Source organism: Typopeltis vanoorti, chromosome 25, assembly GCF_054136105.1.
Source record: "Typopeltis vanoorti isolate ZY-2024b chromosome 25, IOZ_Tvanoo_1.0, whole genome shotgun sequence".
In the NCBI taxonomy this organism is placed as follows: Eukaryota; Metazoa; Arthropoda; class Arachnida; order Uropygi; family Thelyphonidae; genus Typopeltis; species Typopeltis vanoorti.
Genome location: NC_143573.1, coordinates 11,393,025 through 11,446,261, shown reverse-complemented (window position 1 = coordinate 11,446,261; position 53,237 = coordinate 11,393,025). Strand labels below are relative to the sequence as shown.

General features: G+C 35.9%; 1 protein-coding gene across 1 annotated transcript; it reads right to left on the bottom strand.

Annotated features, from left to right (window-relative positions):
- Nucleotides 1-7,615: 7,615 nt before the first annotated feature.
- Nucleotides 7,616-51,604, bottom strand: LOC150092539 (putative fatty acyl-CoA reductase CG5065). Its single transcript, XM_090414680.1, has 13 exons — nucleotides 51,516-51,604; nucleotides 46,821-46,946; nucleotides 39,075-39,191; nucleotides 38,433-38,608; nucleotides 37,170-37,242; nucleotides 35,992-36,098; nucleotides 34,675-34,852; nucleotides 30,162-30,206; nucleotides 29,894-30,012; nucleotides 25,054-25,293; nucleotides 20,824-20,953; nucleotides 18,949-19,076; nucleotides 7,616-7,861 (listed from the first exon to the last, which is right to left on the bottom strand). The coding sequence occupies exons 2-13, from the start codon at nucleotides 46,896-46,898 to the stop codon at nucleotides 7,693-7,695; spliced, it is 1,560 nt and encodes a 519-aa protein (XP_090270806.1). The 5' UTR covers nucleotides 46,899-46,946; nucleotides 51,516-51,604; the 3' UTR covers nucleotides 7,616-7,692.
- Between the last annotated feature and the right edge of the window lie 1,633 nt (nucleotides 51,605-53,237).

Here is a 53,237-nt window from a genome sequence, read left to right as displayed (position 1 = left end):
CAGAACTACATTCAATTCTGCTTGTAATGTGCGTATTTATCTATTGTTGATTTGACCAGGAAATTGATAAGTATTGTCTCCTGTTTTGTTCATGCTCATTTAAATGCTTCGGTGCTTTATCAACGTACCTTTATATTTATTAAGAAATTCCGTGAAATTTGTGTCCAAGGGATAGTCAGTTGCATAGAGTACTTACGCTTTTGTATAGTACCCGACTGCAACAGCAGGTTTAAGATAATGGTCTTTTAATATGGTCTGGATCGTAATGACAATCGAAGCGTGGAATATTATGAGGGTTTGTTAACAAAAGGAGAGTTATCTAGTCTGATTCAGATGAAACACCTTTCTTCGAAGACGCTTGGAGGTTTACATTTAAAATATCATTCACGGGTGCATTCAATTGATAAGTTTTTCTGTTGCTGTCCTGGTACAATTATCGAGGATAACCACTTCTCATTTCAAATTGGAGAAGACAGCGTCCGGTCCAGAAGTACTTGACAAGTAATTTCAGCAAAGACAATGTCAACTGGCCTCAGAGACGGATGTTTTATTTATAAAACCTCGCGTGTATCTCAGGTTAAGGATGAACTGGCCACATTTAAGTCTGTGTACCCTCTTCTTGGACTGAAGTTTCTTCTAGTCTTTCCTTGCCGAAGAACATGTCTACAGCTTCTTCTACATCCATAAAACTATGTCTTTTCAATAATGTGTTCTCATTTATATATGTGTGTAGAAAGATTTTTAACTTGGGTATACTATGTTAAAGATACCAAGCATTTTATAAGCTAGGTTTTAACTTGCTTCACTTGGGAAAAAGGATTATAAACGTAGCTTATAAAATTGCTTGGTATCTAACATAATATATACCCAAGTTACAAAACTTTGTACATCTTACTCTCATCCTGAGATTTTTATTTAATATGGTCAAAGCACCTTGTGGGAACTTGTTTAGGTAAAATCTGTAAGCTCTGCATCACTTCGACCTTGGCATTTATGGGTCTGACTCCCACTGACGAGACCTCAATAAAGGTCAAAACTGATCTGGGTAGTGGCCCTTGCCTTTAATGCATAGCATCATACATCTCTGCAAGGGGATGTGCTTTGCATTAGGGAAAAATACTAAGGAAAGTGATCGGAGCTTGCTCACCTTTCACGAGTTGCCTCAGACCCGAACTACGTTCAGGAGTAAACTTTACTTGTCTGTTTGCTTACTTGGGAAAAAGGATTAAAACCTAGCTTATAAAATTGCTTGGTATCTTTATGTTACATGTATATATAAACACAGCTGATAACTGTATAAATCGGAGAATGGCCCTTTGGATATTGTTAAAGCATATGACATAGTAGCAAAAAGACTTCACAAAAATCGAATTGCTGCACAGTGTTTTTTTTTTTTTTTTCGAATTCGAGTCAGCAAAGTGGCGCTACGTATTTGCATAGCTAAGTCAGATACACGACTAATTTTCAATGTTCAAATCCGTCACAGAAATCACACTGAGTTTTCGTTTTTATCGGGACTGTAAATATATATAGGCATAAAAAAGCAATCAAATTAAACAAATAAATTAAACCAGCTTATACCGAAACGTACTATTTTGCTGCATGAGAAGGAGCCTCCGTATCTCAACCGGCATCGGCGACTCCCTTCATCTGGAAGGACGCGAGTTCGAATCTTGTAGAACAAACTTAAAGTTGTAAAGAGGTGTTATCATATCCGTTCAGGACACTAATACGAGTAATTAAGCCTGTCTTACTCTAAGTCCACTGTCGGCAATATTATCATCCGATGAAAGATTAGGGTTTCATCGCAACCGAGAAACTAACAGGAAGTTAATACCAAGCACCACAAAGAGTACTCAGAGGAGTGGGTAGCACCGACATATCTCTGCCCAGACGTGAGAATTGAGGAGTCCAAAACGCTTGTGGGAATTCAAGTTAATCGTACGATGTTATCGAAAGCGTCATTTCTACGGAAAGACAACTTTAGCGTCGTCGGTGAATGTTTGGAATTAAGACAACGGCAATTAACGCTCCATCTCAGTATGGTATCTGATTGACCTGGATTGCTCAGTAGTAAAGCCTACAACGTGGCATCCTATCACAATGCTTCTTTCATTCTCCGTTAGTTCCTGTTTCGCAGCCATTTCACCCTTTCCCCATTGCACTGACTTGGAAGCATCAAATTCCTCCATTTTATAAGCTACAAACACGTCACTCGTTACCGGACACGATTCACCTTGCCCATTAGGGTGTCCTCTGACTTCTTTCCAAGCCGTGTATTTGCATCCTTTAATTAGATATGTTCTGACTATTCGCTTATTTTGAGCGATTTTTCGGAAGGTAAAACCCTCTCACCCCATGTCCGTATGAGAATCTTTAGATACAATGGAAGAAAGCAACTCATTTACGAATCCGTAGCAATCAGTACCGCAATCTACAAGTGTAGAAAGGGTCGTAGCTTGTATATAGTGTTGGAAGTACATAATGGGGACATCCAATTCGGCAACACTATTTTTGATAAGGATCGATGTCGCCTATACATGGAAAAACGCCTTAATGCTAGCGTGCATCATTCCAACTGAGCTGAAGTGCAATGCTCTCCCGCATGGGACAGCTACTTGGGTTTTATGGTCTGGAAGGATGAATACTGACGAATATGTAGCACTTCTAATTACTGCCATGTGTACGTTTTAAGGAAGAGATCTCTTTCAAATGATTTGACTGGACAGCGTCTCCATCTCAAACCAGTGGAACATCTTGGGAATGAACTGTAATCATTCCCAAGATGTTCAAAAATCGTGTGCGAAGCAGACCAGTGTGTTTAGTTTGCGTACATACTGCTGGTCATTTTGAATGGTCCGAAACTCTTGTTTATGTTGTCTCATACTACATGCTACTCGTTTGTGTGCAATTTTAGTTTCCGTGAAGCATTTCACAGAACCTCGCATCAACCATTGTTTCTGCGATCGCATTTCTTGCATTCTGAAATTAACTGTGTTTGTTATTGCGCTGCATGCTTTCGGACTATAAAGCGTACTGTAAACAACACTGCGATCTAGAATGTTCTACAGTACATATGGGCAACCCCCGGATAGCGGGGTCGCCCATATGTACTGTACTTCTTTTGATCCGGCCCTAATCTATTTCAGCGACATTTGTCTGGTTCATGGTGGGAGAAAACATGGTGTGTTCTACTAACTCACATTAAGCTGACGTCATATGACTTGCGCAAAACACACCATGTTTTCTCCAACCAAGTTCTCACTTTGACTAGCGGCGTGTGTGGTGTTACAATGCGTCAGTTCGGTACTTGCGTTGGTGTTGTGTTCAGTGCCTGCGGTGTAGAAGACAGCTCTGAATATCGCTTATAAATTTGGGACAATGTCAGGGGTTATTGCAAAAAAGTAGATGCAGAAAATCGTCAATTTCAAGACAACTGGACGGAGGATTATTTTGTTCTGAATAAGGGTTTGCCTGTATATTTGCTGTGCAACGAATCCGAATCCGTCAACAAAGAATACAACTTGAAGAGTTTTATTCTTTGTTGACGGATACTTCGAGACATGCGGATCACCCAAAAATTGGACAACTACGAAAAGATGAAATACAGAAGTTGAACTTGGATAGCCAGCAGCAAATGTTCAACAAGCAAAGAATGCAGCACCACAGTATTATTAAATGCCAGGTAAGCGAAAAAATCGCTTAGCATTCTAAGTCATTTGGTAAAGGAGAATTTATTAAAGAATGTCTGCTGGTTGTTGCAAGTATAATGTCCTGAAAAGAAAAAAAAGACTTCGAGAATATTCGTTTGTCGAGACGTACTGTTGTCCGATGGATAGAAATTATGGCTGATATCAGAAAAGTTTAAAAGAGAAGATTGCTAGATTGGAAGCATTTTCAATTGTTTTGGATGACAGCACCGATGTCTCCGATACAGCACAACTAGCAATATTTATTTCAGGAGTTTATGCGGAATTCAACATCACAGAAGAATTATTGGCGCTTCGGCCGTTAAAAGGAACAACTACCGGTGAAGATATATTTGAAACAGTCAGTCTTCGAGATATTTGGGCTTAAATGGAGTTCACTATCTAGCATATGCACTGATGGAGCCCCTGCAATGGTTGGTGCACAGAAGGGATTTATTGGAATAGTTCATGAAAGAGCAATAGAACTACAGATCCATCCAGAAAATTTAACAAATTTTCACTGCATTATCCACCAACGAAATCTGTGTGCAAAATCGATTAAATTCACAAATGTTATGGAAGTTGTAGTAGCCAGTATTAACTTTAAGTCACGTGCACTTAATCACCGCCAATTTAAGGAGTATTTGGCAGACCTATTTTCGGATTATGAAGATGTGTCTTATTATTGTGAAGTGACGTGGTTGAGTAAAGGTAAAATGTTAAAATGATTTTATGATCTGAGACGAGGCATTGCAGATTTTATCGACATAAAAGGAAACAATTAACCAAGTAAAAGATGAGCGGGGGTGTAATTTAGCATTCCTTGTAGATGTCACCGGATACCTAAACTAACTGAATCTTAAATTGCAAAAACAAGGACAACTGGTTCATGAACTGCATGGACATGTCAAAGCTTTTTGTAATAAACTAATATTGTTGGAAAGTCAGATAACAGCTAAAGATTATCATTTTTCTACTCTAACAACTCATAAAAATATCCCTTATAATTGTTATGGAGATGAACTGAAGGCACTAATAGAGCAATGATACAATGTTTGCCGACTTCAAAAACAAAGACTCCACATTCGCTATATTTGCTCGTCCGATGGATGCCGATGTAAATCATGTGCCAGAAAACTTACAGATGGAACGTATTGAGCTTCAGGCGGATTTAGTGCTAAAATCTCAATTTAACATTGCCTTGACGAATTTTTATAAATTTTATTTGGTTGAAGAAAAACATACAAATTTACGCGCCTTTAAGAAAAATCTTTTTTTTTTTGAAAATGAAGTTTTTTATATTTTTTTTTATCGACAACCTGCTTCTGTTGAAGAGAACAGGTTGGGGAGATCAAAGTTCTACCTTTCTATTGTACCATATATTCTTTCTTCATGAACACTACTCCAGCTCAACTTTCCTAAATCTACTTGCCAGCTGAAAATGCCGAGCTCAATATTTAAACAGTAAATGAATTGCTAGCTGCCCATGTTTCAAGAGCTCATGGCTCAATTCATTACAGAAAAAGGTAAGACAAGGTGCTGCAACTGTGAGGTATGGCAAATAAAAAGTTGAGTATAGGTGGGAGCAATTAGCCAAGTTAAAGTCTGAAGTAACATTCGCTCTTGCAACAAGAACTCCCCACCGAAATTCGTGCAACTGTAAACTGATATTACCTAGAAAAGCGCTTCCCAAACTATGGGCCATGGCCCCCTTGGGGCCCGCAAAATAATGAAAACAAATTTAAAATGTTTTAAACACTTAGTTTAAAATCTTAAAAGAAACGTATTTAAATTTTTATAATTTCTTTTTTTTTTGATGGAAAAAAATCACATTGGTCTGGGTTCATAAATTTTGCTTCCTGCGCTTAATGAACATTAGTAAATATACTTATTCATTTAAGTTTAATTTCAAAAAGTATTGATAAGCACAAAAAATTGCAAGCTATTAATATAAAAATAATATAATATAAATGCAATAAATATATGTCGATTATTTTTTTCGTGGGGGCTGCGAAATATCTTCATTTTTCTAAAGGGGGCCTTTACATCCATAAGTTTGGGAAGCACTGGCCTAGAACATACGGAGCAATACAAAAAAAAAATCAAGTATGCAACGAATGCGTTTCTCATTTAGTTTCATTCTTCATAGATGGCAGCACTGTAAAAACAAATTACTCTGCAATCCTTCGAAATAAAACGAACTTTATTTTATCGATAACTGCTTTTGTTAAAGCCATCCACATTGGGCGCATGTGTTTTGTCGTGTGCGTTTTGGTAGGAGTCATATCAAGCGAGAACTCATCCTTTTTTTTTTTTTTTTTTTTTAATTCTGGGTTAGATCGCAGTTTAAGTTTGTTGGATTTTTTTAATATGCTTTTGAAAGTACGTGAGAACGTTATGCAAACACCATTAGAACGAAAGCATTTTATTGCTATGGAACGTAAGAATAGTTAGGCAAGTTACCTATTAGTGAGAAAGTATATCTTCAAGAAACTGATACTGCGCAGATTTACATTTTACGAAAACGAAGACTAAGCTTTGAGGTTTAGATGCTCCAACAGTAGGAATTTTTATCCAATGTAAAAGCGTAAAAAAACAGTTGCAGTTTACAAATTAAAGAAAATCTTTGGGAGGAAATTAAATAAAAATTTGTTCTCCAAATTCAGAACCCAAAGACAATTTCTTTAAAGGTTACACGGTGATCAGCATTCATATTTCAAAATTTATGAGACAACACGTGTTAAAATGATTTTACTTATTAGTAAAATAACATTTGACGTTTCGACCCCTGTAATGAGGTCATCAGAAGGATACGTGTGTATAAGAAACCAAGCTACATGCTCTTGCATTCTATACTGGTAAATTAAATCTACGCTGTTAATTTTTCTTAGCCTGACCTCTAGTGATAAAATCAATTAATTTTTTTAAATAAATAAAAAATTACAATAAACTCTTCTACAGTCCTGTATTAAGATTCTTCTGAACTGCACAAATTCAAAAAATCTTAGTACAGGAGGACTGTAGAAGAGTTTATTGTAGTTTATTTTAAAAAAATTTAATTAATTTATTTTAATTTATCACTAGAGGTCAGGCTAAGAAAAAGATTAACAGCGTAGGTTTAATTTACCAGTATAGAGTGCAAGAGCATGTAGCTTGGTTTCTTATACACACGTATCCTTCTGATGATGACCTCATTACAGGGGTCGAAACACCAAATGTTATTTTATTAATAAGTAAAATAATCATTTCGACAAGTTCTGTGTCCCTAAAAAGACAGTATAAAAATTGAGAGACTGAAGATAGACTGGATAAAGTACCCAATTCATGCTCAAATGCAGTTGTATATTAAAAATATGACAATTTTAATCAGATCCACTTCTGAGTGATAAAATGTTTCGATTCTCGCTTGAATGTACTTTAAAAAAAGTATTTTCATATATTCCAGTTATAACTGGCTGTAGGGTCAGGGATGAATAAATAAGGTCAATTACTAAAAGTTATGAAAGCCTCATCATATATAAGGAAAGCTGATCTAATCAATTACATTCTTACAATTGTAATAATCAATCCATCAAAAATGGTAGAAAGGGATACTGGCTTGTTTTTCAAGTTATATTACAAGGTTGAGCTACTTAAATTTGAAAGTTTCACTGCTTTTTTTAAAAAAAAGCAGCGTTTTTCTCGTTTGATATTCCACTTAGAGTAAACATTGAAAAAAAATAATCCCATTTCGGAATTTGTTGGAGTAATTCCAACGGGAAAACCAATGTTAGGCATGTAATTTTCTCCCTCTGGAAAAACTGATCGTTTCTCACATTGGAATTCCTTCAACGGATGTGTTAAACTGTACACAAAAAACTCAGCTGCATTTAATAGAGGAACAAAGTCAAGAATTCTAAGAATCGTTTAATTTTTATTAGGAAAAATAAGCGATCGAACACCTAAAAAAATTAGAATGTCTTAAAATCTAAACTTCTTTACAAGATTGACTCAAAAAGTAATTTCAAGGGTAGTTCTCCATGAAGGCAATGGATCCCGTAATACTCTCGAACTGCATGGCTGCCGACGAGAGGGCAAGGTTCAACTTGGAAAACGAAATAATTTTGCAGGCAAAAAACTTCCACACTGCGAATAATATCAGAACATCAAGAAATTTGGACATCACGAACCTACTGCAAAGATAAAAACTTGCAATTAGTATTCATAATTCCCATTAAAAAAAAATCTAAACATTAAGTATTATAGATGTCCTAGATAAAATGTTTCGTGTAAGTTTAAATGAAGTTTATTGCTCATGAAGTTGGCTAATCTTAGGGCATGTTCTAAGCTTGTGCAAAAAAGTTCTGTGTCATGAGTACTTTGTTTATCATGAAGGTTGTTTTCTTTGCGATGTTTAGTGTAAAAATTATAAAGCTATAGTTATTAAATCCATTAACGTTTAAATTACAGTTTGATTATTAAAACGAGGATCATAATTAAGTCTTTTTTCGAGGAGCTTCATTTCAAGGGGGGAAATGCGAACTTTTGATTTACGAATTCATGTAATCCTTATCTCAGGATTACTGTTCATTTGTAGAAACAAATTCTTAAAGGATTAAGAAAACACCTCAAATGAATCATTATGAAAGTTTTCCCAATTCCACTCAAAGTTGGTTCTCTAACACGTGCCAAAGGCAATCAAATAAAAATTAAATCGACATACAAGTTTCGAGTTAAACTCCAGCTTTGCATTCAAACCTATCATCTGACGAGTCCACGCCACCCTTTCCAAGTGAGTCACCAGTTTCCTTTCTAGTTGTTTATCGCTTGCAATAGTGAATGACGTCCTCCCTTCAGATATCCAAAGCTTTGTACTTTGGTTCATTTTTATTTTATGCATAAATTACCTTCTATCACTAAGCTCAAATCTTATCCATTGGTATTAGTTTTTGCAAGTTATGCCACTTTCGCGAAAGTGGAACGTTTATATTGGCGAGTTTAACACTCTTACAGCACACAAAGCAACTAACTTTATTATAGATGTCCGTTAATGAACAGGTTAAACTGCTGTTTAATCTGTTCATTAACGATATAAGGAAGGGTCTAAGTGGGACAGTTCATTTGTTCGCTGATGATGCAAAGTTGGGTAGGGCGATAGTGAATGCAGAAGATGTCAAAGTCTTGCAAGATGACAGATAGATTGGAGTTCTGGACTAAGGAGAATGGATGTCAATTTAATGTGACAAAATGTAAGGTTATGCATTTCGGAGTGAAAAGGATTAGCAGCAGTATACCACATTGGTGGAACTGTACTCCAAGAGATTGATGAGGCCAGGGACTTGGGAGTGTTGGTGGATAGGGAGATGAAGTTTAGGGGGCACATTGCGAAAGTAGCTAAATCAGCTCACTTGGTTGTTGAAAAATACCTTAACGAGCAGAGACAAGCAAGTTATTGTACCTCTGTACCGAGCCCTGATAAGACCTCATCTCGACTACTGTGCCCAGATTTGGTCACCTCGGTTCCTTCTTGATGGGGAGGAGGTGGAGAGGATCCAGAGGCGAGTGACTAAGATGATAGCAAGTCTATGGAATGAACCATATGAGAACAGGTTGAAGATTTGTGGGTTGCAGAAACTAGTTGATAGGCGGAAAAGGGGAGATATGATTGAGACATTCAAATTGCTAAAAGGATTCTATAGGATTAATTCAGATGATATTTTTGAGATCAGGACTGGTGGTGGGAGAACTAGGGGACACCCATGGAAGCTGGGAAAGAGCGTGGTTAGCAGGGGTGTTAGAGCTGGGTTCTTTACTTTTAGAGTGGTAAATGAGTGGAATAAGCTGCCAGAGTCTGCTGTGGGTGCTATGACAGTGAGCGAGTTCAAGGCAAGGTATGATAGATACTGTGAGAATGTTGAACAGTTGTGTGAACATGTTTAGGGCCTCCCTCGATGAGTCTAAGGACTCCCTGGAGTAGCCCGTAATAATGATAATAACTTCTTGCTCGAGAAGCAAAACATCCAATTCGACATCGCAATATCACGCGATATTAGTTAATAGTAGAATAGAATAATAGATCGTCTTTGAGCAATTGCTTAAGCACAATCTTTCAATTTTATCAGAATTGAAGAATTATCGAATGGACACATTTGATACTCATAAGGAAATTTTGAAGTAGAGAAACATACTATAATTTTGGCAATTTAACATCAAGATTTATAAAGGTCTTACCCTGGTAGAAATGAAGAAAGAACTAAGCGAAAAATTCAATTGAAAGTTTACGAAAGGCTAAATAATGAACAGTTAACTAATAGATTCGGGCATACATTCCTAGTATTTATATTTCCACTTCTAAACGCACTTAAAATACTTCAAATTCCATCAGGAACAGAGCCTAAATGTTCACCATCGGTTCCTTATCCTCGCTATTAGACTTGGTTCAGCAAAAAACTATTAAAGTCGATCTCCACCATTTATCTTTAGGACGACTAGGCTCTCTTCCCTTGCGGGTTCCTTTACAATACGTAACAGATTCTTTATGATCTTAAGTCCAATCTACCTAAATTTTCTTCTTGTAAATATGGTTAGTTTATTTTGGATATCTGAGGAATCAAGACACTTCATCTGCATAGTCTAAGATTACCCAAAGTTATTTTAATGATATTCCTCTGATTGCTCATGTCAGTATAAATAAGAAATAGAAGACATCCATGTAATACTCCAGATAGTTTGAAAGGAGTATCATAAATAGCCATTGTGTATAACCTGGTGTAGGAATTTATTATACCTTTCCTTTGAGGTTTATTTTCTGTGGAATTTTGTTTTAAAATGCGTACCATACACAGTCTCTATCAAAAGAATCGAAGACTTAATCTACAAATAATAGATAAGTTAAATTCACTCGAGTGTTCAATTATTATTGGTAAGGTGTTGATGTGGTCTATACACGAGCTATTTGATCTAAGGCCAGACATCTCATGTACTCATCTAAAAGATAATTTTGCAAACAAATATCGCTAACACATAGCAGGTTTACGCTCCCCCAATTATTACAATTTTCCAAATCCCTTTTCTTTGGCGTGCATCCCTATATTCCAGTCGCTAGGAAATGTCTTTTTAAAATAACCTTGACAAGAAATGATTATTTCACCCTTTATCCAAGTGTAAGCAAACAATGTTTGCGCGTGAAGTATCTTCACGACTACGCTTCTTGTATGTAGCGACTAATGACTTTACATCAATTGCCTTGACATCCCACAATGCATTTATCTGACTCGAAAAAAACATTTTCGGAGACGTCCAAGCTGTTAGCCTAGAGTTTTCTATTCTGGTAGCAAGGTCTGCGAAAAGTAGAAAGGCTGCTACTTTTCGCAGCATCCAGACGTATTTTACGTCCAAGTATTTCCTCTTATGCTTATGTTTCGATCTCTAGGCCAGAGCCTCTCGTGATAACAGGTTCCAACATAAAATCCAGCAGTATGTGTGGGAGAAGCTGTGTTATACGAGATGAAGTCAAAAACGTTGTATTACGCAGTCAGAACCCCTTTGAAAAACACAAATTAAGCCACCAAGAGGAAAAAGACGAGACCGTTTCAACTTGATCACATTAAAAATAGATTAATGCAGTAATATTACATAGATAATTTTCTTGATTATTTTACATAATCGGGAAGCACTGTTTTAAAGACCAGATGTAATTATTTTCGAACCATTTCATGCTCAGGTAAGAAGGATCGTTAATCAACCTAGCTTTTAGGATTAATGCGTTTTCCTTTCAAGTCCTGAAAGCTGCTTGGAGAGATGACATCGAACGAAATAAGCGAATCACGTTGGGGGTATTCTTTCTCTCTCTCACACACACACACTCCTGGTAGGTGTGTGAGAGAGAGAAAGAATCTTTACAGCTTCGCGTGTAAAGCTTGCACGCGAAGACAGGAAATGGATACTCCTTGTCTGAATACGCACTAGACAAATGGAAGAACCCTTACACAAGGTCATACCGTCTCGGTCTTCCTGAACACAGGGTCACGTTATCTTCTGAATACACCATAAGAGATTAAAGTATGCTACTTACACCGAATTCTCAGAGTAAACAATAAAACGTGAATTTCGGCTGAGAAATCTTTATGATTAGATCGTATGATTGTCAATATATCAAAGTAGCCAACTTAAGATATTGAAACAAGAACATGCTCGTTTTGAATAAGAATATTCATGTGTCCTGCGAGTAAAGATTAACTCCAGATGGAGAGCAGGAAGCGTTTCTTGATCAAAAAACTCTAAGCTCGGTGTTATGGACTTTAAACCTGTGAATAGGAGACTCGCAATATTAAGATTAAAAGGTAGCCACTAAATATATCTACAATACAAGTACATAAAAAAATTATTTGGTCCACCCACGGCACAAGTGCACTATAAGTTTAGTAATAAACCTTTTGTAGGTGGTAACCTCAAAAAAACATGCACAAACAACCTCTGCGATGATCAGGAAGCGGATCCCTTTTATAACCAAATCAATAACCTGATCTGTGAAACCAAGACATTTCTAAAAATGCAAAAATTTGAATAGATTTAGAAAGAAATTTACTTCCCTTTGACGCTTTTGTACTAGGAGAAGTTGCTTCACAAAATCTCATTATAACCGACAGTTTGTTTCACATAAAAGGTCATGAAAATGGACCTGAATCTTTCCAGATGGAAGATTCCAGAATCCGATTAATTTTGTACTCAAAAATTGAATATAAAACATGTAGAAACTCAACAAGAATTAGATCTTTTCCAGTTGATGCCATCGGAAGTGTTCGTAGTGTTCGTAGTTCGCAGTAACCTTTATGTTGCAACTTGGAACTAGACCGACAAGAAAAGTAAGACAAAAGTATAGCCATGTGCAACTCAAATCACATGACTGTTTGAAATAAAATATTGCTTCTCTTTCCAAATCCTTGCTGACTAGCGATTCAATGCCTCTTAGAGTTTTTGAGAACAATCATTGAAGCAGTTGAAAATATCCGCGGAAGAGAATACTATATCAATTAACCGTGGATTACCCAAAAAATACCAGCGTAGAAGATCAGACCAATTCGGAAAACGAATAACTATCTGAATAGACAGATCAAATAGATAAAGCTTGCAAAAAAACTACTGCTTATCCAGAGAATACGAAGAAATTAAGAATAACATTGTAACGATATATAAGAATAGCAAATAATTAGAAATTTAAGGCATTTGGCTCATAACAGCGAGATAATGGAGAAAAAACATTTCATGAGCAAATATTGAAAAGATGGTGTAGATAGTCAAGTGAACTATTCAAATATGATGATAGTTTAGATAAACATTTGACCTGAATGGTAGTTGTTTCAACGATAATAGCAACTGTCCTATTCCTACATCAGAACAGCTTAAAAAGAGGGGAGAACCTATAGAAAGTATCTTCACAAAATTTGCTAGCAGGTGATAGCAAAATTTCAGTGTCTTACACTGTAATCTGGCTAAAAGACTGGCATACAATTACGCTTTATTAGTCATTCAGATAAACTATTTCACACATTTTTCTAGCGAACTGAATCAAGTGGAATCAGACGTTTTCATACTGAACTTATAAAGAACAGGAGTGCAATAGACCATATTTACACCCCATGTATTTGAGAAAACAAGCATGCAGGAAGTTTCAATTTTATTGATCTACAGAAAGCTTTCGAGTCTGTTTGGCATGATAACATTTGGAAAATGTCATCATGGAATACACAGAAAAATAATACGATTGATTAGATCTGTATTCATCTTCTGAAATTATGGTTGAAGATCAAGCAGACTCTAGCAGCACTCTTTTTCCAATAAAGGAAAGTGAGACAGATGGTGCAAATCATCACCAATGTTATTTGACAACTTTCTCGCATATGTTGTAAATTAATCTCTGGAGAACCGATAGAGTGACAGCAGGAAGAAGAATAAACCATCTCAAGTTTGCTTATGACGTTGTCTAGCAGAAACCAATGAGATCTTCAGGAAGCCACCACAAAGTTAGCTTACTCTTTAAAAAATAGCTTAATTGTAAGTACACAAAAATCAAGAACAGCGAATCCTACTCGATGATACGCATCCACTGAAGAAGTTCCAGTTTAAATACTCAAGAAATATATTCAATAAAGATGGAAAATCAAGATAGAATACCAGAATAAAAATAGCGTAAACCACAATAGCACGCCCCAAAACAAACTGCAATGGAGAGATAACAAGCCTGCAATTACAAACATTACCGAATTAACTAGTGTCAATAAGATGTATACTCGTAATCTGGAAAGGAACGACCACCCTCTTAAAAGAATATGAAGGGTTGCTGGTATTTGAAATGATGTGCTATAGAATTTCCTAAAGATTCTGTTACATGACGTAAGGCGAAGAATGAAATGAAAGTTCTGAAGGCCTTCCGATGCAAATCTTTGAAGAACTTATTCCAGGAACCCAGAATAAACTGTAAACACAAATGTGAAAGTTGGACAGGCCCTTCTTCAGCTGAAAACTAAGTGCCAATCAGGGAATGACCGACTCAAGATTTCTGTGAGGAATATTTCATCGGCTCAACGGTTCTAGACAATGAGAAGAACGCATTTTGGGAAGTAAAATAACGCTTTTACCGAAAGAGAAAAATCCAAACTTTTTTTTGGACGTCGAGTAAACGGTCGTAATATATTTATGCCAAGGGAGGGTTAAGAGTAATAAAGAAGTTGGAACTCATTTTGAGTAAGAGGTTTGGTGCTATTAAGAGTAAGATTGGAGATTTTTGTGGGAGTTAACAGAATTGTTTTGTTAGCGTTGAAACTAACTATCGCCCCATTCAGGTATAGTTTGCGAAATCAGAATTTATGGGGAGAGTAGTAGGAATTGTTCTGCAAGTTATGGTGGTTTACGAATGAGAAGGCGAGTAGCGTGCCGTCATCAAAGATGCGTGTTCGTTTGGTAGTCAACTGGAGTAAGCCATTGAGATATATGGGGAGGGAGAGAACCCTGTGGAACCAGAGCATTAGCTGCATAGTTAGACAAAGAATCATCTGGCAATTGTGCATGCTGTGAAAGTTGGCAATCCTGCTCCAGAAATTACGGGAGATCCAGACCCAACTAGCAGCCTTGCATATGTTGAGACAGATAAGCAGATCATTCAATTGATCGACAGCAGCTGAATCAGCATGGCTGATCATTTATTAGTTGAGCTCCTTTAAAGTTAGCTGCATGAGTTGCATGTTGATTTCCCCAACACTGGAGAGAATCGAAGTGAGAGAAGCTGAGCGGCAGTTTAATTGTAAAGATTTGTCACTCTTCTCAGAAAGGAGTTTTACTTGGGCTGACAGATCCCAGTGTAATAGGAAAGTCTAAAAAGACAGCACAGAATGGTATTTAAGTGTCGAGCACACCTTTAGGACGATTGGAGACATGCTATCCGGACAAGTAGCCTTCGGTATCTAATTTGGATAAGATTGTTCTTTCTAGAGAAAGGTTAAAAGGGAAGACATTGGGTGGAGAGTGTTCAGAATGGTGAACATTTAGACCGAAGGAAAAATATTAAAAGAAATAAAATCAAAAAGTTCGGAATAGTTGGCGGCATTAGGATAGTGATAAACTGCAAATGAATCTGATAGTATCAGTGTTGCCAATTTAGCTCTTTTGCAGCTAGATCTAGCTTTTTCTTTCTTCCCTAGCTCCAAATCTAACTCCTTCAGAACGAGTTTCAACTCTTTTTAGTTGTTTTTATAACTACCCGTTAAAGTAATTGTTTCTAAAGTTTTCCGGATGTTCGCATTTGATAAGGAATTGTATTGTACGTTTGGTACGAGCATCGTACACGTTTCAAATGCATGACGTCATTCAGTCACGTGGCCCAACAGTTTGCCATTTTGTCGCCTTAAAGTTGATAGCACCGCTACAAGTTAGTCTTTGCACAGTGTTCTGGTTGGTAGCTACGATAGCGAGTGGGAAGTTTTCATAGACTGATCGTAATTCTTTGCAGTAAAGAGTTGTATACTCTTCTTCAAAAAGGAAGAAAAATAAAGCTTACAAACAAAAATTTAGGAGGAAATGGTTGCAAATGGGAATGTTTAGTAAAATGGTTGTGTGAAGTTCCTGGTGATGCTACAAAAAGGCCACTAAGTTTTGCAGATGTGATATAGCTGCTAAATATTGTCAGCTTGTAAAGCATAGAGAAACTAAGAAACATCTTGCTGCAGTTCCATATAAGGCTGTTCCTATTACAAATATGCTTGTGAAAAGTCTGATGAGACTGCAAACTTTGAAGGTAGGTTAGCATTATTTCTTTGTTGTCACTCATCATTCAGCAGTTACGATCATCTAGTAGATCTTTGCAAAAATATCATCCCAGACAGTCAAATTATGCCAAAAGTAAAAATGAACCGAACTAAGTGCTCTGCAATTGTAAAGAATATTCTAAGTGAGCATTTTGAAGAAGATCTAATTGCGGACATTGGAGATTAAAATTTCAGCTTGCTAATAGATGAATCGAATGATATCACAGTGAATAAGATTTTAGGAATGGCCATCATTTATTATAGCAAGAATTTCAAAATTATGCATACATTTGAGCATGGCGGTTCTAGAAAAGTGACGCTAGTGGTATTTGTAGATACACTGAAAAAGAGCTCTTGTCCAAGAAACTGGACATTAAAAATCTCATTGCTGGTACACACAACGCAAGTGTTATGGTTGGTGTTAATAATGGCGTTTATGAACAACTGAAGGCATATATTCCCTCCTTAATTTTAATTAGATGTGTATGCCATTCATTACAACTGGCAATGTCTCGCACTTGTGCAGAATCTCTGCCAAAAAAATTAGAATTTTAGTTGTCGAAACGTATAAGTGGTTTTCACATTTTCTTCAAGACAGGCAGCATACAAAGAGCTGTATCAAACTATTAACGAAAATGATGCTCCTCTGAAAATTGTAAGCGACAATTTTGCAACAAGGTGGCTCTCCATTGAACCTGCAGCAGACAATTCTCAGCCAGTGGTTGGAATTAAAAACTCACTTCGAAGTCGTGAGTGTGACTGAGAAATGTTACAAAGCTCAAATTTTGTGGGAGATGTGCAAAGATGAAAGGAATCTGTTGTACCTTTCATTTTGCAGCCTGTTTAAGTTCAGCAAGTTAACAAAATTTTCGAATCCAACAGTGCGGATAAGATTAAATTATTTGAACACCTTTCTCGTTTGATTCGCTCTATTGCTAATATGTTAGTGTTACCATCATCCACAGTCGACCCTCTAGAGCCAGAGATTGATGACCATTTGGATACCAATCCAAATCATAGATTTTTGAAAGAAAAATCTGAGTTGATGATACAAAAGAGAATAACGCAAAATGATGAGCGAAATATTAGTTTCGGTCATAATTTGAAGAGGCCAGTTTCTTCTTGGTCTCTTCAAACAGCTTAAGCAAAGCTTGCTGAAAACTTGAATATTTTAAGAACGATATCTTCTTTTTCTGTTGACAATACCCTTAAACATAAAAGAACCTGTTACTCCCATTTTAGAAATAATGCTGAAAACAGAAAAAGATGTTGCTGCTGCTGAATACCAGACAATACTATCCACTTAAATAAATGGACAAATGTAGAAAACACCGAGCTATTCTGGACTGAAGTACGAGAATATAAAGATGCATCTGGAATGAATCCAATTGAAGAAATTGCTCAGTGTGCAATAAATTTATTAATACTGCCAAATTCTCATGCGGAAATTGAACGAATTTTAGTTCCATGAATGTAGTTAAGACTAAATTAAGAAGCAAGATGGAATTGCCAATGCTGACAGCCGTTTTGCCGTGAAGTATGGCTTCAGGCGTGACAACAAATGCTGTACAGACTATCATTTACCAGCATCTACACTGAGTCGATGTTGGTAAATGTTGGAACGATGCCACATAATAATGCTGAAAATCTAAGTGAAAACGTGGGTGAATTTAAGTGCAGAAGACCACTTATATGCAAGTATCACTTCAACTTGAAGTGAAGTAACTTAAAAGTATCAGCTACTACTTAACATTTTAGTCACTGAGCTTTCTATTGAAAGATTGTTGCTAAAGAAAATCAAGAGCAGAACGCTACTCTTCGATAATATCAACGTGCTTTCCGAGGTTCAAACAATTGTTTGAAGGAGAGGAAATTTGGAAGACAGAAAAATGGCCGACTGAGGGGAGACGAAGTTTGTACGCAGTTTCATCGATCTTTGCAGAGCTAGCATGAACTTACTAGCGACAAAATTCCCTCATTCAACCGTCTTCCTGACGCCCCACTGAAGCTACGCTACTGGCTTACAAGACGCGTACAACTTTACAAAAAAAATAAATAAATAAATAACGGCATTTTTGAACGTTTAGATCTTTGTGTTTCTTATACAATTCCTCAAGATGCTATCAGCTAAGGATAGCGAAACGAAGTAATATTTAGTTGAATAAAAATCTACGAGATAGATTCATTAAGTCCTAGTTAAAAAAACTTTTTTGGATTGCTCAAAGTACTTACGGATTGTCTGGAGTTCTTTAGTCCCTTAAGAACTATTGCTGTACTCTGGTGTGAAGTTTGAAGTGAGTAAGAACATAAATTCGAGGTAACATTCTGAAGCACCACCAATATACTCTTGCCAGTCTCTACTAAGACATTTTCGTAATACCCAAGTTGACTTCACTTGCGCATCATGAATAAGTTGCAAATAGTTCATTTTATTGCACTTTATTGATATCTAATATCAAAGAAGTCAATTGATGCCAAGCGTGGTTATCATGTAGTGGAAAGACAAAAGTTGGAGAAAATGCGTTTCGAAATGAAACACCCATAAAAATATGAACAAGTGTCAGAAGCAACATGAATTGAATTGCAGATTTGTTTAATAAACTAAATTCTCCATGTTGACAACATTTGGGTAGGTAGTAAAGTTTATGACGTCGCGAATACCGTTGTAGTTAGTTTATAACTACACCCGTCAGTAGTTAACGATGTGCTTTAAGAAGTTCATTCCATAAGTTTATCTCGAGCGAAATAAGAGTCCTTAGCTTATTTCTTGCCTTGCAAGTTTCACATTTCCATAAGAAATTCAGTACGCTAGGTAACTTATTTTAATTTGTTGTATTCTGAACGTATCAAACTATAATTATGTAAATAACTTTCTAGAGGAAGTTTTGAAATTTATGTGGATTTAACACGAAAAGAAAACATTAATTTGCACGCAAAAAACCAAGCCATTAAAAGATAAGATCTCGCCAAATGCTACTTACATTTTTAACCACCGCCTTGCATCAAGGACTGTCGAATGACTTTCCTTCAGAAGATATTTTCTTACGCCAAGGACTTGGTTCTCCCAATAATTCTCATAGTTTAGGGTGGAAATATTAAAACCAAAAATCTGAAAAATAAAAATTACAAATAAAGTAATTAACTGACTTCAATGCAATCCACAAACTCAATATGGTAATTCTGTTTTATTTTAAAACCAGCTTTACATAACATTTTAACAGCTGTAGTAATAAACCCATTCGGGAATCCATGATAAGAAGCCAGCTGTTCAGATGTTCTTCAGCAATGCTAATATTTACAGTTGTTCCAAATGAGCATAAAGTTGATCAAATTGCACAACATTGATTATTATTATTATTTTTTGGATACTAGGTTTCTATAGATTTTTAAGATTCCTTTACAGTAATCTTAAAAAAGCTTTATAGATTTAATTTCATAAAAATTATTTTCCACAAATTTAAAATTAAACTAAGTTTCTAAAATGTAAGTATTATTTCCCTTTTCAAATTAGAATGCTAATCTTATATATTCATCTCACCTCTCTCCCACAGGTGTTTGCCGGAACACCCTGCAAACTCAACTTTGGTTGTGGGGGTGGAAAGCCTAGAAATATACGACTGCTTTATATCCATTCAAGAACTTCGATATAATTGTTTTAATAGTATGCAGTAATAACGTAAAACTACCGAGTATATTTTATAAACTCAATATGCATAAATATTAAAGTGTGTCCGAAATTATAATCTTTTCCGAGGGAGATTGGAGGGTATGTTTTTCTTTCAAAAAAATATTTGAGGAAGCAAAATGTTTTTTAGCTATCATTACTAGATGGAAAAAACCAGTCAGCCTGGCTTTAAAGTTTTACAGCAATGACAAAGCTTTGAAGTAGGCATTGCTGACATCCGCTGCATTTAGATTTTCTCTTTTCACCATAAATTATTTAAAGATGAAACTTTAATTAATATTCCTCTGCCTCACGAAAAGTTCGTTTTTGCACTAAGGACAGTTGTTTCAATCTTAATCATTTTTTTATGAATACTTTCAATAAATGTGTTTTGTTTATATTTTTTTATCAATAGCTAGTTTCTTGATATGCCTAATTATTTCAAAAGGATTAATCCGTTTAACCAATCTGGAATTCATCATCCCAATTAGCATAAACGATATTCTGATATGCATCCTCAAGAAATATTACAATGCAGTGCACGTAGTTACTATCAACATTTTTTGAACACTAATCGAATTTTCCAAAATTTTATATTTCGGTATCCTAAGACACACGAACCGCATAAGTACATTCACATCTTTTTTTTCCTGTCACTAAACACCTGTTTCCTCTCACATTTTTATGGGACCACGCTACCTTAGATTAGCTCTGCTCACACATTCTTGAATGCCAAGTTCCTATCCCAGAAATGATTCGAAAATATATTGATCTTTAATATAATTCGGCCCTTGATGCCATCTGTTCATTTCCCCAATATTTCCCAGAACTGTAATCGCAGATGAGGGGGAAAAAATTCACTAACGTGGTTAGAAAATTTTACAAATGTCCGTACCCTGCCTCATAATTAGTTGATCGGCTATAAACTGAAGAAATCAAATCCTTCGACTGATTATATTATCACAATCGCAAATGATGGTGTCCTCTATGTCGAATGCCATCCCAAAGATGAGTTATTTGATGGTGCGCAAATTCCAAGTTCTTATGAGAACTTGAAGTCTCCACCGCAACTAGATTGGGATGAAAAGTTTACAGATGCTGATATCACTTAAGATGCAGTCTTCTAGAGTTGTATTAATGGTTGTACAATTAAGGTTTTATGTTTAGTTTAATGTAATATGAATTTGCTTACTTGTTTGTCTTTCTCGGGTAGTTGTTCAGATAACATGAAGACGTTATCGGACGAAAATTTCCATTCTTGAGTCGTGAAATATTCTAAACTCTTCATCTGTTTATGCATCTTCTGATACAGTCGGAACATCCTAAAGAATAATAAATTTGACTTCTTTAAGAACATAAATATACCCAAATCATTTATTTTTCCTCAGGTTTTATATCCAAATCATGAAAAACTGATTACGGTAAGCGAGGCATATTACAAACTCCTGAAGGTGGGGAGGGCTATGGCAGTCACAGTACTGATTTTAACTGCTACAGAGGTCATTAGCATTTAGGAGATTAGTATCTGGTTTAGAAATACACCCTCAGTCCAAAAAGAAACTGAATATTTCGAAAATAGAACTAGTGGCGCCATCTGTTGTATCTTTCTGTTGTCGAAAGCGGCAACCTTCATTAGTACTGTGTCAACTGTTTATGACATTCGTTTCATTAGAAGTCGAGTTATAGTACCGAGAGTGAGTGTTTTGACGAACGATTGGTCGTCACGATATTCATGCCGTACGCGACGAATTCTCGCTATCAATCGCTTCAAAACTACGAGATAAAACTCACGATTGATCGCTTGACCAGGAGGAACGAACTCTGTTGATATGAATGCCCTTGGAATCGTAGAAACAAATTAGCATCTTTACTTTCGACTTCTCCAAGAGACTTTTTTTCGGATGCCCCTCTTCTGGTGGTCTCCACTCAGCACTTTGTTTCGGGTTCATACTCAAAAAACATTCCATCACCAGCAACGAACGTTTTAAGGAAGTTCGAGTCCTTACGAGCGGTTTTAATGAGGTCCTTGCAGTGTTCAAATTCGATACTTTTTTTGGTCGTTGGTCAACTTGTGGGGAACAAATCGCGAATTCAGTTTACGAACTCAACAAATTCTCGGTCAAAATGTTTTGCACAGCTGATTTTGGGATACCCAATTCATCTTCAATCGATCTCACGGACGATTTCTGGTTTTCTTTGATGAAATCGCGCACTTTTTGGTTGTTAACTTCGTTCAGTACAGTTTTTGGACGGCCCGGCTTTTCGTCGTCCTCAAGCGTCTCCGACCACTTTGAAATCGCTTAAGCCACTTGTAAACTTGAGTACAGGATAAGCATTCATCACCGTATGCTTTTTGAAGCATCTGATGCGTTTCGGTAAAACTTTTACCACGTTTAACACAAAAGTCAATCGCAGCTCTGTTTGAAACTCATTTGCCGACCGTTCGTCAAAATACACTGTCACTATAACTCGGCTTCTAATGAAACTAATGTCAAACAGTTGATACAACACTAATGAAGTTTGCCGCTTTCGACAACAAAAAGATACAACAGGTGGCGCCACTAGTTTCGTCTATTTTCGAAAAGTTCGGTTTCTTTTGGGACAGAGGGTGTAATTCATACCGCATTTCATAAAAATATATTAAACTGCCAATTTTAACAAAAGAAGATAACAGCTCCAAGTAATTACAGATGTATCAATTACTAATCACCGTGGAAATCTATAGGAAACTTAATTATAAATATGAAATTAATACTAAACGAACAACAAGAGTTTAGGAAGATCCAGCACAGACCAAACATTTCTAGTGAAACGACCAACAGAAATCAATAGAAAATAAAACAAACTCCAGTTGTGGTTTATTGATTTATATAAAACTTTCGATAGCATAAAATCGAAAGATTTTAAATATAGTAAAACGAAAAACATCGCATAGCTTATTGAAAGATAATTAAAATAATGGATGTGTAATAAAGGAGCTGCAATAATGAAATGAAAGAAATAGGGCGATTCCTTGAGTCCACTAATATTCGATATCTTAACTGATGAAATAACTAAAAAGATGGGATAAAACAGGATTGTAGCAAGTCGACATAGTAATGGTGGCAGACGGAACTTTCAAAAGAAAAGTATTTTCATTCTAACCAGTGGCGCACTCAGGATTTAATCTTGGGGGGGGGGAGTAAACGATTTGAGAATACGCACTGTACATTGCATACAACCTATCACTGAGCATCTTCAGCGATTGCCGATATGATACTCGTGATCTCTCGCCTGGCTCGGAGAAACGAAGTAGCGCTCGGTCCGCCCGAGGACTACTTCGTTCGCCTTGTGTTCACAGCGGTCGTGATTCCCGAGAGCTATAGGGTATTCCCACCTAATGTGACCGCTAATTCATTAGTATAGAAATAGAAGAGAATACAATATAAATCAAAAAACCGAATTTTAATTAGGAAAATTTTCTAGGGTTTTCTTTTTGGGGGGAGGGCCTTATCCCCCCAGGTGCCACTGATTCTAAAAATGATTCGGAAAAATAAAACAAGAGATGATTTTAAATACATAGGAAATCAAACAATTCAATGAAAAACAGAAAATTAAGTAAAACCACGCGATTAAGAGGAGAAGAAAAGACTTTGGTGCGTTTAAAACATAAAACAATCATATTACTGCTAAGACAATTACATATAGAAGTATAAGACCAGTTTTAAACTTTGTTTGGCTCTGAAACAGCTAAACATCAAAACTACTGCGCCAAAATGAAAAACTCATAGCATAATTGCTGGAAAAACGAAATCAGAAACATACACCGAAGTGTGCTTTACAACCAGTAAACAGATTGATAACAGGAAATGGATGACAAAATGTCAAGAGAATGTAAAAAGAATGATTAGAAGAATAAAAAAAAAATCAAGTATTAAGTTAGAAAAATTAATATTAGTTGGAATAGCGCCAAAACGATGGATTTTAATTGAACATAGTCGAAACAGGTCTAAGGCGGAAGATGGCGACTAAGGAATATTAAGAGATCGACGCAGGATCAAAGCGATTTCTGTAAAAAAAAGGAACTCGAGGTTTTTAACCAGATTTTACTAATCGATGTTAAAGGTATTAGACTGTTACCATTTTAGCATCTAATTATTAATTAGCTTGTTAATTGTACTCTACCGAACGGTTTTACATCACTCAAGATTAGTAAACAAATGAGTTGCGTAAGACTGTGTCTGCCCCTCCCACTTATGTAGCAAAAATGATTATCTCTAACGTTTTAGCAATATTGAAAATGGCACGTATTGTGTGAAAAAAATTTTTTTGACTGTTTGCAAGCGTATGATTGCTCCTTTCTAGATGTCTAAAGTTATTAAATACAGTATTTGGTATTCAAACTTGCCTAGGTTGTAAATTTCGGTTTAAAATCTTTATGACGAAATTGTCTGTTCAAGTTATTCTGAACAAAGTCATTGTGTAGAATGACTTAACGAAATTGTCTTTATAGCCTAGGGCTGTTTTCGTGCCACTTTCGTTACTATTTCTTGGATTAAATTTAACTCAAGCTCTCCTGCCATGCTTTTTAATTCAAGAGGGTCTTAATTACGCTACTGGGGAAAAAAACAAAAATTGCTTCATTTTGTGCTACTCGAGGAACTTCAGATAAGATGTCGACAGTTCTTTAAAACATAACTTCTAAAATTTTCAAGTTTCTAATAGCAAATAAAAATCATTGGAAATTTTTCCAAACATCGTCTTAATGATATTTGCCCTCTCAAACTTAACTTGGGAAGAAAAAGAAGATTCTACTCATATGAGATTAATATTTCGGAATAAATCTCCAATCTCATAATCGAGTACTCTGCATTTTTAAATATCTCCTAAACAGTTAAATGTTTTTAACTGTATAGAAGAGAACGTGCGAACATTAAATAAAATCTGCCACTTCTAGAAGTGGCATTTTTTCCAGCAAAAAATAAACTAGTTTAGCGTATCTGTTCCCACTAAAAATACGTCGTTTGAACCTTTAAGTCGAATGTTAGAATAACGGGTTTGAGTGACTACATCAAGAATTCCTTTGTCGAGTTTATGATGAAACGATGGCCAATAACAAAAAAGCTTTCCTTTATCTTACTCAAAATATCAAGCCTTCGTTGCAAGAATACGTTTCGCTTCGACCTATTGTGTGGTATGTTTGTCATTAGCGCGTGAATTAAGACAAAAGTTGAGCGGGGCAGAAAAATAGTTTAAAGAGGAAATCTTTAAGTTAACGAACCATAATGGGTAACATACAGAAATTCAATAAGAAAAAAACTTGTTCTGTCGTTGATGAACAAAGTTCCACAAGTGCATCGAAACATATACTTGACTGTACCGAATAAAAAGAAAATTAAATTTTAAGATTGTATCACAATAACTGTAGTTTAGGATAACTTACTTGGGCTTCTGCTGGCAGATCACTGCTACGAAATCAGCTATCAGAGCAGGAACATAATGATCCACCACTGTGCAGACGGTATTCCATATTCTGTTCTTTTTAAAAGCTGCATCAGGATATCGAAATATTTGTCTACTGGGATACCTATGAACCATAGTCCTTATGTACTTAAAAACTTCGTTCCACGTGATTTTGTTCATTGCATGGGATGTGCAGTTGTACACCATAATTCCATTGGGCCTAGAGGAAAAAGAGGATGAAGCAATTAGTAAAGTATGCAGGTATTTTAACACTTTTATACCGATTCCATTGGCGAGAAGTAGCACAGCACGTCAGTGTTGTATGGTGCAGGAGAGGAGTTTGGTCATTTTGCTTGAAGAGTTGCACGTTATATAGCTTTTTAGGAATACTTCATGCGGAAGGTAGTTCCACAGAGGTAGAGGGAACAAAAGAGGAAGATAGCAGGTTCGTTGTTTGCAGATGCAAGCGAAAGTGATAAAACAGGGGCTATAGCCATGCAGTAAGAGCTAAAAGAAATTTAAGGGATGATGAGTGCCAGTTCAGTGGAGCAGTGGCCATGGAAGTACTTTGTAAGGAAAGGATCATCTATGAGCCAAATCCTTCTCTCATCTAAACAAAGGATTTGGGACAGATATTAGGTCTACCACACAAAACATGGCAGTCGAATAATTCTAAATCATATTTTGGATTTCTATAGAGTTTAGTGGGTTGGTGGATGGGTGAAAATCTCTTCGGTTCAAGTTGCTATTTTTTTTTTTGTAGATGAGGACGCTATTGGTGTTATTTATTCCAGGAGTAGATGAAGATAAGGGTAGGCAAGCTGAGATCTCTTTCTGCGAGATAAGAAAGAGACTGCGTTTTGTCGGCATTGAAGGTAACCAGATTATACTCATCCCATACAAACAAATGGTGTGGAGATCAACGTTAAAGATCGCTTTTAAGATTGGAATGTCTGAGCACCTCACGGTTTGTGAAACGAGTGTACTGTCGTAAGCCAAGCTGAGGAGTAGGTCATGATATATACAGGAAGAAAGAGGGTAAGTGATAAACCCTGGGGAACAACTGCATTGGTGGCGAAGCTGTGAAAAAAAAGATGTCAACTATGGCACACAGTAAATGACCAGAGAGAGCTTGATATCCAACTCTCTCTCTTAATGTTAAGAGGTGGCAAGCAGATCGAAGGAAGGAAATTTGCTAACCATGCCATGGAAAAGGTTCGGATAAACGCATGTTTATCCGAACGTTTCCATTGCATGGGTGATGTTAATCGTCCGTGGATCCAGATTAGCCCAATTCTGGTAGTCGCTGATTAACTTGTGGGCCCAGTAAGTAGTGAAGAAGTTTGCCAGTGATAAACTTTTTCCATTATTTTGGAAAAGATTCGAAAGGTGACAGCAATTGGACGGCTGACTTCCCTTTTTGGAATAGTTTCGATATGCTTGCTTCCAAGTGTTGGGATAAATACCATCTAATCATAAGACTGTAGAGACGACAGGATAGATGTTAGCTATGGAGCACTATTTTTGGTGCCATCAGAGCAAGAAGACTTTAGTGACCAAGTTGTTTATGACTCTTCTGTTGTCTTTTTTTTTTTTGCAGTAAAACTAAAAAAGGAATTAGTGCTCTAATTCTGGTAAGATAAGCGATTTGCCTTGGTCATTATCTATGTAGAAGATGAGGGAAAACAGTAATGCTAGGAAGTCGGACTTTGGATGCTGCCATTTGGAGGAGAGAAGTGGAAATGCAGGCAAGCAGAGGTTGCAACCGATGGCCTTTGCAAAGGGCCAGAAGACTCGGCTTCTATTTGGACAGCAAGCAAATTTTCCACGGTTTCCGTTTATAAAGTCAGATTTAAATTTACTGTTGACTGTTTTGCATTTATTGCATACTGCTTCTGCAGAGGCCGATATTTTGGTGCAAGCCACCTGCAGTAAGCAAAGTTTTCTCCCTCCCTACTCCGCTTCAACTGCTTTGGTACATTTTCTGTTGAACTAGGGCTTGAAAAAAAAAAAAAAAAAACTTTGGTTAGAATGGGGAAATGAACGCATCATGCTAGTAAGAATGACTTTCGCGAATAGCTCGGATCAAGCGTTCGAGTCAGAAGAGGAAAGTTAGACCATGGAAAAGATGAGTAGAAGTTCTGGGGGTCTCAAGGTTCACTTGGTAGCGTTGTAGAGCCAAACGACAAGGTTGAGAATGGTGCGCAAACAGCAAGCTCTTCATCCAGTCACCCGCACTGTGATGTAGCCTGCTTCCCCAAAAGGGGCTCTGGAAAACTTCAAGCATCCCAGCTGCAAAATCTTTGCTACACCCTTGGAAGGTATTACTCAGACTGCATAGAGAAATGGGGGGAGAAGAGAAAGAAACAAACCCCTGCTCTGGTGGGAAAACATGGCATTCGTCAATCCAGATGTCCGAAATAATTCGGACGGCGGTATTTCACGGGCGATGAATGTCATTTACCACTTGGTGGTTCTAATTCCAACCAGGAAGAGATGTTACTGTTAAGTTAGTTCTTTACATGAAAGGAAATTCATCAAAACCAATGGGTTACTATTCAAATAAGCTAATTATAACGCTGTTAATTAAGCGAATGTTATTGAAGAACGTGTTTATTTTAGACTTTGCTTGTATACGCTGATATTACTTTTGCAAGTTCAGGTGATCCACTACTGGAGCTGAATGAGGAGATAAATGAAGGAATCGCTCTGAAGAACACGGCAGTAGCAAAAGCATTAGTGGCGAAAGATTTTTTGGTTGTTTTCTCTTCTCCTTAAGTTAAGATTCTGTAGTCAGTCTGAAGAACATCAAGCTGAAACGCAGTTAGAGATAAAATCTTAGAGATAAAATCAGTCCACCTTTCCCCATCCCATCATGACCATAATCTACCTGCAAAACCAGTCATCTTACAAGTTCCGAAGCGGTTGAAGCCTACCTGAACTGCAAGGTTCATTCTCAGATTTCTTTTCCTTGCGTCTATCGCCCTTTAGCTGTGTACTACGAAAAACAAAAATTTTATATTGAGGGCGAATCAGCCCTCGTAATATAAAAACCTACTAAATAAGGAGTCGCCAGAGATGGGACTCCTTATTTAGTAGGTTACAATTTAAAGCCTGATCCGCATAGCAGCTAGTCTGCTATGCCAGTTTCCGGGGTAAGAGGATGCGATGATAAAAATCTCACCAGGAAGGTATTCCTGGTGAGATTTTTTTTTTTTTTTTTTTTTTTTTTTTTTTACAGGTAGTTCACCATTGCTTTCCTCAACTCCCCAATTTTAGCCGGGCTCAGGACCGGCATATGGCCTGGACGTATTGATCACTAGTCATTGTGCGTTCAGGGGGCCGGTTCGCGGGAGGAAAAACCCCAGATAAACTGGGAAGAAAAATCCTGCTGTCCACGCCCAAGATCGGCTAACTTGGCTATGGCTGAGGAAAATTCTTAAGCTCCTCACGTCACCGACGGGAATCGAACCTAGGACACTCCTTCTCCAGGCACATAGTTGCGAAGTGCACAGCCACTAAGCTAACCACGAGGACTGTGCCTTATACAACAATTGAGCTTATATACATCAGCAGAAGTGAAGAAATTTAAAACTACAGTTTCACATAGCACCCGAATAAGAACTGACACTCGTGATGCTTTCTGAATTCCGAGTTCGACTCCTCATTATCCCACCACTTAAGATGGAAAACAAAATTCGTTTTTCAAATCTGTCGACTTTACTAGACTGTCTTATATCTATCCGATGTCGCAACCACTTCATGTTATCAATGTTATTACAGTTAAGGATGAGTACTTGTGATTGACAGGCCAATTTCTACTTTCCTAAAGTAGAACACGATTGTCTTACATTGAAATCATTCTTTCTACCTTACAGCAAAAAAATTCTTATGACTGAAAGAGAATCAATTTTTTTTCCCAAGATCGGCACAGTTAATGGCCATTGAAAATCTTATTTCAGATGCGGCTATTCACTTTCGAGTTTGTCAGCTTTAAATCGAGTTCACTATGGAGAAGAACCTTTATTCTAAATTTAAAATTAATGCTCTTATGGGCAAAATAGCACGTGTATTCTTTCCATTATAGTGATTTTCGCGGTGGGATAAGCTTCCAATAGAAGGAAGTTATTTTTGATTATTATGAGAGACCTCCAGGAAGTCAGGGACTCATCGAGGGAGGCCACATACTACACACACACACACACACCAGCTATCATACTTATTCTTTAATTCATTCGCACTGCTTGCGCTCACAACATCCAATGGCAATCCATTCCAACCACGCACCACCCTGATAGAAAAATCTAGCCCTCACACCCTTCATTCTCAGTTTTTAAGGATGCCCTCTCGTCCTTTCCCCACCCTCCATAAATTGAAAAATTCCATCAATTATTGTAGGACAATAAAAATCCGATTGCTTAGAATACAAAGGTTTAACTATATTCAGTTGTACATAAGTTTTATTTACTAAAATAGTTGTAAATAATTTTAGTAAATAACTGCAGAGTACTTCGTTTGCCATTTGGCTTTGAATCATGAGGCGTTCTTCGAAAAGCGACTGGAAGTAACGATCGACTCAGAATGAGCAAAATTAGTATCCACTCAGATTGACAATACTTACAGATTGTGTAAGTATGGAAATAATTAATGTAAAACAGAAATTACTGATTGCACGAAATGCATATACTTTCAATAGATTTGTCTCCCATATTTCAGAACATTGAGTAAGACTCATTGCGTGTTAATAATGTACGTCAAACTTATAATAACAAGGAAAAATTAACACATTTCCCTTTAGGCAACGAAATCACAATGTTTACCTTTTGGTTGCGGTGTACCACGCCACTGTCAGCATCAGATTAACAACTACGTCAACAGGAATCATGTCCACCTCTTTCTCGCCATGCACGATTACAGTTCTCATCAGCCCTTTGCCAGCCTGAAATGTAGAAAAAAAGTGTGCAGTCACTGGAAATAAAATTACAAGTGAAGGGGGGAAAAAAGATAACATACGTATATAGGTTATATACATTCATTTAGCTAAACGTTATGGCATATTTTCGGTAATGATTTAAGAAAAACGCTTACCGCAACTAAAATTCCTGTGGCTCCTTTCAACGTGTCGACCCAGCCCTAAAAATATAGATTTAGGATTTTTACTAGCATGAATTAAAATTTGAGAACTATATTTAAATTAAACTTCATCGAAGCTACTTACTTTTTTTCTAAATTCTTTCATATAGTTCATTAATCAACTTTAACTTAACTGGCACGTTGAGAAATATTTCTTGAAAAAGGGATAAACGCTAATCAAGACAGAGCCTTGGAATTACGAAAGTCCTTGGGCATGTGATTCAATTCATAAAAGAGTGGAGTGGATGACGCATCTGTCAAACACTCGTTCCTTGCAACGTCGGTGAATAAGAATTAGATGCCGCCTCGACTTGCCACGAACACCAGTAAAGAAAAACTCAAACTTGTTCTAATCGAAATGAAAAATATTGGAAAAACTTTTACGCATGAAAGAAACCACCTCTTAAATCTTGAAAATCAAACCTTAACCCACGGTAAATTTCAGCAGAATTATAGCAGTTGCTGGACCAATTTCGTTTAATTGATCGGTGATTTCTCTAACCTTCAAGTCAAATATATGCCTTTGCAGGTAAGCATTAATCTTGACCACAGATTTGTTAAATGAGATGCAAGGAAGTATTGTCAGATCTGAGAACAGTGGCTCTGCAAAGTAGTTCCACTGCTATGAACTTCCAATCAATACCGGAATTCAATAGATAGACATGGTAACTGCAAATAAATATCTTAATACTCCGATTGCTAGTTAGTTCTCTAGGTTATTACTGTTCGTGAAATTGATAAGTAAACATCCAACAAGATGCTTGCTTCTACAAAAGAGTTGGGAAAGGAAATAAGTAATGCCAAAAAGGAACATTTATTTGGCACCAGAAGTGTAAACATCGTACGTCTATTGATAAAAAAACAAAGCCACAAAGTCCAGACATGTGACTGAAAGTACTTTCACTTCCACGAAGAATTTACACTTCCATACATTTACTCTAAAATCATCATTATGTGAGACTTAAGTCTATTATGCCCGTTCAGGCTCAAATAGACTGATATTTCTCTCATTTCAAAAATGGGAGAAATTGTCTTCTCTTTTTGCTCTTTGTTTTTTTTAATGAAGAACTTGTTTGGAGAGCTATTTGCATTCTTTTAACATTGTTCCGTCCAGTTGTATTTATTTTCTCTATTACTGGTTTTCCGTTTAATACGTTCATTACTTCATCTCGTCATGATCAAAATGTGATATTTTGTTGTTTTCCTCATAAATTTCACTTCAAATGCTGTTAACCTTGATCTTTTCCTTTTATTGTCCAAATTTCATTTCTGTATAGTACCGTCGATAAAGCTGGTAGTCGAGTGTTGTGCCAAGTTAGGTTTTTAAGTACCGCATTTATTAAGCTTGTTATTTTTAGGTATTTCGCACTTTTTGTATTTATGCTCCTTTCACATGAAATCATGAATCTAAATATATAATAATTCATTTGTTCTAAAATCTTATTACGAGTTTAGTTCTAGTTGGATATTGACTGAAATGCTTTTTATTATAAAAAATGGTGGTGATATTATCATTCCGAAATCTGCATAGTTCTTTTAGATTCTAAACACCAATAATTACTGTCTTTCGCAGCAAAAAAAAACAGTGTTGAATTCACATTAGAGGTTCTTTAATACAATAAATGGTTTTATCAGAGATTAAAAAATAACAGCTAATGCCTTATATTCCCTTATATGAAGCAGACGAGGCCTTTTAATCTTATCTAGCTTTTGGAGACTGAGTGAGCAATTCAACATCCACCGGTAGTCAATCGTAGATAGCTGACCCAAGATTATTACTAATTATAAGCGGCAACCGATGAATAGACCGAAAAACAAATGCTACCCTAACAGGATAGTTTTTTTTAAAAAAAAACATAATCTGGGTTCAGTGAATTTTCTTGAGTTTATAGAACAAAACTCAAATTTCCAAGAGAAAATACACGCTTACCCATGTCAGAGATCAACTAACTCGTGAACCAGTCGAAAAAAGGCTTAGAATAAGTTCCTTCTGTCAGCGACTAGACTTAAGTCTATCTTGGTGCGACCTAGCGCCAAAAATGCAAGCGTCACTCTTCCACTGAGCTATACAGGCCTATCTGTAATGATTTTTATTCCTTCTATTTAAATAAATAGAAAAGAGTAGCAAATAGGGAACATTTCTACCAAACTCCTTGATTGGCCAAGATGATATTCAGATTTTAATTGTGACTATTTCACTGTCTTCTTGAGTGTATAATAGCCCTTAAAATTACAAGTCTTTCTTGAAATCTGTTAACTAAAATATTTTTCCTTATCCAATGCTTTTTCAAAATTGATAAATATGATTGCGTTTCTAGAGATTGTCTCTATTATTAATTTTAAGCTGAAAGCTAAATCTATACATGAACTAACTTTTCGAAACCATTTTATGCTTCCAGAATGGTCTTCAAAAATTTTTTGCACGTTATTTACTATTCTGTTATATTCAAAATGCTGATCCCTGCAATTTTAGGGTAGCCTTCATTACTTTTTAGAGAAAAGAAATGAATTTACATCTCTTTTCCATCCTTTTGGTGGATTCCTGTTCAATAAAAATTTTAAAATGTCTAATTCCTGCATATTTATGATTCTGAGCTTCTCTTCAAACTATTTTGGTAGGAAGAATTGATGGCAAAGGAATTAGAGGAAGAAAAAGAATATCATGGTTTGACAACATCAAGACGTGGACAGGAAAGAGCAGTGCAAAACTGCTCAGATTAGCACAAGAGCGCAGTTTTCGCCAAGATGGTCGCTGACCTTCGATAGAAGATAGCACAATAAGAAGAGCTTCTCTTCCGTGGATTTTCCTAAATTGTTTCTTTTAAACTAATTTCACTGCGATATTCTCTTCATTGTTTGCCAGATTATGCTTTTGTAATCTGTCTATAGCTTTGAATAGCAGTTTATAAGCAGCGAACTAAAACTTCTAATTTATTTTTTTTCTCTGATATCGGAAATGAGATGTTCAAATTTTATATCAATTCTCAAAAGTTAGAAAGAAATCTGTCCTGCTATTATCTGACTTAGCTACGGCTCATTCTTTGTATTTCATCTTATATTTGAATGCTTAATAGTTTGATATTTTTTCTAGTATTTTTTTTTATTCTAACTGAACTAATGTCATAACAGCGAATTAATTTATGTCCAAACTCTTGTGTATATATTTTATTTACTGGTCGCAGATCATTACGCGCTATTATTATTATGCTTCCTGTAACATTCATACGTTTCCTAACATGGATTACTTTATGTTTTTGACGTTTCTTACGATTTAGTAAAGAATTACGAAAAATCTGAAATTCAAAAGAAACACACTTTGGCCATTTAGCATTCATAAACCGAACAAACATAAAACGCCAGGCCAAGCAGTAAGGTCGCCATATGCAAGTCTTTTTTCAATGTTCGAAAATAACTCTTTGGATGTATCTGAAGATAGTTGTATAAACTTGAAAATAAGGCTATTAACGAAGGCAGTTTAGAAGATGAAAGAATGGTGGATAAAGAGAACTTAAGTTGAGATCAGGTATACTGTAAGGAGTATTAGAGAGACGCGTGAAGGCCATTTCACCAACCACTGCACATATCCAGTCACCATTTCAGAAAGATGTCGACATTTCAACAATTATTCCCAAATTAAAGTCACATCAGAAAAAAAAAATACAAGAGTACATTCATATATAACCTTGCAGTCTGATAATTTTAGAATCGGCGAAATCTTTAAAAGTGAGTCGCAGACTTTGTTCACTTATTTACTAATCTGGATTAATACGTCTTAAAAATACTAATGGAAATTATAAACTGGTTTAAGGGTTACACAATCCGAAAACGTTAATATACAGCCCAAACATGAAATAGTTTCAAACCTCTCGAGTCTTCCAATAAGCACGGTGGCCTCACCGAAGACAGTGTAAATCTACCATTCCTTATGACACTAACCCAAAAGCTGACTGAGTTAATTAAGTTGACAGAGTGGATGTGTTCGTTATATTCAAGCTATTTTGATAAAGAATTTGTAATAAGGAAATCGGCAATATCTGCAAGCAAGCCACTTTATCTAGTCACTCTTCGGACAAAGAAATATCATTAACTTTTAAGCAGCATGTTAGTTGTGATTTGAACATTACACGATGCAAGTGAAATATATTATTTGAATAAAACATGCTTTTAATCTAAGTTAGTTTAAAGATAGCAGCTTAAATCTTTCCAAGCCAACAGCTTAGGTTGCTAGAACTGGAAGTACATACTTTTTGCAGTATTCTATATCCCACAACATTTAGCAAATCGTAATTGTAACGGTTGATAAATTCAGCCTATAAATAAATTCAAAACTGAGCTGGTTAGAAATATTTATAAAAAGCCTATGAATCAAATTGTATGTTCATTATTCAATGAACCTTAACAGGAAAGGGTGCGATGAATTTGCAAAAAATAGCATTAATTAGGGGAATTAAGAGCAAGGCATATTTACTGGATAAGGTTCCTTCCAGGACGACATGACAATAGATGGCCTCACTATTGCTACAGGAAGGTTTCCGCATTCTTCCTCTACAATGTTTTCTGCTAATGCTTTGGTGTAGGTATACGTGTTAGGCTTCCGATCCAACAACTGGGAGCAGATTGTTTCACTGGCTTCCACATTCATGCATCTATAAAATGAAAAAGTAGTCAAATTTATTTTCTTGTGGAAAGTAAAATAGTTATTTTTATGAATGGCATTAGTCACACAGCACAGGTTTTATAAGATGCAATCAAACAATAGTAAATAAGTATTTAAAATAAATTAAATATTACAGAATCTGCGTCGGACTTTAGAGGTTTTTCACTTTATAAATTTTTCCCATGAAGTGATAATCACTTTAGCAAACTCATTTCTTTACTCCCACGATCAAGCCCGGTTGTTACAGTCTCTCAAGATTTGGAAAAACTACGTAACAAACGTATACACTTTGATTTTTCGATATTTACAAAATTTCTTTTATAGACTAAATGGAATTTGATTCATAATTTTAAACTGTACTTCAATTCCCCTTTCGCTCAGATTATCTGAGACGAGAAATTGAAAGTAATCCCTCAAAACTAGATTGAAGAGGAAGTTTTTTAAAAAAAATCAAATTATTCACAAAGTTGTGTTACGCCGAAGCTTTCGCCGCTCTGCTTGGTACTACGCAAATTTTAATGGATGAACTTCATTTGCTTTTACTAAAAATAACAAATTAAGTACAGGTTAGGAAAAATGACCGCGTGCTAACTTTCCGCATTCTCTTCCCAGAAAATTAAGTTTATCGGTATTTACAAAAACAAAATACGATACGAAGTCAAAAAAGATAAACTTCCATTGAGAACTGTAGTCTGAGTAAACTATTCAGAATATCCTTCAGGTAAGTGTCATTACTGAGAATAAGGAGAATGTGCGCATTAAATTGTGTTAATTGAATACAGTTTAGTGGATATTCTTGCTCAACATGCTCTTCAATGTTTTTAAAAGGCAGGGTTTCATGCTTAAACTGGAAAATGGTAGTTTTATAGAACTTAAACTTTATGTTCCACTCTGACCTGAAGTAGTTTTCTCACACACTCGATAGTCATCTAACCGCAAACATCATTTGCACGTTATATTTATTACTTTAGCCAGAAGTAAAAGATAAATCCACCTTCGGTTTACCCGAAAATGGCTCGTAAGATTTCATTTTAAATGCGTGAACATCCAAAAACTTTCGGTAACATTTGTGCTCAATTCAAATCAAAACGCTGTAAGAAATTAAATTACTGAAAGTCTCATACTTACTCCAAGATGCTTATTACTTTATTGTGGGAAATTTGAGGGGAATACACGATTTCTTCTATGACTTGGCGATCACAGTTACAATACGCTGTCGAAACATGAATCAGAGCCTGCAAATAGGAAATTTTAGTTAGTTGAAGTGTTACGTTTCATTATTGGATAGGTTTAGCTATAAATTCATTAACTGAAACCCCAATAAAGAAGCAAGTTCCTTCAATTCGCCTTTATCTTACACGATTAGCTCTTACCGCTTGAAAGCTTTAAAAAAAATCTAGGTGTTTTAGTTTTAAGCAGGAAGTCTAAGAAGACATGGTGGTTTGTTAATTTAATGATTTATACTGTTGATATTTATGATGAGGAAGAGATGAAGATGGAATAAGGCTTAAAAAATTATTTCTATTGTAAAATCAAGATTCAAATCAATGCCCGAATAGATGTCCATTAAGACTACAAATTAGAAATTCACGATATAATGTATTGAGTAAAATATATTTTTTCCGAAAGGGGGGGAAAATAGACGTTTACTACAAGTCCATGCTGTGATATTATTCAAATTACTAACAAAATATAAAAACAAAAAACATTTTCTTCAAGTATTTGAAGATTGCGAGAATCCACTTCATTTAATTTTTGTAAAATGGAGGTATACGACCTACATACTGAACTTTACATTTTAAGACGCATCGATCTAATAAGATTTGTTAAACTTTAATTGTTATGAAAAACTTAAGCATACTGAGGTAATGTTCAAACAATTCTATACCAGGTTCTCTTTCTTTATCACTACTACATTCTTGTTTCTATATTCTATTTCGATAAATTTGCTGCGAAATGTTTAGAGTATATGCACAAAACCTAGCTTTTCAGAACTTGAGTTACACCTCAGTAAAATGTCACTGGAATAAGCTGCCCTATTGCTCCTTGGTGGTAATCTCAAAACATAGCCGAACTATGCAATGAACAAGATAGACCATGGCAGTACCCAAGTTTGTTTTTTTGTTATGTGGATCCCATTCCCTAAAGGCGCTGACCTATAAAACATTTATAGGTCGTGTGGGCTGTGTTCATTCTTAACCACTCAAGACGAGTTGTAGCTGTCCTTATATATGAGGAAACAAAAGCTTGAAAGGAGCACATTCACGATAACTGCTAAAGAGAAAACGTTGAAGTAAGTAACTTACCACTAACTGGGGCATTCCTTTGCAGAGTTCAATAATTGCTCTCGTCCCCAGCATGTTAATGCCAACAGCTTTTCTGGAAGTAAAAGATTTGTTAATTAGTAACAGCATAAGTCAGATAACATTTACAGTATAGCATGTATGGGTACACGATAAACTTGCGTCATTCTTATTGAGAACTTTCAAATGAAGTTCGCATAATAGCTAATTCCACTTCGTAGGTAATTATATATAAATCAGGATATATGTACACGAGTAACAGTTAGGAGGATAGATAAAATGCAGCAGTAGCCTCTAGTAGGTAGCCGTTTAGAGAAAATGAATTTTATCAGTTCTTGGTGCGAGGCTTAGATTGGCAGAAATATCTTTAAGTGGAGATTACTTGCGTAGTTCATACTACACCGAAACCATTTTGGTAGAGCTCAAAACAAGAAGCATTCGAAAAACAATACTTCACAAATACACAATGACATCGTATATTGCCTTGTCCGTGTGATAAGGCATGCAAAAGCCCATTGTACTAAGAAAAAGCTGGTATAAATCACTGTGGGAAGACTTGGAGCCTGTTGCGATTCCAGATTTATATACCCGTCTAAAGTACATTGCGCTAAATCAACTGAATTATTTTTTTACACTGAAATTATAAAAATAACTGCTAAAAACACTTAAGCAGGACTAATTTTATAAAGAAAGCAAACGTCGGCTTGTAAATAATTTTAGTCAGTAAATTATTTGCATTCCAGTTTCGCGTAGTTTTTTGTTCCAGAAACTTCGTGAATCAAAAAAGATTCTTAGATTGTTAAAATATGAAGATACGTAACCTGTTCGATTCTGTATATAGGCATCACGAAGAAAATTGCTGATGTAATTATTCATTTTCGTATTCTAAGTATTCAGAATTTATTTCAGCCTTATTAATATTTCCAAGATGTTCAAGGGCCTCAAATAGTCGACCACATCGAATATTCGAATTAAACTGACAAAAATGGTTATCATTTCTAAACCAAGGGTCGACAGAGGAGCCTTTCTATGCAAGATGCTCCTATCTAATCCCGATGTTTAAATTTACATGAAGTTAAGCAGAGAATTGACAACTTTCTCTTAGAATAAATCAACTTTTATATGATTGACGAGAACCAGAGATACAAACTTGATACAGATTAAACACAGAATAAACTTTAAACGAATCTTTAAACTATTGAATCGCTTCTTACTGTATCGTATTAAGCAAACTATAAACACATGACTGAAGTTCCAGTCACTTACTTGATTGGCTCGTCAAACCGGACCGTGGCTGCAGAATGAAACACCACAGATACTTCTCTCGTGAGGGTTTCTTTGTCTCCCTGACTGAGTCCTAAACCAGGTAAGGTTATATCTCCATGTATAGGAATAACCTTGTTCGTGGCCAGTGGTTGCTCTGCTTTTAACCTTTGATAAAGCTGTTAAGAGAAAATATTTTTTTTTCGATTTAAAACAAAATAAGAACACCGCGTGACATAAATAGTGCTTAATTTAAGTTACATTGTACTTTTATATAAAGTACGCTACGCATTAAATAGAATATCAATAAGCAAAGTTAAATTACACTTAAGAAATTATGGTGCACGTTATTTAATTGACAGTTATGTACACTTTTGTGAATTAAATTTGTCAGATATAATTACTACCACTACAAAATTAAATCTGTATGTCGATGTATTTGTGTCTGTAAATACCCTAGCGTTTCACATTTCTTTGTATTCTGCAAAAGGTTATTGAGATCACAATTTTTTTGCAGAAACAGTTGTCCTACTTTGTAAGAAAACAAAGCTTGCCATATGCTCATCGCTGCTACGAGATATTCATGACCTCGATAAGGTTATCGCTTTAATGTTTACTGTAGTAATGCCATTAAGATATACTTACCACCTGGTTAAGCTGTTCCTGTAACCGTTGACGAGGATCCTGCCCTCTGTATGGTCTCAACAAAAGGTACACACGCTTTACTTTAGTACATGACCTCAGTAATTTCTCCAGCAGAACCTAGAAATAAAAATTTCGAAAATGAAGTGTGACGTGGATGTTAGATTCTTTAATAGATGCAGCTTTGCTTCCAAATTCAGTTTTTTTTTATTAGTATTAATGATAGGGTTTCAAACCGACTCCCATTTCGTACATTATGTAGAGGACAATAAAAAAAAAGTTTAAAATTCAATTCAGTTTGTGCTCATAAAAATCAATAACGAAACTCGACAAAGTCACTCACGAAGAGCAACTCAAAAACACTTGTAGAAGTCATACTATTTCAGACAATGTTTGGGACCGCAAAATGGCTGCCGTATTCTCTTACCGGATACCAACTAAAATCACTGATAGCCAATAGCTAACAGTTAGCTCATGTCTAAGGGTGGAGTTGGACTCTTGCTCGTCTTTAAAAAGTTAAAGAAACTGCTGATCTTTAGAGAATTTATATATGGATGCAGTCGTCTATTTTTTAACCTGCGAAAGAATAAAATTCAATAATAAATTTAGTTTAATCCTTTATCCTGCTCCACCTTTGCAACGAGTTGCCTGGTGTTGTACCACCTTACCCCAGTCCTGAAGATACTTTCAGGCGCAAACTTTGTTTGCTTACACTTGGATAAAGGATTAAACTAATCCTATTGTAATCTAACCAACTGAAAAATAAAATTAACATTTTTCTCTAAATCCAAAGTAATGTAATAAAAAGGTGGCACACCGTTTGACAACTCCTATAGGTGGAGATGACCTTGCTAATACTTCTGCCTGGTATCTCCACTTGGGCCTGGCTCCCACTGAAGAGACCTCAATAAAGGTCTAAACTAGTCTGGGTAGTGGCCCTTCCCTTAATGCATAACATTATACATATCCGCAAGGAGATGTGTTTTGCATTATGGGAGATACTGAGATAGGAGTGATGTTAGCTTGCTCCACCTCTGCAACGAGTTGCCTGGTGTTGTACCACCTTACCCCAGTCCTGAAGATACTTTCAGGCACAGACTGTTTGCTCACAATTGGATAAAGGATTAAACTAAATTGATTATAATCTAACCAAGTGAAAAATAAACTTTGAATAAAATTCTAGCCACGCCATCATGGCAGCGTTCTGACCATGAGGATTGAATTTCGCAATCTGGATGGTACGAATGCCTAACGCTACTATACTATAATAGATCACAACATAGAGATGTGCTGGAAAATAATCACTGGCGAGATCAGAATTACCTGTCTGGATCCTGCACTTGTGATTTCTATTTGTTTTGACCAATCGAAGAAGCACAGTAAACCACAGCCATGCGTCTTGTAACAAGTTTCTAGATAAAGAAGCCACGTCCTTTTTAAAAACGGGAAGAGATATTTAAGTGGTAGAACAGTTGGTATATGCCGCTCCTAGGTAAGCACCATTTTACCGGCTCTAAATTCAAGAAAATATGTATTAAAAAACGGATAGCATTTTTATGGTTGAGACAAGTTTTCTAGTTTCTGCTGTCCTTCAAACTTGTCGCTGATAAGCAATGCCTTAGTTGCCTAGTTTGTTATGATAGCTCTGCTTGGTGATAGCACTAGTGCATAAATATCTTTAGCAATGCAAGTGGAAGATACTTGTATGACGTAAGATACTTGAAAGAGTATGGCGTCATTTAAAATAAAAAAGACGGCAATCTTTTGTACTGTTATTGTAAGTTTTACTTATAATAATGCATCAACACAATAAGTCAAATGTGAAATAATTGGACTGAGTTATGACTCGCGTAATACTTGTAAAGAACCACAAATGTTTCTTTACTTTTTTCCTTATCGTCTTCTTTCCTTATGTTTAATAGAAAATTTCCTTATTGACCATTAAAACAAAGCAAATGTTGATGTCAAACAGTTCTTGATATTAAGCAATGTGGCTGTAATTACGGTTTTGGTTGGTTTTCTTTATCTTACACTTCGTTTCAACGAATCTAATGAGCTCTTAAGTTCAGATATTAAGCATCTCGTTTTGTTCTAAGATGCCAGTGGCGATTTTACTAATGAAAATCTGGCTAGCTATCGAGGACTGGAGGTTCGAGTCGCTACATGATCCTTTGACATTTTTCGAAATTTATTAAGCCTGTGAAAGCAACAGGTAACATGATTTAGTTTACGAAAGCTTTAGTATTAAGGAACTAATATTCTCGTCAGATAGTTTGGTCTTCAGGGAGTATTTTTTCCGCTAGTATCTGTGGATGGAAAGTGTGCTGAATGTGCACTAAACTTTAAAAAAGTCATAAACCAATTAAACTGATGGATATTGAATGAACATGTAACACTGCATTCATAATTCTTCGCGGTCTATTTAGTCTTCGTATTCTACGTAATAAATTAATCAAACTTATTCCAAATTATTTACTTCAAGAGAACAATCTTAATCTGGTGGTTAAGAAACTCTTTCTTAAAATTACAATCTGAGTTGCCCTCAGATTAATTTTCATCTATTATCAATGTAAGATCCCATGCATCTAATTACTTTAGCAGTCCTGATCAGATCATATTTTAACGGTGTCCTCATTCATTTTCCTACATTTTCAGGTCATTAAAATCTTGAAGCCATCATTTCGGTATATTTAGTACTCCTATCTGCTACCAAACACCTGCTGAAATCCAGCCACAATGATTGACATGAAGGCTGAACTGCAATGATCACAATATCGATCCTTAAGCTCGACTCATTTAGCGAAAATTTCTGAAGGTGGGGGTGAAATTCAGGAAAAAACCAAGCTTGGACCAAATAATATTAGCTTCATATTATAATTTGTAACGTATACAATGAGAAGGAAGATGGGGGAAAATTTCAAATTTTTTTTCACAAATACAAGTATTTCTAATTCTAAATTTGAGATCCAGAATGGTTTTAAGAAAAATTCAAAGCACGTGCAGCTTTTAGTCTCATACGTTTACAGGCTATGACAAGGTTTGTTATAAGAAAGATTTATAGTATTTTAATTCATCTACAATACTAACGACTTACTGTTTAATAAATTAATGAAAGTCCTAGGTTGTCTTAAATTTAAACAATCTTAAATTTCAATACATCCGTAATAGGAATGGATTTAAGCCTCTTAATGCATTCTTAAAGTGATTTGTGATCCTAACCTGATCTGAGTTGTCCCATCGTTCACTAGTCACGCTAACATAAGCTCTCTCTTTAAGATACTAATAGAAGAAAGAAAAATCACCCAGTGCAAGAGTCTCCTTATACTTATTCTGGTCTTTATCCGGCATTTATAAAGGCACAAGCGAATAAAGGAAAAACTATTCGATAGCACGAACTTGACTGCTATTAATTCCAATGAAATGTGGACGGAGCGAAAATCGACTGAATCTTGCGTTCTCAAGTGGCAAGAAGAGCTCTTTTTGAAATAATCGGAGAAGGGGGGCTGAAATTAAGCCATTAAAAACCAGAGAATTTTCTGTCTTGTCACTTATTCTTTAGACCTGTAAAAAAGAAATAAAGTAAACCAAAAAGTCACTTACTGATGGAAGGTCCAACCTGTGAAACTTTCATGCTCACAGTGGAGAAACAGCGTGAACTTCCCTGATGAGAATAATGATGTTTGCTGCTCCTAACAAGCTTCTCATGAGCACTTAAAGATCCCTCCTCCGTATCGTGATAATTATACCGTTATCCGTTCCAGAAAAATATGTTATCTCCACAACCCAGGTTCCATTCGCGATGTCATTTCTGCCCATATCAGAGTACTAAGCGTTCCACGTTTAAAGTTATGCAAATAGAAAAAATATTAAGAAACCTGAAAGGCAAGAGACACCAGATAATTACTAAGCTCGCACACAAAGCCAAGAGGATTTAGTTTTATGATGCCATTCACAGTTTTCCATCGGGATGATTTTGCATTGTTTTGTAGGACTGAATGCTAAAAATTGTATTCTATTCAAAATTAAACTGACCTTTCCGTTACAAATGGGGTACTTTATTCAAAAATAGTTCAAAGCATCTGCTGCATTGAAGTCGAATTCACCTACTAACAGGGATTCGACTGCTATTAGTTTTGTCCGAGAAGCTAAAAACATGCTTAGGGTAGACGAGTATATTCCCAGTAAGAATTATTTTCAGGAACTCATTTGGAATAAACAAAGTAGCAATATTGGCATAACCAACTCAACATCAATAGAATTCAAAGTTAGGGACCATCAACGTACAATGATATCAAGCGAAAATAAGTAGAACTAGAAGGATTAGGGAAGTATCACGCTAACACAATTTTGGTAGTAAAACCGAGGCAGAAAAAGATGAGCATCAACTAAATAAGTGCAACGTGTTATATTGATGCAATAATGATCAGGGACAGAAGGAGTAGTAGCGTACAACAAACACAAGGATAATATTGAATGACAAGCAAGCAATACGTGGGCAAAGATCGAAATTGAACAAAGAGTGAACATTAAAGATGAAGACAGCATGAACTCCACATAAAAAAAAACTAATCTGAGGTGGTATAATTCACAAACAGAATGGGAAACGAAATTAGAAAAACAGATGTGCCATGCCAGGAAAAGACGCAGGGTAAGACCAAGATCTAAGTGGATAGATGCAGTTAGAAATACCTTAAAAGATCTAAAATATAAGATCCAATAATACTGGAGTCCTGATGTACGACTCATTTGGAGCAAATTTGTTGATAATTAGTAACGAGGTAATGTTTTCATGTATTGTCACAGTATCGTGTACACCCTTTAAGGATACACTACTATCAGGAATTTGATTATGATAATGATATAAACTACAATGCCGCGTTGACGGGAAGTTTAATCAGCTTCAGAGGAAAAATGGTTAAAAAGGACAAATATCATTGAATAGAAGGAAGTGAGCCTATTTCTGTTCTCCTGATCAATATACTAGAAAACTGCGCTTTTCTGTGGGGGGGGGGGGCCCTATAGAGTTTTCAGTAGATTAGTAGGTAATCTGAAAGGGGTTCCATTTACGATGGAATTGGGAATGGAAGGTCCGCGTTACCAAGCAGCGAACTATGGAAGATACGTTGAAGAGATAGCATATTAATATAGGGACGATATACGAATATAACTTGTACTTAATCGCTGGTGACAGCAAGTTACTTCAATACATCTCTCAATCTAGTTAAGGTGGACACTACACGAACTGCTAAACAGTCAAGATAAGATTACTTTCTTTTTGAAACGTTTTAAGAATACACAAGATACAAAAAATGGTGAATTAATTAAAAGGGGGATGGGATTGGTAGACAGCATTTAAAAACTAGACTATTTCGTTAGGAATTCGGGAAAAAATTAACCAAATTAATTAGTATTAGGCTTCCGCTGGTATGGAATGCTGGAGTCTAAAAACGCAGTTATTACTATTATGGAGAGAGAAAAACAACAGATTTAAGTTGTATGGTTGAGATGGAGTGTGGTTTGAAAGATTTAAAATGGAGATAAAATTATTTTATGTTTCTTTGTGTTCAAGTTTGCAATTCTGCGATTACAAAAACAGAATCAAATCGCATTAGTAAGGAAGACAGAATGAGGAATTGGTTGAAAACTGTTCACGAACACGTTCCTAAATCGAGATTCACGCGCAAAATGCTTCGTTCTACGAACTCATTCCGATTGTAGATTGACCTTTTAAGATGAAGCCGTATCGTAAGCTGTATTGAGTATGCACGTGGCGATCCTCTCGCTTCTGGTCGACAGAAATTCACTGAAACAACTAAAACAATTAGAGTGAATATATGTCACTCAGTCGCGTGTGCAAAACAGCAAGTATGCCTATTTTGTTTTGCAAGAAAGAAAACAATTTACTCAGTTATATTAAAAAGGATCTAGGAGGTTAATTTATTTCTTGAAATTATTCGAACCCAGATTTTTCCAAATTGAAGGAAATATGTCAATTTTATGACGATGTCACAGCAACGATTGAGCTGTTATGTATAAAAAAAATGAGTCATTCGGTGGAATTTTTATGGGTCTTGTCTTATGAATGTTAAAATTTGATTTTTCAAGAAAAAAATTAATTAAAAATTTGCGAGAGGCTATATACAAAGTCTTAGCAGGTCGGTTACATAACACACAGCTACTTCCCTTTTCCCTTGTTTCGTTCACTTTTCATTTCATCACGACAACAGTTCTATTGGAATTGTTGACAGAATCCAGTAAGGATTACGGGAGTGGCTAAAAAAGACAACGGCCGATAAAGGGTTTGCATAAAACGAGGTCATCCGTAAACTGCATGCACGCTGTCTGAATAAGCCATTTGTACAAATATCTACCTTAGACCGTACACTAAGACGTCTGTTAATGGAAATAATTTAAAATTTTACTGCTAGACTGATCACGATATTTAGTCTATTCTGCATAGAAGTAAAAAGCTTGAGGATTAAAAAGGGTGAAAGTGATCGCGTAAGAAAATTCCGATACAGCGCTGTAACTGGTATTTGTGCATCTGAGCAATTGCTAAATATGCTTCATTCCCAAATAAATATCTCATGGTTTTTAGGTACATTTTAGAAGAAAATAGTTTATGTCTACTGTATTTTTCTATAAATTATTGCAATAGTTTATAGAAAAATTATTTCAGTTTGCTTGTTCAAAATTCTTGTTGCAGCTTTTTTTGGTTGTTTGTTCACAGCGGTATCACGTCGTAGAACGGGAAACAGCACGCGATTGATTAGAAAGTGATAAACACTTCGAAATTCGACACTCCCACCCAGTGGATACAATAACAAGAAAAATATTTGGGAAGGAAATGGATAAGATTCCCAACAGGAGAGTAATGCCTGCAAGAGGAAGACTAGATGTTATCTAGAACACATGACTAAAGCCAGACAGCCGAAAACTGGAGGGGAAAAAATAGGACTAGATGTAAACAGGAAAGATACGGGGACACTGGAAACAAAGCAATGCACACATTAATAAAAGAAAAAATAGTAAATGCAGTAAATGTAATGTGAAATGTGTGTGAGAAAGTGCCAGGACAAAAAAAAAAATGCTGGCAAAATTAAGATTTGACACATCCATAAAGAATATTTGAAGGATCTGCATAACGGATAAGATTTACACGTGAGAGTTCCAGAAAATATAATATTAAGCACTTAACTAAACGATGATAAAGCGCCGGTGAGTTCCTCTTATGAGAGGTAAGAGCAGATATAAGTATGCGATGTGTTCAGCCTCCTTCGAATTTAGAAAAAGGCTGTACAAAATGAGGGGGGAATTAGTAACTTCAATAACAAAGAATATTAATATATATATATACATATACACACACACACACAAAAAAAAAATCTCTTTTAACCTGCTTCAAAACATTGAAAAAATAAAATAAGAAAACAGATTTCATGCAATAAAAACGAATACAGTAGAAATAGAAATGCCAACTTTCTTGTGGGCCTAAATAATAATTCGAACCGTAAATTACTATTTGATATCCAAAGTGGTGAAAGTAACTTACTCTACTCAAAATTGGAATGAGATTGTCATTTCTATCTTAATAGATGAATTATATGAAGGCGTTCAAGTGTTGCAAATACCACAATGATCTTATTTCAAGGTCATAACATTAAACCCGTTTCGACCCTTGTTAGCCGTCTCTCTCCAAAAAAAGCAGTATTCACATACATCTTGGCGCATCAGTATATTAACACTTACCTTTCCGATAAATCCTGTGGCCCCTGTGATCAAGACGGTTCTGTTGGTATAGAAATCTTCAACTGAGCTTTCTTCCATTGTTCTTCGTTTATCGGTTAAGCGATAATGAACTAAAACCAGGAACTGCTGAGAAATTAAATTCATTTTATATTAATAAACATGGCGAAAAGTTTTTTTTCACTAAAATATCTAAAAAAAAATCATAAAATAAAACTTGAGTAATTATTTGAGTATACTGGAAATATTTTAGGGGAGGAAGCTTTTAGATTGATTTGTACTAAAATATGAGGGGGGAAATGGAGCGAAAGGCTAAGAACAATAGCTAAAAGGCAAACATTCTAGCTAAATATATTACTCCAACTTCAAACATGGACGAAATCTAGTCAGGAAATATGACCTCCTACAGAATTGCGGTCAGCTTTGACATGGATGATGTCGCATATTCGAAATATTTTTAACTGAACAAAATCTGGGACTTGTGCCCATTCAGCTGTTTCTCTGATTGCATTACTAATTGGATTGATTTTTATATGGGACTGACGTTCTTGGTGTTATCCCAGTTATTTTCATTAATTGCTTTGCATTTTATAGTAGGGCTGAAACATTATAGGATTCATTTATATTTGCTCGCTTGAGATGCCAGTTTTTTCCTCCACATCGAAGAAAAAGATTAAAACAGATTCTCATTCCATTACCTCACTTTATTCATCTTTCAACTGTTCCGGGTATCATTAAAAATCTTCATTAACTGATGAGAAAATAAGCTAAATATATTAGCTTATTTTCCCGAAAGCTCTATTTTCCCGAGCATTTTAAACTTTTAACGAATTATTCTAAGTGATGATTTTAATATTATATATTTGCAGTCACTGCTTATCGAAGCCATTAAGTGACTTAGAAGACTTAACATATCCAGCAAGATCCGCGATTTCTAATTCTTATTTCACTTTTCGTTGGTGGGCAGGATTGTCTTAAAGTGAAATTTAAGATTCAAGTAATTCACCATTTATAAACGAACTCTTTGGTCGGCATCTTTCATACGTTTAGTGTCGTGTGACATGCCTTGCGCATAGGCTTCCCTCAATGACAGTAGGCCATGTGATTAACATCTGCCGCTTTCATGTACAAGAAGTGTTACGTGGAGTTATTGCGAGAGAGAAGCTATTGCATCTGTTGTTTAAAGAGCAGTCGAACCAGTCCCTCTGACCTAAATATCTGCATGTGTGTACACTACATAATGCAATCATTCGGTAAACAATGCGCATTGCCTTGCATCAAACAATTCGTATTTGAATTTATTCGAGAAAGTTGCTACCAAACAACTTCCTGTCACATTTCGAAAACTTTCAGACATACTTATCATTACAGTACTGCCCATTTCTGGACGATAAATCTTACGCTAAGTAAACCTCCGTGGCGTCCTATCATTTATTTGATAGGACGCCAAGGAGATATTTTCGATAAGCAATTTTCACTGCTTTTAAGATTTCGTCTACCGAATAGTTTTTATTTTGTTCTTGTGGGGTTCCCCCCGTTTCTCGCCGCCCCTTAGGACTGGTTGAGCCCTCCTAAGGAGGGATCAAGCACTATATCCTATGACTGTAGCCTGTGTGTTCAGGGGGACGGTTTGCCTGCTTGCGGGATGAAAAACCCCAGATAAACTGGGTGGAAAACCCTGCTGTCCACGCCCAAGACCGGCTAACTTGGCTATGGCTGAGGAAAATCCTTAAGCTCCTCATGTCGTCGCCAGGAATCGAACGTAGGGCAGTCCTTCCCCAGGTAATGGCTGCGAAGGCATATGCCACTAGGCCAACCGCGCGGACATAGTTTTTACTATTGGAATAGAACAACGTATCATCAGCTAGACTCACATCATACAGTAAATGAGATTATTAGAATCGATACAAAATTAACGGAAAAACTCACGTACGAAGATTATTTAATAGTGTAATTTTCGCCTGTGTGTTACAGGCATCTTCAGTACATTAAGCTCAAATTAAACAATAACTGACAATTCCAAAAAGCGCCACCTAAGTAGCTGGTGTAAGATAACTAAAAAGATCAATAACTTTCCTAAAAAATAAAATTAAATTATAAAAATTAATAAAATAAAATAAATAAAATGAAAATAAATTAAAATTAAAATTAATACAATAAAAGAAAGGAAAGATTTGTAAAGTACTAACTTTTTATTGTATTAATTTTTATTTTTATTTTATTTTATTATTTATTTTTATAATTTTATTTTAGGAAAGTTTGACCTTTTTATACCTCTTAAAACTTGAGATTATTAGATACAACTTCACAACACAGGTTTTGGATAAGAAGGAAAGTTGTAAGTTAAGGAGATAAAAATCCCTTATTGTTTATCAGCCAGTAAGCGAAACTAAGATCGAAAACTACGATCTGTAACGTTTCATGCCGACGAACTGTCAGCGTATCCAAGCGTAAGTGACCACTTGGTAGTGCCACACCACGGCAACTCGTTGCAAAGGTGGAGCAAGCTCCCTCACTGTTCTTGATATTTTCTCATAATGTACAAACACACAGCTCTTAGGAGATGTAGTACTGTTTTTACATTATGAGGAGAGGTCACTACCCAGACCGGTTAGAATGGGTGGTGACCTCTCTTCATAATGTAAAAACAGTACTACATCTCCTAAGAGCTGTGTGTTTGTACATTATGAGAAAATATCAAGAACAGTGAGGGAGCTTGCTCCACCTTTGCAACGAGTTGCCGTGGTGTGGCACTACCAAGTGGTCACTTACGCTTGGATACGCTGACAGTTCGTCGGCATGAAACGTTACAGATCGTAGTTTTCGATCTTAGTTTCGCTTACTGGCTGATAAACAATAAGGGATTTTTATCCCCTTAACTTGTCAACCTCGCCAGAAAAAAATAGTCGTTTGGCTTTCATCAAAGGAAAGTTGTATTTGTTGGAAATGATTCCCAAGTACTGTAATGTAAATGATAACCTCTGAATCAGTGTCCTAAATGGAACCAGTGAACTGTGGGAGCCAACTAAAATTTCGTTTATCTTCAAGCGAGAGTCCGTGATCCTTACGCGGTTATACATTTGGAGATTATGAAAGTGCTTTCTACTATTTCAGAGTGAAATGGTAGAATTACTAAAGTATGGAGTTTTGAATACCTAAAGGAAAAGAGTTCAATCATACTTTCTTGGTTTTAGGTTTTAATAAGGAAATAAATTATGATCACCTTCGCTTCTTTATAAGTCTCTTTCAGAGGATCTGAAAAAGTATCAAACCGAGGCCTTGTACTCATTACGTAATTTATGGCAGCGCGTTCATAAGCGAGGATCTGCACTGCGCAGTATCTAATGGGGACTTGGTTTTAGGAGAGCCAATTGGAATGGAATATCATTCCAATTTATCAAAAATTTCCTCTAATTAATTTTTCACTAATAACGTTACATTAGGGAAAGTATCTGAAAATTCAATGTTTTAGTATAATTTCTTGCAGGGAAGAAATTATGCTACCCTCCGTTTTTAAATCCGCAAATACAACACATTGCATTGTCTATGGCTGTCTCTCGTAGCTTTCCCGGCTTTCAAAATGAAGTGGGAGGGTATATCCATTGGTTTTCGTAGTTGTAAGCCGGTATAGTAAATGATATGAGTACATTAATGTAATTTATTATATTAAGCTAAAATAGAGTAGTTTGGTTAGTATGTTTTATGTCGAGATTTGTGCAAATAATGAAATAAAAAAGTTGTGTAGTAATCGGGGCTGCAATGGCGTATCGTGCAAGATGTACCGTTTGTATCAACAGCTTAGCTTATCAAAAAGAGAAAGCGAATGTGAATTTTACTGCTCGTGTTATGGAATGTTGTTTCGTTGTTATGGCAAACCAGCTTCTATTCTTCTGAATGTCCGGGTAAACTCCGACTCCCCTTCTTTGCTGTTCATTCCCATAAGCATAAGTGTACTCATCCTGTCACAAAAAAAGTGGTTTATCTTGCTATCGTTACATGAAATAACCTGAATAATTTCCTTAAGGGGGTGGGAGATATGCAAGATTCAATAGAAGTTCATCAGAAAAAGTTCGCTACTGCATGAAGTAACTTTTTTAGATTACAAGAAAATTTACTCTTCAGAACTAAATCAGCGTTTATTTTCTCTGCTAGCGACAGCTGATTTATTTTTAAAATATTGTCCAATTACACATGGATGGTAACCACTGAAGGTAACTGAGAAAGTTAGGACTAATTACAAATCAAAAGTTAACAGAAAATCAGGATTCTCTTCCCCCCCCCTTCCCTTATGAAAAATCTATCTGCTCTCATCCGAAACCAATAAATCCAATGTTTAATGAAAGCACAGAAAAAGAAATTAAGGGGTGTAGGATCATATCTATAACTCAATGTTGAGTTACATGGGCCAAAGCATTGTTTCATGGTAACAGAAAAAACTATAGGAGTATTCCAGAATTACTAAAAACATAATAAATCATTAACAGTGGGCACCAGAGATGATATAAAAGTTCGAAACGCAAAGCAGTCCGTATAAGATAAATTTCACCATTTATTATTATAATATCACAATTGCATATAATTTCAGGCAATTAATTATTGGAAATCAAACTATCAAATAATTAATGATTACACAAAACAATTCGATTTTCACGTACAAAATAAGTATAAGCAGTGATCTATTAAAATTAGGCGGCTTACCTAGTTGAACGGGCGTCGACTATTTGTTATTTCCATACACAACCAAACGAAAGCGCTTTCCCCAAAATCTCCGATCAACCACAACTCGGCAGGCCATTAATCCGAAGTTGAACTCTTCTTATACGTACACCAGTTTCACTACGTCAGAGCTGCTATCCCAACGCTACGGTGACGTCACGTTCTGTTGACGATATAAGAACACGAGCAGGAGACATGCCCGAAACTTTCACTCGGCGTAACAACTCTCGAATGCTGTTGCGGTATGAGCCAACATTCGGGACTGACTGCCTGCGTACCCCGAATCAGCGGTTCGCATTCTGTAGCAACATGCTCAGAAACCTCCGGTCGGGAGTGAGAGGGTAGCACGTGACTAAAAAATATTTTCGCTCAGTGTTGAAGGGCAGCAAGTAATTTTTAATTCAATTAGAAGACAATGAGGGGGACACACCCTAGTATGACTTTTCTTTGTAATAAAAACGATAATTATACAAATTAAGGCGGTCCTACAGATCTCATAAGTGCCTATATGAGAAATATTTCTCATTGGTATACTGCAAAGCTTCGAACGAGGGTTTGTTTCATGAAATGCAGTTACAATTACAGGTAGATAACCTTCGTAGAACGCGAATGTTAGGTTCCACAGAAATGCGGGTTAAGCGAGACTCAGATCACACAGAAAAAGTAGGGTTATGTTCCGAAATCGCTTTTTTTTTTTTTAAATTATATAAACAATGACATATCCAACAAAAAAAAAAAAATATTTAATTCAGGTAATTCATAAGTTAAGAAAACAAATTATGAAACGAAATACATAGTATAAACTTATAAAAATACAAATTGTACGTAAACTTCATTGCACATAATGCATAAATGTTTTAGACAAAATAAACTGCATATTTTAATCGTCACTCTTCAAAATGAAGACTTCGTAGATGTTCTTTATTTACGAGTAGCCGGACGTCTTCATTACTTGAAATCTCTTGGACATCATTTGTATAATTCTCATTGCATACTCCAGCTGGTTTAGTTAAAGAAGTGGCATTATCTTAAATGTTACCTAAATTTATTAAGTTCATAATATGGAGCTAAACAAATATCCAATTGTCTCGTAAATTTTCCTAGGCTCTCGATTGAAGAATTATGCGTATAACAACTTCCTAACTTTCTTTCTAAGTCCATTCCTTCTGCTAATTTCTTTAAATTGAATTCTTTAAGGATTCATCAGAATCTTCGACAGAACTTCCACTGCCACTTGGTTCGACATCATGTATTAATTTTACCAGTTTCTCCTCGTTCAAATCTATTTCCCTATCAATTAATTCACTAATTTCGTTTTCAACCATATCGCTAAAGCGCTCTAAAGTGGCCATTACTATAAAAATAAATTTTCCACATAAAAAAAAAAAAAGCATTACACATTGTATGTAACTCACCAGAAAATAAAGTGCTCAGCTTGAGATGAACACTTATGATATTTGATGCGCTTTCCTGGAAGAAAACGAAGACAATTTTCAACGGTAAATAATTGATGTAAATGCGTGCTAAAGGGTATTTTCCCCTAATATAAACGCAAATTTAATGAAAATAAAATTTGATCTACAAATTCTATAATTTGTAGACCTTGTTTTTATCTACACCGCGTTGTACGATGATTACCTGTACTTGCTTTCAAAAAATTGTTTCAAAAAAAAAAAAAAAGTTTCAAAAAAGACGAAATTAAAA

Excerpts from the sequence above, each read along its gene's own strand:
- LOC150092539 (XM_090414680.1), bottom strand. The coding sequence starts at position 46,898 with ATGGAAGAAAGCTCAGTTGAAGATTTCTATACCAACAGAACCGTCTTG. Across the intron at positions 38,609-39,074 it reads AGGAACAGCTTAACCAGGTG|CTTTATCAAAGGTTAAAAGC; the intron begins GTAAGTATATCT and ends TTCTCTTAACAG. Across the intron at positions 36,099-37,169 it reads AAGGAATGCCCCAGTTAGTG|GCTCTGATTCATGTTTCGAC; the intron begins GTAAGTTACTTA and ends TCCTATTTGCAG.